The following is a 72,089-nucleotide window of genomic DNA, read 5'->3' as shown; positions in this document are numbered from 1 at the left end:
GAAGATGGTGATGAAAGTGATTATGATACTGACTCTTCAAGTAATGATGTTGAGATTGCTATAATGGATGATGAGTAAGGTATATGAGTATAAAACGAGTATAAAACTTTATGGTAACTTTGTGAAGTATTTTTGGTCTTTTATTGGCACTTGATAGTCTTTTTTCAGCACTTTGTGTTTAAAGTAGCATAGTTTCGGGATGCTAGAGTCTTATTAACTTTGTGTATTTTTAATTTGCAGAGATGAGTGGTGGAAAAATTATTTAGGTCTGATCATGTGTGTAAAAGAAGGTTTGGATCACCTTTGAAAACTTCTATTGTAAAAAGTCAAAAGAGTGATAGGCTTTTAAATATGAGAGACTGCTCCAACTTTTTTGTTATAGAATTATGGCATTTTTCTGTGAAGAAATATTGGTATTGTAAATTTGGCAATGCTTGTGATGGTCTTTGTTGAAATGCACCTTTTTTATTATAGAATTATGGTGCTGCACTTCTTGTCCGGAACTCTGGCAATCTTTTAGTACCATTTGCTGCTCTAGAGGAAGACCTATTCCTCCTAATCTTCTTTGTGTCTACTGAACGACTTTCAAGAGAGCCAAATCCATAAAGTGGAGTAGAGTGTTCATTTTCACACATGTACATACTATATAGATAGCACAAAGTAGTAAAGCCCCAAGGTCTGTCAGTAAGCATAATCTGACAATTTTAGCACCGAGAAATTGAAATTTAGTTGCTGATATAAATTTCTACTTTTACCTTACTATGAGGGCTGCATTTTTTCACAGGGATACACTTTTTTTTGTTCGAGTATCAAGTGGCTATTTTTGGGTCAAATGAAAAAGTTGTCAATCCAAAAATGGCCAAAACTTGTGCGGGTTCCAAGTATAAATGTATAAACATAGATACATAAGAATTATAATTATTGCATCAAGAATTGAGATCAAAATATGGTGTCAATGCGAGAACTTTTTGCATCAAAAAATATTATTACCAATAAAAATTGTATTAAAATAATTGTTAATGCCAAAGGTTTTTATATTTCCGCATCAAAAAATATTTTCATTACTGAACATTAATATGATTTTGCATCAATAAAATAAAGGGATGCCAAAAATCATCCCTTTTAGCATCAATGAAACAAGAAGTTGCAAAAGCATGATCTTTCAGCATCAATAAAACAATTTGTTGCAAAGGGCCTTAACTTTTAGCATTAATAAAATAACTTGTTGCAAAAGGCCTTAAAATTCGAATTAAAAAAATTATTGATGCTAAAACTCATCCCTTTTCGCAACAATATAGGATATTGTTGCCAAAACATTACATTCAGCGTCAAGAATTTAATTTTGTTGCAAAAAGTAAAATATTTTGCATTAACAAGATTTTTATTGCGAATTAGTGCGATTTAGCATCAACAAAAAAAATTGATGCAAATTTTTGTCACCAATTTCTAGTTATGTTGTAGTGTCTCTTCTTGCTCTATCTCACCTACATCCACTATCTCGTTTGTGTCATCAACATCATTATTAAGAACCTTACCATGTGGAGATGAACGACCTTGGCTTGCTCATTATTCTTCAGCTTCCCTTTGGCTTAGTGCCTCCAAGATTTGACCCACTTGTACCTCCAATTTTTTATGGTAATAGTCAATTGTCGCATCATGTCCTCCAATGTGGTGGTAGGTGGATAGGCTTGATTATGTGTATCTTTCCAAGAGAAATTTGGATGCTCCCTGTAACCGTGATTATAAGCACTAGAGTATGGATCAAACATTAATTTTCGATTGTAAGAGTTCATCATATTAGTTTGTTCTTGCACAAACTCCGAGAAGTCTACTCCTTGAGGGCATGTAATGGAAGCATGGCTAGGAACATGACATATGATACATAGTTCTTGAGGAATTACATGCCCATTCATTGCTAGAAACATGTTCAAATTTCTAGCAATGGTATCAACCTGCGATTTTGGTGCAAAAGAATCAGAATTAGTATGTTCATAAAGACCAATTTGTTTACCTCCCACTTCCGAGTATTGTTTCAATAGCTAGATTCTCAAACAAAGTTTGGCAGGGGTCATATTCTTGATCAATCTCCTACGTAGTTATTGACTATAGATTTACTAGAAGCTATCAATGCCTTGTAGAAAACATTCATAACCACTAAGATAGGTAAAGCATGATGAGGACATTGAGTTAATAGATTATTGAACTTGTCCCATGTAACAACCCGCCCCCTCAACATCAGTAACACTTTGTCAACTTTGGGCCCAACTGGCCCTCACGGCTTTGTCTTCCCAGGAGGTCACCCATCCCAATAATTCTCTCGTAGTAGCACGTTTAACTACGGAGTTTTTAGGGAATTTGGTGCCACCACTCCAAGGAAAACTGGTTGTTACTAGTTTGAGAGTTTGGCCTATTATATCCTGCACTTTCACCCTCATCCACAAGCGATGTGATATTCAAGTCATGGCTACCACTGCACCAGCCACTGTCCCACCCACAAAGGGATTTATGGCCCAGCCCACTGATACAGGGTATCACATTCCACCCCCGTTAAGGGCTTCGCGTCCCCGCGAAGTGAACCCATACACCCACTCGTAATACTGGGCTCCGATACCAACTGTAACAGCCCGCCCCCTCAACACCAGTAACACTTTGTCCACTTTGGGCCCAACTGGCCCTCACGGCTTTGTCTTCCCAGGAGGTCACCCATTCCAATATTTCTCTCGTAGTAGCACGTTTAACTACGGAGATTTTAGGGAATTTGGTGCCACCACTCCAAGGAAAACCGGTTGTTACTAGTTTGAGAGTTTGGCCTATTATATTCTGCACTTTCACCCTCATCCACAAGCGATGTGGTATTCAAGTCATGGCTACCACTGCACCATGCCTTAGAAAACAACTCATCTGGTTATTGTTCAAATTGCATTATCTTGCCCCTTAGAGCGTCAGTCTTTTGAGTTGAGAAAAAACTTCTTTAGAAACTTGTTCTCAACACTTGACAATTGATTTCCTTAATTTCAATTTCACTAAGATAAATGAATTATGTTCGTTCCTTACTTTTAGCTAGATGAGCCCAATTACCTATCCAATTGGTGATCAGAAAATTAAAGAAACAATAGAAGTTGAAGCATATAAATTATAGACAATAATTATTGAACTATAATCATGCACTCATCAAATTAAAATACTTGCAATATTCATGCTAGGATACATCAAACCCTAACAATAAGACTTTGTTATAATCCATCATCCAAGAAGCCAAAAATAAATCAAAACGAGAGTACATAAGGAAGAGATGAAGAAAACCCCTTGAAATTGATGGCATTGAGGTTGGGAAGAAAGTCTTGAATCCTTAAACCCTTGCCTAAACTTAGAGAGAAGGTGGTCTAATGAAATATGACAGTATCAACCGTTCGAGCATCCTTGGCCGCTCGAGCGGCCCAAGACCAGCCTGCTGTTCCAAAAGACACCATTTAGCACACTCGAGCACCCATGAGCGTTGGAGCAACCATCTATCTCTTTTGATGCAAATTCATCCAATGCTCCTCTTCTTCATTCCATATTTTGATGCCAACTTTTCGACAATAAAAAAAAAAGAATTTGAACAGTATCAACTCAATTCTATCAAAATTTACCGAGTCTAGAGATCTTGTCATTTTGGTGAACATGGGTCAAAATTCCTTGTTTGCGATTCTATTCCGCATAGAACTAATTAGCTACATCATTGTTAGTCCTTTCCTTTGGTGAAGTAATCAAGTTTTGATGCTTCACCTATACCTCTTGTTTCTAACCTCTAGTCATTGTTAGTGCTATGGGCTAAAAGCCAATTCCTAGATTAGGCTTTATGAAGTTTTCATAGATATTGTTATTATTTATTTGTTTAATAAATACACGGACACTTTATTTATCATACGCTCAATATATTAATTGTTTTGATAAATTTTGATTTACTAAGATGAGAGAATTTTTTTTCAAAAGTTGAGATGGAATTCCAAATTCTCTTATATCTTAATCATAAATGTTCCTAGCCATAGAATTATTAATTTGAACAATACTAATTTGGAGTACATGCGATGTGTTATACTACATGTCAAGTGAAGATCTTATAATTATGGTTGTGCATCTAGTCCTTGGACCTAAGGCTTCATTGTTATCTTGTGTGTGGGATGCCTTGACTTAATTGTACAATGTGCGGCTTTCCAAAGCCACGGGTTACGTGCATGTACTGTTAGTTATTGTGTTTGATGCATGGAGGTATATGAATGCACAATACGTGATCTATCACTCTCAATATAAGAGGACGAATGTCCTCTGTGATATGTGATTTCATGATCCAAAAAATCTCGGGCCAGAGTAGGAGAACGTTAGAAAAAGAGTTTCTAACTTTACTTGTGGATTATGTGAATAAAGATGAGATGTATATGGCTTGACTTAGGGCTTGACATTTTCCATGCCATGTATGTCTTTTCGGGACATTGTCTGATGGAAGGACCGAATTGCACGCCAACCATGATTGAAAGGTTCACTAACATATTCGATATAATCTAGGTAACCATGACATGCTGTTAGGTGTCACTCATGGCTTATGGAAACCTTGATCATTTAATTACTCGAGGAGAATTAAAAAGAGTTCTAATGCATTTGCGTAAATTGAAAAGAGTTTCAATCAGCACATCAATCGTTGATGTTCCATCACTAGATTATGTGGAACCTAATGAGGTCACACACAATAGCGTGCAAAGAATCTTCGTAATTAAAGATGGTATTTTATTATATGATAATAAGAATAAATTAATTAATTATTTGATAATTAATTATGCTCTTGAAAATAATTAATTGTTGATTATTAATTTCATATAATTAAGTGTTAATTATATTGAGTTGGATTCGGAAGGGAAAAGAAATCGAGACAAAGTGAAACAATTTAGGACCAATGTCACATTTGATGTGAGACAAACAAGGCACTTGCTTTGTTCGGTCAAACCTTGTATAAATATGGTCAACACCATATGTCTCTACATGTATACGGTCCATGTATATCTCTACATGACCATCCATACATGTGTACATGCAAAAGTCCCAATGCAAGTTTACTTGTATAGTTTCTTAAGGATTCCTAATTGGATTAAGATTAGGATAAGCTTTATTAGATAAAGTTAATAATTATTTCTTTTATGAAAATAATTAATTATGAATTAATTATTACTTATCTTAATAATAACAGAAGAGAAGATAAAGAGAGTGATAAAAGATAACTTTCTTTTCTCTCTAATTTGGCTTGTCTTTTTTTACTGATTTCCGTTGGTGATCAATCAAGAAATTTCAAGTATTTGTCTTGCTTGTTAATCACTAAGAAACAAGTTTCTAAAGGGTGGTGTTTCTATTTTTGTGATCTTAAAGAGAACAAAGTTCATCTCAATTCAAAAGCAAAAGGTGCAAGATTGTCAAGTACACCTTTCTTCAATCTTGACCGTTTTCAAGAGCGATTCAAGAAGTTGTTTTTGGATCTTTCATTTTGTGTTCCAAAACATTATTGCTAGCACAAAAGAAGTGTTTGGGGCTGTCGTCTATTCCAAATGATCGTCCCTTGATTGGTTTTGGATATTTCAGGATTCGACGTGCGTGTGTGGACTAATTAGAGGCCGGGCGCGTGAACAGCTTGAGGTAAATCGAAGATCTTGATTGCTGGACATTCGTGGCAGCAAGGAGCTCATTCTAATCTCTGAAAAGTCCGGTTCATGAGCAAGGAACACGAGGTGCATGGAACACGACGTACGAATCTTAACCGCTAATTTGATGATTATACGATAGTCCTTTAATGCATGTATGCTAATTGATCCTGCTCAGTCTAATAGTTAGTAAATTTAAATTTTTGCTGCGTCAATATGTGTAATATTTCAGTGGTATCGGAGCAATTATTAGCTATACATGTATGTTGATGTGTATAAATTTTGGTTAAAATTGATTAAGACGGTAATTTTACCGATTTTGTGGTCAATGAACCATCTGATGGTTTCTAATTGCCACCAAAATTTGTGGGCATGATCTACACATCATATGATGATGTTAAGATGGTGATTTGAGGTTTTAAAACTTGCTGGAAGTTTCAATTGTTGACATGGGTGGTAAGGACACAAAAGCCTGAAAGGTACCACAAGTATCCTAAAACGCATCTAATGCGATTTTCGAAAGGCTTAATCAATTTCAACATGATTTTTGTACCATCAATGATTTTCCAGCATGCATATAAACGTTATAAGTAGATTAAGGGTGATGGTAAAGGATGAAAATAATAATAATTGAGTTACATATATATATTTTATGCTTCAATGTCATTACTTATGTGATTTTGTATGATTTGGTTTTGCTTTTGGAAATTATGTAATCAAATAGAGCCTACGTGTCGTCTCTCTTAATTCTGGTTGTAATTCTATTGTCATTATCCTTTCTTTTCTATAGATTATTCATTTGATGTAATAAATACTAGAGAAGACACAAGCAAGAAGACGGAGAAGAAGAGCACCTGACAAAGGCGTTGCCTAGTTGGAATGAGGGAATTCCTCGTAAATGTTATGTGTGAATGTTTGCATGAAAAATCACATAGCATATCATCCATGATCATCACCATGATTAATTTGATTAATTGGCTTGTATGGTAAAAGATCACTTATCGTAAGCTAATATATTTGCTATGCATCAAGTTATGTATGATTAATTGTTAATCAAAATGCATAACTAATTAAAGATTACAAGCAGATCAAGGTTTTCTCCCTATAATTTTGTGTGGAACATAATATATCTACAACAACGATGTACAATCGCAGATCTTTTATCACGTTCGATAATTGTCAATAGACAGAGTTGTAACAAGAAGCTATGTTTTTCATTAATTCAAATTACAATGCGGTAGCAACTAAGGTTTAATATATATAGAGGTATATAACGGTAACTTTGGGTAACGTTGGCAGGTGTGTCAACCGTTCATATTTTAACACAAACGAATGATTGTGGCTCCTCAAATTCTCATATGTACTGGCATTCTTGCATTCCTATGAGTCATACCTCCCAACGTTATTGATGCTGCTCATGTAATGCTTGATCAGGCTAGATATCCTCCTACATCTTTCGTTTGCTTATTATTACTCTTTTGTGTCCGTCTGCTTATTACTCTTTCGCATCCATCAGTGGTGGATCGCTCTTTATTCTTCTTCTGTTTCTTTTCAATACGTTGTGAATCCAAACCAAATTGCTTCTAAAATAGGCTTTGTGAATGAAAGTAGTGGTCGAAAAATTAGAGAAGGGGATCTGCAAAATTATTAAAATAACCTCAACAATCCAAAAATCATGCAATGTCCTCTAGAATCATTCATCTCAATTCATAATTTCATCAAATTCAACTACTAGTGATAAATAGACATGATTAATTGTGACTCTATGAAATATAAAACACCTGGAATTTCAAATCCAAATTAACCTGAATTTATCCAACAATTAAAATACATAATTTATTATGTCCTACGAAATAAAACATATGAAAGTTTTCAAATAAATAAATCCTAATGATACCCAATAACCCACAAACATATATCCATCGCGTTGTTGCACTCATGCCATCAGGCGCTGGTCGTCGTTAACAAACTGACCTAAGAGGGAGGCAAAACAAAAGGGTGAGTTAAATAGCTTAGTAGGGGTATAATACTATATACCTGATAATAACCGATTATCTGAGCGCGCAATCAAATCAGATAATCAATTAGTAACTGAATTCCCTAGTGTGATTTTAGTTTTTTTTCTTTTTTTTTGATATATCTGCAAGTTTTTATTAATATTGGAAGATAAGAAGAGCCAAGCCCTTAAACCCCAGAAGCAACTAGCCCTAAACCCACATCAGCCAATGACTAGATTCCAGACCCAAACTACCCAGACTAGCAGATATAGGGATAGGGGGGCTGGAATTAGTCCAGCTAATTCCACCAAATCACCACCATTCAATCCATGAATGCATTGGGTTTGACAACACAATATCTCACTATTCAATGGTGCAGATTTGGTGGAATTGGTGGAATAATTCCAGCCAATCTTTTTCCGAAACAAACCCCAAACCCATATCACCAGAAACAAGACCCAAACCCATAGCACCCAATTATAAGAATCAAAACAATTCATCAACTTCAGGAACAAAAAAAAAAAGAAGTACCTTATATATACCATTCTCTGTAGAGCATTAGCTGCCATTTATTCTTCTTCCTCTTCAAATAAGAAGGGGTGTTATGAACACCTTATGGCCTTCCACTATTAAAGGCATATCAAAACATTACGTTAGGAATATTTGGCATGGAGTCCGTGGGATAAAGCCTAATTTCGTGTCTTGCTCTATGTCTCTTAAACATATGATGTTGTGAGGTGGGAAAGTCAATGAGGATAGATTTTTATTATGTGATGTTTTATTGATAATCTCATACTTGCAAAGTTAACTGTGGGTTTGACTTAACAAGAAATATTTGACTAGATTTCTATTATCTGACGCCCATGTATTTATTGGGGCTAAAGGATGATTGAGACTAGCCTTTATAGTTGTGGACAAAGAGTTGTCCACTTATCAAGTGTTAATTTGAACCTAGATTTCTATTATGTGACGGTTGTTAACAATAGATGGGACTTCAATCCTCACTAGAGTACTTTTAAATGGGTATTCCGTATTTCGCTAGGAGGGTAGTGGCATTTGAAAAGAATATGGGAGGATATTATAATTTAAAGACCCTAGATCATAAATTGTTACGTTAAAATCATTTGTTGATTTTATGTAATTTATCTATTGTAGATAAAATGACAACAATGAGCCCATTTTCAAAAATCTTAGATACCAATAGGCTAACCGGACAAATCCTTGTGCATCATGGGAAGACTTCTTCCACAAGTAAGACTAAGAAGAAAAAGTCTAAGGCCCAAAGAGATAAGAATCTCAAGCTTAAAGGTAGGTGCCATGAAGAAAAAGGAAAATGTTGCCAACAAGGAGCCAAAGGAAAAATGTTTCCACTTCGGCAAGGAAGGGCATTGGAAGAGAAACTGCAAGGAGTATCTTGTAAGTCTGAAAGACAAACCTTATGAAGGTAAGTCTCCTACTCTTATCATTAAAACAAGCTTATCTATTTGTTCATATTCTTTATGGGTATTAGATACCGGCTCTAGTCAACACATCTGTAAATCATTACAGGGGATGGAGGACATAAGAAGACCAACTAAAGGGGAGATCACTATCTGAGTTGGCAATGGAGCAACTGTTGTCGCCTCTGCCATAGGGACCATAATCTTGAAGTTATCGTCTAACCATAATTTAGTACTTAGAAATTGTCTTGTCATTCCAGTTTTATTAAAGAACATTATTTTTGTTTCAAGTTTGACTAGAGATGGATGTTCTCTTCTTTTTGAGAATAATTTATGTTCTTTATGTTTCAATAAAGAGTTATTAAATTCTGGAATGATTGTCGATGGTATCTGATGTACTAATTATATACATATAATTATGCACCCTTTTACATGCAATATTGTATCGTTTAGAGTCAATTTGGGATTTATGCTATGTAAGAAATGCATATTTCCACATTACAGGTGTTTAGGAGCATACCAGACGAAAAAGAGTCAAAGTGGATCAAAGATTGAAGGCATATGCAGAAAATGGTAGAGCTGAAAGTCGATTGATCAGACCCTAACTTCCATCGATTGGACCCTTTCAATGAAGGAATAACAGAGAGCAACTCCAATCGTGAGGAGGTCAAGCCCGATCGATCGGACCAGCCCAAAAATCGTGATTTTAGATTTTTTAGTTTTTCGAAGACACCCTAAACTCATGTGGACAGACTCAAAACGACGCCAATGCTTACTATAAACGACATATGGGTTTAGGGGGTATAAATAGGTAGATTTTTAGGGTTTTAGGCATTCCACAATATTCTAGACTCTTGGGGAGAGAAGGAGAGCTTGGAGGCCACCATTGGAGCTTGAAAAAAAAGAGGGTTCACAATGGGGTTTTCTCTCTCCTCTTTTATCTTAGTTTTTATGGTTGACTTCCATTTGCTTGATGATGTATCTTGACTCTATGAGTGACTTGATTTCTTTACTAGGGTCTTAATGTAGCAAAACCTTGAAGATTCAATAAACTTGATTTCCTTATTTCTTAATTTCTCTCTCTTATTGATTGTTTATGGGTGTGCTTAATGTTTTTGGATGCTTGATCACCATCTAAATGATTTTTCGTCTAGATTGAAATCAAAAGGATATTTCTAAGATTTGCCTCAAGCCATAGATAACATAGGGTCACGAACCATAGAAATATAGGGGCGTGACCTATGTAATCGCTAAATGGTTAATCCACAAATCTTAATGGGTGTTTGTCTTTTGAATCTGATTGTTAGACATAACAGAGATTAGAGATAGAGATACTTCCGGTGTGACTAGACATAGAGCATTGGATAAAATAGGGAGACCGATTGTCATTATTGAGGGAGGAATTAGGGATTAAGGGACCAAGGGAGTTGAATTGGATAGGTGAGGTGAAATTAAGTACCTTAGTGCTTCCCATCTTTCATTACATTTGTGTTCACTTAATTGCTCTTTTGTTCTTTGTTTTAGTTTAGTTAAAAAAAAATCAACCATTCATCCTTTTCACCCAGGAGTTGACTATGAGGAAACTTTTTCTCCAATAGCCATGATAAAGTCTATTCAGACTATGCTTGTAATAGTTGCATACTATGACTACGAAATCTGGCAAATGGATGTAAAGACAACTTTCCTTAATGGAAACATTGAGGAAGAGATTTACATGCAACAACCATAGCGATTCGTGTTGAATAGTGAAAGTCACAAGGTATGCAAACTACAAAGATCCATATGTGGACTAAAGCAAGCTTCTCGAAGTTGGAACATCTGATTCGATGAGGAAATCAAATCGTTTGGTTTCATTCAAAATATGGATGAGCCATGTGTGTACAAGAGGAACAGTGGTATCACTACGTATTCCTCATTCTTCATGTCTATGATATACTGCTTATTGGGAATGATAAAATATATGCACATTGTAGTACCCGGTTTTCGTCCGGCCAAACCAAACAAAACAAAAAAAAAGGGATTAATAATAATGCAGAAATTCAAAATTCAAGAGCCCGTTTCATAGGCCCACATGCTTACAAAAAATTCAAAACTTGTTTCTTGGACCCATAGGCATACAAAAATCCTAAGGCCCACCTCTTGGACCGTAAGCCTATAAAAATTCAAACCTAAACCCAAAAGATCTAAACCCTATAAAATATCTAAAAAATAGGATAATTAAATAAATAATAAACAAAAGAAAATCCTTAAGAAGGAAAGGTGGTTCCTTTATTAGGGTTTCACAAAAATAAGGAAAAGACAAAAATGTAAGTCTTGAGGGTTTTAGAGGAGAGAAAAATAGGGTTTTTGGGGGCATTTTGGGATTTTTTAGAATAAAGATAAGTTAAAGAGGACTAGGGGAGAGCCAACAATAGGGGAGGCAGCCGCACAACACAACAAAGAGAGGAGAAAAGGGAGTAAGGGAGAGAAAAAGAGGAGAGAAAGGGGAAGGTAGCGGACATTTAAAAAAAAAAAGGGATTTGGTTTCTTTGGAGAGAAAATCGAGAGAGAGCAGGGGAGATGGGAATGACAATAGAGATTTCAATACAAAGCTATGATTAGTGGTAGAGAAACCGGGAGAGCTAGAGCCAAATCGCCAAATTGAGAGGAAAAGAATGAACCAAAGTATCGCATGAAGCAAGAAAGAAGGAGAAGGGAGAACGGTCGTGAACCAGAGAAGAAGTAGGGAAAACGAGTTTTAGTTCTTCAAGGGTAACGACTACAATAAACCCATCTTCAATTTGATTCCATTTTTTGGTTCTGTATTTCTCTGATTCTTCTTCGGCTTCTTTGTGTTTCATTGATCTGTTCTTGTTTCTAATGTTTGCGTGAGGTATGACATTGGATTCGATTGAAACAGGTTTTGTTTGTTGCGTGTGGCTAGTTCGGTTTGAGATTCTGGTAGATGTAGTTGATTTCCTTGAATGAAATTGCTCTGGTTCTTTTGATTTTTCTTTAGTTTCTATGATCTCTCGGGCTATATACCTCAATATTATCTTGCTGTTGTTGCCTATACAAAACCAGGTGCTCAATATTATAATGTTGCTACCTCAATATTATGTTGTTCTTTAGTTTCTTTTGAGTGTTCTTTTGATTGTTGCTGTTGCGGTTACTACCTCAATATATACCTCAATATATACCTTTGCTGTAATGCCTATGGTCACCAATTTTTATTTTTATTTTTATTTTTTTTGTTTGTTGCATATGTTGGTCATGTATGATTGTTCTCTATGCTCGTATTCTCTGTTCCTTTCGGTTCTCAGGTTCATGGTTTTGTTTGCTTGCATATGTCGAATTGTGACCAATGTTGGAGACCAAAATAGTATTAGTCGCTTCTATGCTGAAGCACCAGTTCAAATTTCCATAGAAGCTTCTCCAACTAAATTGGTTTTTGATGAGATTGACCAGAAGCAGAGTTTCACCATTACAATAACTCCAATTGAAGATGCTAAAACTTATTTTGGGGACAGTTATGCATTTCAGCATTTGGGTGGTACAGATGGAGTTATAGTCACTATGAAGTAAGAAGTACTATAGTAGTCTCTTTATCTTAAAGAAAACTCTGTTAGGCATCGAAACAGACAAAAGTTTTAGCTTCTTGTCAAAATGTTCTTCAATCATTACAAATTGTATCGTTACTTGAGGACTATCAAAAGGTTTTACTTCATAATAAAGGGTGGTGTGAGGATGGATTTATGGTGTCACTTTGTTGCAATGGAGGTCATCGAGCTCATTGCTAACACCATAATTCCACACTAAAAGACCAATTTACCATAACTCTACCATACTCATTCCATAAATTCCTTAATAACCAATAATCAAGCCACACAATAGATGACTATACAATTAACTCAAGTAATTATGGAAATCATAAATTGGATGTTCACGACTTCCATACGAGCATGCCAAATTGAACCCCTAACCTATCGTTGTTGAATGCTTAGAACATAACACACCATATATTATGAATTAATGTTCCTCCTTGGGGCTTAACTTAATTATCAAACTAGATTCACAATCCAAGTTTATAAAATCACAATTATAGCATCTACTCATTTACATATATCCAAATCATAACTGTCACAAAATCAAAATAGAGGTAGCGAAACTACGAATCTATGACCATACCTTGAACAATCGAACATCGCTTCAGCCTTTGGGATTAGAGACTATAAAATAGAACTACCTACTCATGAAATTGAAGATAAACATCTAATTTATTGTCATCTAAATTAGTAATTACATAAAATGAAAGAGAGAAACTAAGAAAAATAAAGAAATCTAGAGTGTGAAACTAACCTAAACTACTTTATAACTATGGAGGCTTGAGAGAATGTATGAGGGAAAAAACCTTAGAATAGAGTTTTTACCTCTTTCTTACATGTTAAAATACCTATCTACCTTTACAAAGTTGATTCCCATTGGTTACAAAATTTTAATGACCAAAAATTTCTTAAAAACTATTTTGGAGTGTAGATTTACGACAGCTAGTGTCTGGACGGATTTGGATTTGTCTCAATTGCATATTTTACCCAAGTGCTCGAATGGCATTATTCGTCCGTCTGGACGGTGATCGACGCCAAAGTATGTGTGTATCTACCCCAAGTGTAGGGTATTGGTAAGTAATAAACTGGTGAGTCCAGTATCGATCAACGAGGAAATAATGGAAATTTGGTGGTGAATGATATGCAAATGACTAGCTAACACTACTAAATGCAATGAATATCAAAATAAAGACAAGTAATAAAAATGGCCGAATGACTTGGTAGCACAAATGATTTTGTAATCAAAGTAAGCACGAATTGGATTTAAAACAATTAATTAAAAACCTAGCCCCTAATCCGTCCCGGTGGCTACTCAGTTCTCATACTCAAGGTATCATCGCAAACACACACAACCATACACAATGCATTGTGTGATACTATCAATCATGCATATGCAAAGAGAATTGAGATATAAGACTTCTATTCATACATGGAGGCCATCGGGTCTCTTAGCCTACGATGAACGTAAAGGGATAAGCACCTAATAATATGGATTAATGTTCCCCCTTGGGGCTCGGCTTAGCTAACACCCTAGTTTCACACTTAAAGATAAATTAACCATAACTCTCTCATATACATTCCTCAATTAACTCAAAACTCCATCATCAATACACATAATTAATAGCTATGCAATGGAATACTCAATTAATTAAGGAAATCATGCATTGGGGTTTAACACTTCTCATTCAAGCACATCAAATTAAATCCCTAGACTAGAAAATCTAATAATAAAATCATTGTCATTCTATTTCACCCTAAAACAAAACTATCACGAAATTAAAAGAGAGGGATCGAAGCTACGACCCTTTGAGCATAACTTGAGTAATCGAAACCTTGCACCCACCGTTCGGGACTAGAGACTAGAAAGGGAACTTAGCCACTCATTATAATGAGAAGAAACATCAATTTTATAGATGAAAACCAATGTTTACAATCAAAATCACAAGAACTAAGCAACACCCTAGAGAGAGAAAGAGAGAAACTACAATGCAGGCTAGATGTTCCCGTGTGGAATGAATGAGGTCGAAAACCAAATCTTAGGGTTTTCCCCTCTTTTTACAATGAAAAATACCTAACTATCCATATACAATCGTCCCCCATTGGTTACATATAAGATTTACCCCAAATGCCCCTGAAATTTCAGTGTAGAAAGTTGCAGAATCGTGACAAGTGTCCAGACGCTTGGTGGAGGTGTCCAGACACTTTATGCATGTTGAGATTTTGGAAGCCTCTAACTCTTTTGTGAAGGAAGTGTCTGGACGACATTACTAGGTTTCTGAACAATAGTGTCCGAATAGACGTATTTGGTGTCCGGACACCGGATGAATTTCCAACTCCTTTCTTCAACTCCAAACATCTCCAATTCAGTCATTTTAACCTGATTTTCTGCAAAACCAATGAGAGGCAACTGTAAGAGTAAAATTAACTAAATTAAACATAAATACACTAATTAAGTGCTAGAACATCCTAATTAAAGGATATTATGACGTCAAAATAGAGGTCCGGCCAGATGACATTATTCACAACATTGTAAAAAGTCTCCAAAATGCCCAACTTAGGTCCATTTCATACAAAATCAAAGGGAAACACTTGTAAGAACAAAAGTTATATAAATTAAAACACACATAATAACATTAACTAAACACTAGAACTTGCCTCTGATGAAAGGGCGGAACCCTAACAACCCAACATAAGATACTTTTCAAGATAGATGACAACTACAGAAAGGATACCATAGAACCCTAACAAGGTAGGCCTAAGCACATAACAAAATAGTGCTAATATACTAGACATTGCAGTCATACTTATTTGTCTCGGAGACCCTTCAATTTTGCTTTCATATTCTTGGAATTATCTTCCAAGATAGCCATGCGATGCTGTAATTTTTTTGTCTCATTTTCAAGCTACCTCTCTATGTCTACCTTCTAGGCATCCCGTCACTTCTGGAGCATTGACATTGGTTCTACCTCTCAATAAATTTTTTTATTTGGATAGATCTTGATTCAATCTTTGAAGTTTAAGAATCTTATATTGGAAGCAAGATACCCTTTACAAAATCATCATGTTGGCTTTATAGCAGTTCCTTGGTTGGGGTAGACAATAGTATGCTATCTCAGTGTCCCAGAAGGTTGCAGTATAACTATCAAAAATATCTTTAGCCATCTTCCAAGCCTTATTAGCTTTTGGCACTCTGGAGCCTTGTCTCGTTGGTCTTTCCACTTCAAATTCAGTCGTGTGTGTTAGTTGTACTTCAATCGAAACAAGCTCTAGAATATTTACCTTACTTGTGACACGCTTAGCTATCCTCTCTCTTTGACATGTGTTTTCTTCTTCTCAAAGGGAACTAAAATTGTCTTTCATTTTCCCACCAATTGAAGCTATTCTTCTAATCTTGGAGTTTTGATCCTAATAGGTGGCAATGACCTGGGGCGTCCAAACTCCCTAATTCATGCTTTCACCGCTTTCTTTATGAGTTCAACAGTCGTACCTTCTACTGTTAGTTATACCAAAAAAGCTTATAAAAGTTTGTTTTGCAACTTGCATATCACGATAGGATGTCTGGCCCATGGAGGGTGTCTGGACAAGTTAGCATTTCCAGTCTTGGACTAGACATTGCAGTCATACTTATTTGTCTTGAAGACCCTTCAATTCCTCTTTCATATTCTTGGAATTATCTTCCAAGATAGCCATGCGATGCTGTAATTTCTGAGTCTCATTTTCATGCTGCCTCTCTCTGTCTACCTTCTAGGCATCCCACCACTTCTGGAGCGTTGACAATGGTTAGACACCTTAATACATTTTTTTATTTGGATAGATCTTGATTCAATCTTTGCAGTTCAAGAATCTTATATTGGAAGCGAGATACCCTTTTCAAAACCAGAATGTTGGCCTTCTAGCAGTTCCTTGGATGGGGTAGACAAGAGTCTGCTATCTCATTATCCCAGAAGGCCGCAATATAACTATCAAAAATATCTTTAGCCATCTTCCAAGCCTCATTAGCTTTTGGCACTCTAGAGCCTTATCTCGTTGGTCTTTCCTCTTCAAATTTAGTCGTATGTGTCGGTTGTACTTCAATAGAAACAAGCTCTAGGATATTTACCTTACTTGTGACACGCTTACCTATCCTCTCTCTTTGACAAACATTTTCTTCTTCGTAAAGGGAACTAAAACTATCTTTCTTTTTCCCATCAATTGAAGCTGTTCTTCTAATCTTGGGGCTTCAATCCTAATAGGTGGCAACGGCTAAGGGTGTCCAAACTCCATAATTGATGCTTCCACCGCTTTCTTTATGAGTTCAGCAGTCGTACCTTCTACTGTCAGTTATACCAAAAAAGCTTATAAAAGTTTGTTTTACAAATTGCAGATCACGATAGGGTGTCTGGCCCATGGAGGGTGTCCGGACAGCCCAGTGAGGTTGTTCAGACACCTGCTATTATGTCTTGCATTTCTACAACCAAGGTGTCCGAACAGCCCTAAGGGTCGTTCGAACAGCTTAGCATCTGTCTCTTTCCAAAAACAGCTCCAATTTGTCCATTTTACGTCTAGTTTCTACAAAACCAATGAAAAACACTTGTAAGTGTGAAATAAAACTAAAACACATAAAAATACATTAACTAAGTTCTAGAACACCCTTATCAAAGACATTGGAACCTCAATTTAGAGGTTCAATCACACCCCCAACTTAGACGTTGCTAGTCCCTAGCAATGCAAACACATCCTAGATAAATAAAACTTAACTAATAAAAACCTAACTCACTTTAGTAGGCATCACGGTTGCATTTAGTCAATTCAACAAGCCTTTAAACCCCTAGGTGACCCCAGTTGATGAGTTGTAGTCTCATGAGGGTTTACTTTGAAAGCACGATAAGTGATTCTTAAGTTCTCATATGCAAGATGTAAAGTTAGTCCCCCAATTTCCCACTAGTCAAGACATGCAAAATCATTGGACAACTAATCTCAACCAACTCAAAGATGTCCAAAAACATTTTATACTAAGAAAAATTTAAGTGCAATCAAACAAGACTACTCAACAAATTCATACAAGTAGTAAAACCTTGTTATGGTCCCTCTTGGTGTTCATAAATCCCAACCCCAATTGTAAATAAAAATATGAAAGTATCGTGTTAAATGAATGACTTACACAATTGAATTGAATGTATGTGTTTATGAAAGACAATTTGGATAGGCATAGTTTTGTGAAAGAAATTACCTACAAGAATAATAATAGCATCATGTTGGTACTAAAAATGATTTTAGACAAGCAATGGAAACTTTCTACGATCGGCTTGGCATAGGTACAAATGAAAATTGTAACGAAATATGCCATACAACTCATATGTACCCCGCGGCCCTAGCTATGTTTGCCTAGCATGCTTCTAAAAATTTATTTTGTTACAAATAATATTTGTAACACATACAAACATACAAGATCAAGTTTTAATCTTTTATAAATAATACTAGCTTGCTTCTAGGCGTATATCTAAACAATATTAAAACTAGATTAAGCATATAAACATCACATGAAGAAGGTTTAGAAAACTACCAACCTATTCAATATTGAAGTCCTACACTTTCTTCCATTCTTGAACGTAGGAAGCACCATCTTGGAATGCCTACGTCGTTTCCTTGGTATTCCCCTTGGTCTCCTGGCGAAAAGCAAACAAAATTCTCCTAGGGGGTGAGCCTAAATAGCTCAAGCAAGCTCTCTTTTCTCTCTCTAGAAAACTCTTATTTTTCAGCTTTTGGGGCTTCAGAATAATCATGGTTTTTCGTGGAGAAAGATATGTATTTATACCCAAAAAAAGACTAGTGTTTAGAGGAATCATCCCTTAATTAGAATAAGTAATTCCAATAGGGTTAGAATTAGGAGAAAAGAAAGTAAGGGAAAGGAAAGGGTGTTGTCACACAACCCCTAGGTGTGCGCACCAGTTGTGCGCTAACGTCCCAGTCCAGCACAATCCACTAGACCGCTCCCTTGCTTTTCTCCTTGGACCTACGCGTACCCTGTTGGGCCTGCACGTACCAGTCTGATTTCAAATCGTGTATTTGAATTAAATTCAAGCATGTTATTTTAATAATAAATAATAAATATAAGGAATTTGTATATCTTTACAAATTTAATTTTAATCTCAGGCTTTCTTTGTTAAGCAAAACCCGTAAAATTAAACTTATTGTAATACAAAATCTTCAGCAAAAGAGTACTTTTCATCTCTCAACTATTGGTCGGGTTTCATTTTTGTCCCTTAGCTTTTTTTCTCTTTTTCGTCCCCCAACTATGGGAAAGTACCATGTTTATCCCTCGAATAAATCTGGCCATTGAAAAATCCTACGTGGCATCATATTGTTCGTCATATCAGGTTTTTCCCAACCTCAATCTCACTTGAAAGGATGAAAATGATACTTTTCAATAGTTGAGGGATGCAAATGGGAGAAAAAAAAGCTTAGGAATAAAAATGAAACTCGTCCCATAGTTGAGGGACGAAAAGTATCTTTTTGCCCAAAATTTTTCCTTGAGTATATGAGCATAGCCAATAGTGACATAGTGACATAGAGATTCTTCCCTTAATAGGGTGTGAGACTAAAGGGGGGCTACCATTGGGACTCCATAGGACATACAAATCTAGGCTCCCGAAATATTATCCTTTATTGCCAAATCCTATGACTAGGAATAGTATTTCAATCCAACGTTTGTTTGACACCACCGGAACTATAGATGAACTTCCAGAGATGTACGATTCGTACATCGAGGCTTTTCTTATTTAGAAACTTATCCCTGACTGTGAGATGTATACGAATATATTCTCCATCCAACTCCTAGCAAAGAATCCAAAATCCATATTTCCCCATGAGCTCTTAGTTCATTTGTATCTATCCACTAAGCGTATTAGATTGACCCGTCGATCAAACTAAGTACTAACGCCTGATCCATAAGGACCACTATGCATAGTTTTTGGGTAGATTAATGTGAACCTCTTAGGTGGGTGCTTTCACCTTCGTAACCTGAAAGTACGTGAATGACAATATTGTAGGTGTGCTCCCACACCTCATTGGCATATGCCCAATCAATCCAGTATATCGACAATAGTGTGTGTCTCACTCATCGATGAATCAAAACTCATACGCATAAGTGTGAAAATGTTGACCTACTCAAGCTTAAGAGATATCGTACTCCCACAGCAATATGACGAATAACTCATAAATAGTACCTTTTTGGTTGTTCTTTCCTATGTCAGTCCGTCAATGTATGTTGCCTTACATACACTAGTGTACCAATCCAAGAATCGTCTCAAGTAGTCAAGACAAACCACTCCCTTGTTTGGAGATGTTCATACACTACAACCTATACCAACAAAGTTCCTAGTTTTGTTAATCTCGTTGTGACTAGTTTATTTTGGATGTAATAATGAATCTTGTGTCTATCTCTACCACACATTAATTGTATTTGAGTGTCCAAGATTACTATATTTAACATGTTAGACCTTTACAGAATATTCATATATAAATGAAATATTAAATAAAACATTTAAAACATAAATGCAACAATAAATATTTATCCATAAATGTTTTTAGGACACACTCCCAACAAACTCCCACTTAGACTAAAGAACATACTCCCTAAAGCATCCTAACACTCATTCCCTCCAAACGAGTCGTAAAGCTCTTCCAATAAGGGCTTTCGTGAATGGATCCGCCAAGTTCTATATTGACGCAATCTTCAGTACCTCCACTTCCTTATCAAATGGAACTTGCATTCTATGTGCTTTCCTTTACTATGATAATGAGGTTCCTTGCTTGGAGCTATAGCACCCATATTTTCACAATATAGGGTAATAGGTCTCTCAATGCCAGGAAATACCTCTAATTCCGTAAGAAATTTCCTAAGCCAAACTTTCTCATTTGCAGCTTTTGAAGCTGCCACATATTCAGCTTCCATGGTGGAGTTTGCGATGCATGTTTGCTTCACACTCCTCCAACTTATGGCTACACCACTAAGTGTAAACACATAACCGGACCTAGACCTTCTTGAGTCCTATTCCACTTGAAAATCCAAATCAGTATAACCCACTAGGATGATCTCATCACTATGGTATATAAGCATATAATATTTCTTTCCCCGAAAATACTTGAATATATGTTTACCTATCGTCTAGTGATGCATTCCAGGGTTAGATTGGTATCTAATGACTAAGCCTACTGAATGGCAGATATTAGGCTAAGTAAATAATATGGCGTACATGGACTTCCAACTGTCGAAACATATGGCACCTTAGTCATTTCAAGCTTCACATCTTCCGTCTTTGGACAGTCATCCTTAAAAAGTGGCACTCCATATCTGAAAGGCAAGAAGCCTTTCTTGGAGTCATACATTGCATACTTGATTAAAATGTTCTCTATGTAAGTAGCTTGAGAAAAAAGCCAATGTTCTAGTTTCACGATCTCGTATAAGCTTGATGCCTAGATCTTGACTGCCAACAAAGTTGCTACATCATTTCCGATGAGCAATATGTCATCCATGTAGAGAATTAAGAACACTATATTCTTGCCATCCAATCTTTTGTATACATATGAATCATCATGATTCTTATTAAACCTGTAGGATTTAATCGCCTGATCGAATCTTATGTTCCAAGATATAAATGTCTACTTAAATCCATAAATGGACTTGTTAAGCTTGCAAAACATATTTTGCTGGATCTCATCAATGAATCTGGTTGGTTGCATCATGTAGATGCTTTCTTCTAAATGGCCATAGTGAAAGTTGCATTGACATTCATCCCCCATATCTCATAATGAAAATGAGGTGATATGGTGAGAAGTATTATGATAGACTTAAGCATGGCAACAGGTTAGAAGGTTTTCTCATAGTCTATGGGTTAAGTCAACCTTTGGTCACTAAGAGATACTCAAAGTTTCACTTTAGTCACCCAAAGATAAAACATTCCAAGCTTGTCATCTAAAGATTTTTTGACACAGTTTGACCACTCGGGCAGATTTGGTGAAATTTAGGGCAGTCAAATGTTGATGTGGCACTTTGACTGTTAAAACACCGTTTGATATCGCATAGTTTACATGACGGTGTCAAAAATTCTCGTAATTTCAACTAAATAGTAACTAAGTACATAAATTAGAAAAGAAAACACAAAATTTTAAAGGAAAAATAGAAAAATCCTCAAGATCTCTCAACTTACAAACCCAGACAAATCCGCATAATAACAATTTATTAAAAAATAATAATAATTAAAAAATATTTTTTACCACTTCAACACTGCGAACTGAATTATCATGCCACATAAGCAAAAGAATAGTTTAATTTAGTGGTGAAAGTGTCAAATCAGCATTTAACTGCCTTAAATTTCACCAAATCTGCCCGAGTGACCAAACTGTATCAAAAAAAATCTTTAGATGACCAACTTGGAACGTTTTATCTTTGGGTGATCAAAGTGAAACTTTGAGTATCTTTCAGTAGCCAAAAGTTGACTTAACCCCCCATAGTATATACCCTCTTTCTGGGTATAACTCTTCACCACCAACCTTACTTTAACGGTTTCAAGCTTTCCATGTAATCCTCTCTTTCTCTTGTTGACCCAATTGCAGCTGATGAGTTTTATTCCAACAGGTACGTCTACAAGATCCCACACTTCGTTAGAATACACGAACTCTAACTCGGATTCCATTGCCTTGTGCCAATGGTCTACATCAATATCAAAAACTACTTATTCATAACTAGTGTGATCCGACTCAAGTTCGATAGAGACTGCCACGAATAATCTCAAAGGTACATGAACCTTTCAAGAGGTCTTGAGACTCTCCCACTACGACAAAGCTCTAATGTTGCATCTAGAATTTGTTTAGCTATTTGTTCATTCTCATTATTTTATGTTGGATTTGAGGTCGAACTATCGAGTTCTTGTTCTTCAAGGACAATCTTTCTTGGTTCACCGCTATTTATATCATTCGTGCTAATAAATACTTTCTGATTCTCAGGATTGTAGAAATAGATACCACCAGTCCCTTTGGGAAATCCTATCTAATAGCAAAACACGGATCATGGTTCAAATATAGTTGTCTTGTCTGCCAGTACAAAAGCCAGACATCTCTTAAGGCGTCTTTGGTACTTATCTAGTTGACCCAAGTTTAACTTAGTCAAATAAATCCAAGCGTCTAGCCTTTTGGGCCTCTTGAATTTCTTGATTGCTATTTTATTTGGCTCCTTTGTAGGTTGAGTGTAAACCAAGGTTTAGCCTACCAGAACATGCTCATGAAAACTCCATCCTAGAGGGGGATATTGCGCATGCAACACGAATAAGCTTTCATATAAACGAGTATCCTATTGTTGTTATTTCTTTATTTAAAATGTGATCTAGTTCGACGACTAAGCTAAGCCCCAAGGGATGACACTAATTCATAATATGTGGTATGTTGTGTTCTAGGCATTCATCAATAATTTCAAAATCTAATTTGACATGCTTGTATGGAAGTTTTAAGCACTCAATGCATGATTTCCCTAATTGATTAAGCAAATTGCATGGTCATCAATTGTGTGAGTTGATTATTGGTTATTGTGTAATTTACAAAATGAGTATGGTAGAGTAACAATAAATTGCTTTTTGACCGTACGTGGAACTAGAGCGTGACCAAGGGAAAATATTAATCCATAAGATTAGGAGACTATATCCCAGGCTTTCATCGTAGAACAATGAGCTCGATGGCCTCTGTAATTGTATTTAAGTCTTTATATTCAACCTCCATCAACCTCCATTGCACGTGCATGATAGTTTGATATCACACAATTTCATTGTGCATGGTTGTGTGTTGGCAATATTACTTGAACGTGAGAATTGAATATCAACTGAGAAGGATTGGAGGCTAAAGTTTTAATTAATTGTTTTCTCAAAATCTTTTTTATGGGAAGGATTAGAGGCTAGAATTTTTAATTAATTATTTTTTCAAAATCTTGTTTAGTTTGGATACACCTTTTCATGCTACTAAGTCATTTGGTCTCTTTGACTTTTTTTTGCATCATATTTGTTAGTCGTTTTTAGTTCTACTAAGTCTGCACACCATTTTGGTGTCAATCACTTGTTATACAAGGAGTTGGTTATCACCAGGTCACAAACCCAAGTTTCTTTATTTATATGTAAGCTGATATAATGAAATTGTACAAGTTTTTATAACCAATGTACATATTTGTATGAAAAAAGTACTTGTTCATTGTTAAAATAAATAAACATGATTTATCAAAGCTTTGACGTTTCTGAATCATTCCACCAAAGTGATCAGTTGCAGTAAGGTACATGGATCTGGAGGAGGTGCATGCGAGGGAGGATGTTGTTCTGGAACAATGCCTAGAGCAAGTTGAACACAAATTGGGAACATTTATGAGACATGAATTTGTTTGCCAACGATTTGAGGCCGCACTGCAATTCCATGAAAACCCATCACCGAATCTACAAGAGGCAGATGAAGTCGAAATATATTCAAGGGTGGTCTTACATGTTGGGCACAATGATGGTATTCAAGCAGGCAAGCAGCCAAGAGCTTTTCTACTTCAATTTTTTAAAACCCGAGGACGAGTTTTCTCCAACAAAGAGAAAATGATACAGGGGATATCATAAATTCGAGGGCAATGTTTGCCCTATTTTCATTGTGATTGACAACCAGAGGATTCGACTCATATGCACTAAAAAGAATGTCATAATTTTAGTTTTATTATTATTTTCGTATTATAAATCAAGTAGTATTTCTTTTATTAGAAAAGTTATGATTTAATTATGATTATAAGGGGTTTGTAAACCTAATATAAATAGGTTGTTAAGACCATTTTTTATAATTTAATAAAACCATAGAGTTTTCTATTTTCATACTTTCGTTCAATTTGAATTTCCCTTTTGTTTACAAACTCTTTCATAAGAAATATTTTATATTTGCCAAGCATTCAAATATGATAATTTAAAATTAATTATTTTCTTAATATGACATAATAAATATTTTTAATTGAAATCGGTAAATTATTTTTTGATTAATTAGCAATATGTTCCTCAAAATTTTTTTTATTCGAATGGGTCCACCTTTTTTTTACCCCATACAGTCCATAACTTTTAAGATATATTCTCCTAATAATAAATAATTTAAATTTTATTGACCAAAATAGGAAATTGATAAACAAACCCCCCCTATTTTAAACCCCCTCCCCCCTAGGTTGTCAGCATTTGTCTTGTCATATCATGTCTTTTCATAATGTCTCATCTCATATACACACATATATATAGATATATACTTTTATATATATATATATATATTATGTTTGATTAAGATTTTTTGTTTGGTTTTTTAAATTATTATTATTTTTTAAATTTTTGTGTAAAGAAAAGAGAAATTATATTTTTTTGATATTAATTTCATAATTTTGTAAGACATAGACAATAATTTATTCAAGTACATGAATAAAAGTTTCAGATGAAGATTTGATGAATCCATATGAGTGCATGTACGCATCTAATCGTTCCGCATACGGAGTCGCCCATGCAGCTGCACAAGTATGCCTACAGTGAACCCATTCGGGTGTGATGGGAGGCATTGGATAATTCCTTGTCAATCCAACTTTGACGTAGTGATTACCATTTATGTGCCCTATAGCAATGGCAACGCGTAGATAGGGTGATGGAGGAGCTGTACGTAGTGGTAGATATGTCCAACTCTCTGCATGATGAAGAACATGCAATATCACATTGTATGCAGAAGCAATCAATAGACCCATATCTGGCATTGTCATCCAATGCTCAAATGGTGTTGCAACATCATCTTGAAAAAAGTTCAGTGAGTGTTTAACACTGTATGCCCTCTCTTCACCGCCAAGTATTTCAACATATTGTTTCCAAAATGCTTCCAACTCTGCCATCAGGTTATACCGAACATTGGGCCATTCATCTTCCCCATGACCAAGACATACAGCTATCGATCGAAAGCCGCAATTTCCATCAGCTTTTACATCTTGCACGTCCCTGATGTAAGGATGCAGAATAGCTGGAAACTGATCAATATAGGATCATAAAGAGTAGTTTTTCTTTCTTAACATCGAACTTTCCTGTGTAGAGAGAGACTGAGTATTGTAAATTGAGGAGCAACTGTGTCTCTCTGGTTCATAAGATTGGAAAAAATCGTATTCAAAAATCTTCGATTCGGGGCGTCCGGATGAAGAACTGTGTCTATGAGGCTCCCGAGGCTGAACAAAATCACTCCTATCAATGACATATGCTGTTGGATTATTACGAGTGTTGGTGGCTACCTTTTTCTTTGTGGACGGACGCCCTCTAGTGTTGGTCTTCACAGCCGGTTCACGAAGAGAAGTTGATGAAGGTCTGAATATTTCCCTCAATTTCCTTAGCCAACTGACTTTTACATGTCTTGGCTGCTGCTTGAAATGTTCTGTGAACATTTGTACATCAGCATTACAGTCAATGTCATCCTCTTCAATCGACTGACATTGCATTAGATCAAGCTTTCTCCAAAATTTATCAATGGCATCAAGCGGTACAGTATGACCTTCGCTCACGTACATGGCTTGTTCGTGAGCACATGGTAGTCCATAGCTCCTACAAAGGTGACATCCGCATTTGTAAGCAATCTGTCCAACATCTTTTGATCGCTCAAACTCAATAAATATCAAATTCAACGCCTCGATTGAAACAAAACCACATAAATCCCGAAGGTGCGGTATATTGAATCGGTGTTGGATGATGGTTCGACTTCTCTCAATGCTAGCTTTGATAGCTATGTCCTGAGACAAGATAACCTGATGAATCCATGACATGGATCTCTCCAAATCTGACTGTGACGAGCACAAATATCTTTTCAACTTGGCATGCTGACTCTCGACCCTATTAGTTGTGTGGTTCCCAAAATGCAGATATCTGTCTGTCCAGGCAGATACAAACATCTCGTTATATGGTGTCAGCCACACATCTTTCAGATATTTCATCACTGTCGGGAACTTCTGTAAGACTACTTGAAGGCGTGCCATATTACTCATGTACGCGTTTTCATTTTCAGACTCAATCACTGTAGTCCACATGCGGTAAAATGCATTCCAAACTCTATTGTCTTGCATTGATGGCTTGCATTTGGTTAAAATGCTTTGATAGCTATGCCATCTACAGAGTAGTTTCGAAGCCTCTGGAAATACTCGAGCACAGGCTTTCATCAGCCCCAACTCTCTATCCGTAACGATAACTCGTGGGCTAGTGCATCCATGCATTGCGGATCGCAAACATTCCAAAGCCCAAGTATAACTGGGCTCTTTTTCTGAGTGTAAATATGCGAACGCTATGCAAAAAGTCTGACTAGTTGAGGTAACACCAACAATTTCAAGGAGAGGTAACCCATACCTGTTGGTCTGATATGTCGCATCCATCAACAATACGTGTGGGAATGCACGCAATCGATCTAGCGAGCCAGGATGTGCGAAGAACAAATCTTCGAGCTCATTGGTTGCATGGTTTGCTCGATAATCGAAAAAGTATTGTTTATCGTTGAGGAAAGAGAACACAACTTGCATTTGTGATTGACCCGATCTCTCAGAGGTCCTGTGCTTCTTACGTGCATTATATATGGTTCTGATGGTGCTCACATTGTTCAGATCTCGCTTTTTCAACTCCGCCAATATGTCCCGTGACTTGGCATTTTGTGCAGACATGTCAACCATAATTTGAATTTCAGATTCAGAAAGTCGACCGGGGTATGGATGTCCCTCCATATATAATGCAGGATCATGATTATGCTCCGCACACACCACCTCCAACATCCAATCATCGTCTAGCTTCATTTTCCTCCCTCTCAATTTGAACGGACATTCTATTTTTTTGGTGCCAGTCTGTTTCGTTGATGGTTTCTTGCTCTGGTAATTGCCACCGCGATCACATTTGAATTGTAATCTGTGTTTTTTGCCGAACCCACCAATATCTGATCTATTAATGATGATGATATATCCCAAGTTGTGTCCAGTTTGTTGAACCTACTCGATCATCGATTGTCGCGATTTGAACACTTGATCAGTTTCAAATTCACATCTATTGTTAACTTTGATATTATCGACCATCTCGTCCGAAAGTTCGTCTTCTTGCTTTATTTCGGCTGAGATAAAATCACCCTACAAACAATATAATTTACACTGAGTATGTACAAAAAAACAACAATATAATTTACATCAGTATATGTATTTACCTGTTCAGTTGAACAACTTGACAAGTGGTAGTCGAAAATATCACTAAAGTAATCCATATCCACAATAGGTTCAGTCTCCTTTTATCTCAAAAACAAACTACTTTAAGACTCTCTCTCGTTTTTTTCTCACACACTACTGCTATCTCTTACAGCTTCTTCAAATACTCTACGAACTCTTCTCAATTTATAGACATATATGTGTACACATGTACAGACAGAGAATATATTCTCTGTACTGTACAGAGAATATATTCTCTGTCTAGATTCTCTGTCCTATACAGAGAATATATTCTCTGTCTAAGATAGGGGGTTAAAGTAGGGGGTTTTAATAGTGCTTGGCGTGTACATACAGACATATATGTGTACACATGTACAGATAGAGAATATATTCTCTGTCCTATACAGAGAATATATTCTCTGTCTAGATTCTCTGTCCTATACAGAGAATATATTCTCTGTCCTATATATATATATAGCTGGGACAAAGACTGAATACAACTAGACAAAAACGTGAATATATCATTTATATATAAGAGAGTCTGACAAATGACAATAATGGGATGCATGGCATGACATGCTATTGATTTGACAAAATTGATTAAAGGTATAGGGGGGTTGAAGGTAGGGAGGGTTTGAATAGTGCAACCCACCAAAATATCATCAACTCTTGTTTTACTTCTAAATTTCAACAATATTGACATTGAAAGCGATAGACAAACCAATTTGATTGACAAAACAAAAATGTTAGAGATCCCAGTAAAATCATCTCAGTTATCCCAGTAATGGATCTTGTCCCTTGATTGATGTAAGTGTAAGGGCCCACAAAACATTGTGATTCAATCAGAGAGTGATACATCCACTACTGGGATGATTGTGATGCTTTTTACTAGGACCCCTATCACTTCTGTTGACAAAATCCAAACCCCCTTTTATTTTCCCACCTTTACATGCAAAAATTCCTCTAAATGAATCTCTCTTTCTGAGCGATCTACAAATTTGTTGGGATCGTTAAGAGATTGAAAATTTACATATAGAAATGTGTTTCTAATAGCAGTATGAGCTGACAGTAATAACTCAGTCGTTAGAGCTCCAATTGATAAAAAATTTTGACCTTAGAAAGAAGACTTTAATACCTACAAATTTACGTACCATATATTTTTGGAGATTCAAACGTTTCGGGGGTCAAATAAAGGCTCGAAGTTTGTCCATCAGGGTTGTGTTTTTGACATCATTGTGTTTAACGTTAATGTATTCGAACAATTATAACTCACTCGTTTGACCTACGTTTGAGACGATCTTGGTGACATTCATGATCCTGATTCCGATTACGATGAAGTTCATCATCATCGTGAAAGCAGTAATCGCTTAGCATGACAAGGAGCATTTCTTGGAGAGGAAGATCGTTGGACGATTTGAGAGAGACTTGAGATGGAAGTGGGGATTATTTATTGGTGATGTTGGAATAAGATCTAGTGAGTTAGGGCACAACTGCCAGCTCCTCAGCATCTCCAGTTCTTAGACGAGGCTTATTCGCGAGGAATTGGGGATCAAAAGAGAATGAAATGGCTAAAGTCCATTCCAGGAATCAGAACTGGAATAAGAAACCAAACCCGATCCCCATGCTCACCCAATAACTCGGTTTATTTGACCCTACAAAAAGCAAAGATCAACAAAAATCGCCAAACGCAAGATTTTTATTAATGACCCAATGATTTCTTTAATTATTCTTTAAATAATTTAATTTAAATTTTAAAATTAGCTAACAATTTAATTAGTTATTTATTATCTAAATAATTCGCTACATAAAATTATTTTAAATAATTTTTTCTTTAAATAAAAAATTCTTTAATTATTCAGTTTAAGGTAAAATGCATAATACACCTATATGTAATTTGTCACAACATTTTAAAGAGCATATATGTTACAAACATAAATTGAACCAAATGCTATTAGCATGTCAGACAGCATATATGCTACCATTTTAACCAGCATATATGCTACTTTCAAAATTATCCACTAGACAGATCCATAATTTTTTTCATAATCTGTCATTTATTTTAATAGATAAATCGTTCTGAAATTAAAAAAAAAAGAAAAAAGGTGAAAACTATTGATATTATGCGTTTTTAGGTTTAGGGTTTGGGGTTTAGGAGTATATAATTTAATGAGTTATGTATATAATTTTCAGGAAAGCATTAATGCATTAGGAGTATATAAGTTTGTAAAATGAAAATGGTCATATATGTAATTTAATGAGTTATGTACTTATTAATACATTTTTTCAATTGTTCTTATTGGAACATATCTTTCCACTAGTGCCCTTATTGATAATTACTCCATTATTTTGTAATTTTTTTCTCTGAAAAATGTGATTTGACTTAATGAAATAACAGAGACCACAAATATTATCAACAACTATCCAACTTTTTTTGGTAATTGGGATTTGGGAAGACCCCAACCCAACGGCCACTTGTGACTCCTAGACCAGTTTTAAACCCAAACATGATTACCATAGCCCGCACCATGATCACAAGCATTTTCGACCGGGCCGAAGTCCCCAAAATTGGGTTGTAAGGCTTACGAAACTATGGAACCCCTGAGAAATATCCAGCTAGTTTCGAACTCCCTATCTCAGGCACCTTTAATCCCTAAGTTTGGAGAGGTAACCAATCATACTATCGCCTAATTGTTTACAATTATCCAACTTGGTCCCAACTTATATTTATTTAGCGTATGCATGGATTGTGTTAACCAATATAATCAGACACACATATAAGAGGTGCCAAGTATAAGATGAAAACTCATAAACAACTAAAAGTTCAGAACTATAAAAAGGAGCTCTTGATCGAATAGAACTTGAATCAGAGTAAGGTTCGAGTCCCCTAATAATAATAAACATGACTTACTTGAAAAAAAATATGACACACAAGAATAGGGAGAATCACATGCCATTTTTCAAAACATAAGTACATATTTCACGGACAACCTCAGTTCTCAACTTATTGGGATATCCAGAAAACTTAAAACTAGTTGGAACTGTCATGTATAAGCATTGCTTAATAACTACCTAGCACTTGGAAGCATTTCTGTATCATGTGCCAGAGAGGTCATTTCAAATGAAGTACTTGACCAGTTCTCTGTTTTCCATTTTGTTCCAGATGCCATCTCTACAGCCAAACATTCCTTCAGCTCTGCCAATACACGACTCATATCTGACCTTTGGATTGCAGTTGGTCGTACACATGACATGGCTATCTCCAATGCTTTCCAAGCAACATTGGTGTTGAATTCGCACTGCAACCTACCATCAACAATGCCCTGGATATCCCCTCTTTCGATCAAAGGATTAACCCATTCAAGCATATACGTGCCACTCTCATCGCCTCTAGTGATTACAGGCCGCCCAGTGATTAGCTCTAAAAGAATAATTCCAAAGCTGTAAACATCACTTTTCTTGTTGAAGTTTCCAGTAGATTGATACCTTGATTGGAAACACATATAATTAATAAATGGAAATATTTTCCAAACAAATGAATGATTTTCACGGGATTCTCAATGAGATTCATAATGGGATACAAGAAACTCTTGCTTGATTCCTCCTCTTCTCCACCCTATCTTTTTCAAGAAACTGTTCTCCATGCGACATTATTTGCTAAAGATTTGCTAAAATTTATTAGTATTTGAAACATATTTCTATCAAAATGGTGCCAACTTTGTGAACCAAGAAGATGAAATCATCTATAAAAGTGGTATGGGCACTTAAGACTTACTCAGGATCAAGGTATCCAGGTCTGCCGGCTGGAAGAGTTGTAACATGAGAGTCATTTTCAGTCGCAAAAGATCTGGACAACCCAAAATCAGCAATCTTGGCTTGCATACTTTCATTCAGTAAGATATTGGAAGTTTTTAAATCTCTGTGGATAATAGGTGGTTTGCACCCGTTATGAAGGTATTCCAGCCCTGCCATTCACATTTGAGTTTCTTGAAGCAAAGAAAATGAAAAAAAAAAAAATGAAACCAAATAAATAATTTTTGTCCTTACCATTTGCTGCATCAATGGCAATTTCAAGCCTCATAATCCAACTCAGAACATCTCCATTATTTACTGCAAGCCAAAGTTTCAAGCCCAACTTTTTGTCAGAAAATTAATAGTCATTCTAGTATGCAAGCCCAAGTTTCAAGTTTCCATTGGACAAAAGCTCATGAAATACCTGACAAATGCTGTCGCAAGTTTCCATTGGACATGTATTCATAAATCAATGCCTTGTTACCCCGGTCATCGCTATACCCAACAAGAGAAACTAAGTTTCGGTGATAAACAAGCATCAAGTGTTGCACCTGCAATTCAAATTGGTGCTCCAACAACTTCAATGAGAAAATTTTCAGCATAAGGTAACATATAAATTGTAATTGCTGTTCAACATCGTAAGAATGATAATTTAGAGGCTCTGTCATCACTAAATTCTTGTATCTAACCTCCGCTTGAAATTCTTTATACCCTTGGTAAGATGACGAAGATAGCATCTTAACAGCAACTTGACTGGCATCTCTCATAGTGCCAAGGTAGACTTTTCCATAACCTCCTTCACCAATGACTGTGCTAAAGTTATCGGTAATACGAACAACCTCAGAGTAAGTAAACTGCCGAGTCTTTGGTTTTATTGCATCTTCTTGCTTTGATCTGGTAACTGTCCCCACAGCAATGTATACGGAGTACGAACATAACATTCATAAAAAGGACTTGAGACTATTTCCATTGATATTGTTTACATTCGTAGTTAAGAGATTAGAAAAATACCTTGTCCTTGTTTCCTTTTAATCCTCCAAAATATTACAATAGAAATCAAGAGCAGGAGTGCAACTATAGATGTGACAACTGGAATAATAAAGTTGCTCTTTCCTTCATTTGAATCTGTCTGGCCTGGGTCCAAACTTTCCGGCAGACTGCCATAAACAGAACACGGCAGAAAAGTTATGACATATTAGGTTAACATCAAGTATCTATAAAAACTGAAACGAAATTGGAGTAAGAACTTGTAGATATAAATCCATCTTCCCCATTTATTCCCTTTATTTATCTTAACTGTTTCAGATTTAACAGAAAAAATTATATGAAATATGGAGGCGAACAAAGACGATAAAAGGTGGTTGTAACTGATTTCATCTCTCTCTCTTTCTAAAATTATCTCAAAACTCCCTCTCAACTACACAGCTTTGTGGAGGAGAGGATCCTTCTACTACTCCTCCACCCCCACCTCTGCTTGTGTATTTTCACTGTTTTTCTTTTAGTTTGTTGGTTTTCCTTTGAGATCTGGGGACTTTCTCCTCAGATCTGATGTTTTTCCTACATGATCTGGTGGTCTTCTCCACCGATCTGGTATTTTGGCCCCTCTCTCGTTCAGATATGATTTTTTTGGGTTATTATGAGGGTTTATTTGGAAGCGACGTTTGTCTTTTGGTAGTCCTGATCAAGGTTATGAAGAAAACGTCTCAACACTTCAGGGTCTCCTCTCCAAATCTTATTATTTTGGGAGTTTTCAAGGCAGTTCATCTCAGTGGCATGATATTTGCTTCAAGGCCGCTACTTGCATCCAAAAAAATAATTATATCTCTTTGCTCATGCCATTGTTTTGGATTTTTTTTCTTTCTTCTTGATGTAGGATTTTTTTTTCTTGTACTGTTTCTGCAAGAGGATACTCCTATCTGTATTATGTAATTTGTGATCATTTGTTTTAATTGTTCTTATTCTCAAAAAAGGTGGTTGTAACTAATGGTAGACTAATTAAAAACATGTAAATAATATTGTACAATGCAATTTCTATGCGAACCTCAACTGCAGTTGCCCATGCTCAGATTTTTCCACGAGACCTCTAGGAACTGACCCGTTCAGGTTGTTGCCTGCCAAATTACTGTGGAGACAGAGTGAAAAAAGATCATGCTCTAATTCAAAAATGAGAATTAAGTGTTGAATTATGAAAGTCTGATAACTTACAGGACTTGTAAATTTGGCAGCGATGCTAAAACTTCTGGTATTGACCCAGTAAAATTATTGTAGGACAAATCCCTTAGCAAAAGGAAAATTCATAAGTTCATTGGTAAATAAATCCATTTACACCGTTTTTTTTTGATAGAATCCATTTACACCTGATGGTATGTCAATACCCCTTAATCTAGAGATTATATGGAATTTAATTAACCCAAGATTGTCTTCACTTCCTAATCCACGGGCGTGACAAATTATGCATGATAATTCCATTAGAAAAATAGAGATTAACGAATGGTTTAGTGAATTTTTCCATGTATGTACAAGGAGATATACGAAATTACCAAAAAATTCCTTATTCGTAATAAACTCATGAGTAAGCATCCCAATATTTGGAAAATTGGAATGTTTTTCCAAAAGAAAAGTTTGTTGTTCCAACGTCTTGGACTAGCCATCCCCTTAAAAGATATTATTAAAAGATCATCAACTCCCATTGAAACGGATGTAGCGGTGGCTTAGCGGAAATCCAAAGTTTTTACGTGATCCATGATGTCTGATGTATACGTCATTTTGAAGTGATCTATTAATCTATGAATAAACCGTATAATGAAAGTTCCATCTATCGCTTTATGGCCCCTTCAGCCATAAGTACCTCCATACCCCGTTAGGTAGAGATGACAATGGATTTTATCAATGATTGGAAAACTCCCTTTTCTCGATCTTGATTTAGAAACAAAGTAACCAGGCCCTAGTTGAACAAAATAGACTCAATTTTATGAATTTACCCCAGTATCGTCCAAAGAATTAGATCTCTATACAACATTGGCCGAGCTAATATTGAAAATCAATAGTGGCTTAGAAGATACTTACAAGGAATACAATGCTCTCAGGTTGGCAAATGAAGAAGTTATGTTCCCATTTAGTTTGCTTGAGTTCAAGTTCCTGCTCGTAATTAATTAATAGAGTAAGAGGGGATTGTCATTGTCAAAGTATACATATAACGCAAGTGGTTGAAATGAATATGACTCTTCGTTTTCTAGAACACTTTAAATCATCTAAAAACAAATGAAGTAAATTCTATTTCCTATTCAATGGAATAATCTTGGTGAGTAGTATTTGACATATAACAAAATGGTGCCAACAAGTATTGAGTCCTCATAATTCTGCATATAGAAACTGAAATGGAACTTACAATGAGATAATCCTTGGACTAATGCCGTCACTACAGTTCAAACCATTCCATAAAAAATTGCGTGGGACACAGGGGTCTCCTTGCCAGTCATCTCTGGTTATCTTGTATGTTTGTTTGACGGCTATGATTGCATCAACTGTCACCATTTCAGAACACAAAGATATGAGAGGTACTGTACGTGGAGCCAAAACATATTAATGTTGCACAATGCATCTTTGGTGAGGGCAAGATGTCTTGTGATGTCGTGTTTAAATTTGTGTTTGCTTCAATAAATTTCAGATTACAATATGAGTATGAAACTAGTATAACTCGGAAATAAATACATACGATCATCTTGATTTGTTGGTGATTGCTGGAGTGGACGTCCATGGTAAATCTCAAAGGCATTGAGGATGGGTGGAAGACCAGAGTCCGTTGTCTTAGAAATTGTGAAGTTAGCATTTCCTCTAAGAGGAGCAGCTTGGGGACACAAAGACTGCGGCTGCAAGTAATCTAGAGTGATGGGGTTAGAAACATAGTTGATGTTGTTCAACGTGATAGTGATTCGTCTTGACTGAGCTTCAGCGACTTCCTCAGATTCCATGAAGTGAAAGCAGAAGTAATATTCCCTCTGGGGATTGAGGGTCAAATAATAACTCAAGTCTGTCTTGTTTTTTTGGGGCATGACTGCTGTTCTCAACACTTGTGTCGGTAATTTGTAAACAGTACCGCTGCTGGATGCTGTAATATTTGATGTGGTATTAATTGGAATCCCAGGAGAAAAGTTGTCAGGCGACCAGAGGCGATCATAAGGGTCATCCTTGTGCCTAGTGATGAGACCATGTCAACCATATATTAGATCATGCACAATAAAAATTGTTTTTAAATACATACATAATAATCAACTGAAATTTGCTAAAAATTATATTTTAATTTTTTTCTACGTTCCAACAGAAAGATGCATATTTTAATATTGGAACCCTCAGGTTCGGAGAAGCATAGAATATTGTCAGGTTATTCAAGTTCTTTGGACTCAAACTAGGGATTGCACAAGAAAGAAGAGGAAGAGGAGGAAGAACAAGAAGAACACCTGACAATAGTCCTTCCTTGGGTGCCAATATCGAATCGGGCTGCCACGGCTAGTGCTCCTGCATATTCAATCCTGTACATGGACTTGTCGAGAAGACGTAATTCCAAAGCAGATATGAAAGGTGTTCCTGACCCAGTGTTTACAAGACACACATGTATCACATCCCTTGGTGCTACATGTATAATTTCATATATAACATAAGTAGACATATCGCCAATCAGAACAGTCTCCCAGAAATTAACACCCAGATGTAGATCAAATTTGGGATTTCCATTCTGTCCATCATAATTTCCATACAAGAAGACAGCTCTGATGAGATAGCTATTGTTCTTGCCTTGAATTGGCTTCAAAGTGTAGCAGTTCTTCGTTCCTTGTGGAAAGCTCCTCAGGTTGATTAGCTGCTGCCCGTATAGCGGGTCTTGAGGGGTGTATTCGCCTTGTATTTCTCCATTCTCACCAGAGCTTGTGAACTCCAAATCCGACTTGTAGAATATACCACTCGCTTCATCAAAATAATCTTGGCTCGACCCACAATCAATGCTAATGAAATCTGCTTCACAATCAATGGATATATTACACAAATAGATTCTATAATTCGAAAAAGACTGTTAATTTTATTCCCTCCCATGTGAAACCCCAATAGTAGCAGTAGAAGCAGAGAAGAAGAAAACTTGGGTTTTGTCACTTTTTATCATAAAAATAATGAAGAAAGTGTGTTACGCTTTGAAAATTGATATCTGAAGCTTATATTACCTGGATTCTCACTAGCAAGTGTTCTTCTTCCACCATATGAAGAATTTGTAGATGCGTCTAGTTTCGTTCCAAGACTAGTGATTACTAGAACTGAAACTAATTCTAATACCAAAACCAAAACAAACATTTGGACACAAACCATTTTCCTACAAATGAAAAGTTTAGGATACTCTTAGGTCCCTTACCATATATGCATAGTGCCCATGGAGACTAGACTTACCGGTACACAGGTGGCCAAAATGATCAGTTCCTTAGTGAGAAAAAAATATCCACCACAAAGACACTTGTCAATTATCAAAAATAATTGTTTCAACGTTTGCATGAATTTTCTCTTCATATTACTATTGTCGCATTAATTATAATTTTCTAAGAAAATCATAGATAATTGTTTCAACTCTAACTCACATCAGAATGCCGTGGCAAACAGGAATCCATAATTTCAAAATCGTTCATCAAGAATCACCACAAAGCTTACTAGTGACTTTTGGAAGCATTAAATAATTTAGGACCACAAAGCCAACTTGGCCACAACTCCGGGTGGACCAAAAGATAGACTTTAATAATAAGTCTTTTTCATGTGTAATAAGTGTCCTAAACAACAACTCTATATGAGAACCATGAGTAACTCAGGTAGCATTTATGTGTATGGTATCTCATAGAGCTCTCGAGCTCGAGCCTCTCCGATCTCCTTCCCTATATTCCAAAAACAAAAAACAAAAAACAACAACTCTATCCTATTTACCGGATGAGATTAAAAAAAATAAATAAATAAAAAATTCCCTCCAATCAGATCCTGTATTTTACTAGTAAAGTATAGAGGTGCTACAGTGATCCGCTAGATATAGTGGATTACTATCGCTCCGCTACACATTATTTTACTATTAAGATCGTGGATATGTCAATGCCTTCATCCAGTGGAACTCTGATGACAAGAACAAAGAGAGTGAATAGAGATCAGCTCCACCGGTGGTCAGCGTCTCAACTTCTCAGACATGGTGATAAACTCTCATTTTCTTTTTCACCATTAAGGTCCCTATCAATATAAAATCAGATACCTCAAACAGCCACCATCGCGGAAGGAAGCCCAAACGAGGATTTTTCAGGGATTTTGACTTTTGATCTCATGTGCTTCTAGGTCATTCTCAATAGATGTAAAATGAAAGTAATTTCAATCGTTCGATCTAAAATTCATTTTTGGATTTATAAAAAAATAAAAAAGATTTGTAATCCAATGATGGGTTTAATTTAATATTTAATTTCTTGGTCCAAAACATATGCCGAAGACCAACGGGCCTATTGGTCGGACCTCTATTTTGAGGTCCTAATGTCATTTAATTAGGATGTTCTAGCATTTAGGTAGTATATTTATGCTTAATTTAGTTAGTTTCACTCTTATAGTTGTCTCTCATTGGTTTTGTAAAAAATCGGGCTAAGACGATTAAATTAGAGACTTTTGGAGCTGAAGAAAGGAGCTGCAAATTCAACAGTGTCCGGAAACCCCATGGTACCGTCCGGACACTTCCTTCACAATTGGAAACATAAGCTTCAACAAAATTCGAGGGCAAAGTGTCCGAACACCATTGCTATCATTCGGACACCTAGAAGCAAAATTGAAGGTAGAGGCTCCTAACTTTTGAAGAGCTTCGAGTGTCTGGACACCCTTCAACAATCAGCCGTCTGGACACCTTAAGACAAAAAGAGAGTCAGGTGCTTCACCAAAATTGCTAAAGACATGAAGTGTCTGGACATCTCTCCTAAGTGGTCGAACACCTGTTGTGATTCTGCACAGAAATTTCAAGGGCATTTGGGACAAATCTTATTTGTAACCAATGGGAGACGACTTTGTAAGGGTAGTTAGGAATTTTTCATTGTAAAAAGAGGGTAAAAACCCAATTCCAAGGGTTTTGCCTCATTCATTCATTCTACAACATATATAGCCTCTTTGTAGTCTCTCTCTAGGCTTTGCTTGGTTGTTGTGATTTTGATTGTAAACATTAGTTTTCTTCTATAAAATTGATGTTTATCGTCATTATGATGAGTGGCTAAATCTCTTTTCTAATTTCTAGTCCCTAACGGTGGGTGTAAGGTTTCGATTACTCAAGGTATGCTTAAAGAGTCGAAGCTTCGATCTCTCTCCTTTAATTCCTTGATTATCTAGTCAGGGATTCAATTTAATATATTTGATTTAAATTTGTGGAATCCCAATGCATGATTTCCTTAACTAATTGAGTTTTGCATTGCATAACTATTAATTATGTGTATTGATAATGGAGTTTTGGGTTAATTACGGAATATGCATGGGAGAGTTATGGTTAATTGGTCTTTGAGTGTGAAACTACGGTGTTAGTCAGCCTAGCCCCAGGGGGGAATATTAATCCATAAAATTCGGTGTCTACCCCTTTGCGTTCATCATAGACCAAAAGGCCTGATGGCCTCCAAGTAGGAATCAAAGTCTTTATGCCCAAATTTTCTTTACATATGCATGATTGATAGTATCGCATAATGCATTGTGTATGGTTATGCGTGTTTACAATGTTACCCTGAGTATGAGAATCGAGTATCCACCGGGACGGATTAGAGATTAGGTTTCTGATTAATTGTTTTCAAATCAAATCATGCTTTAATTGGTTACAATCTTGTTTAAATGCTATCGAGTCATTCGGCCATCTTTCTTACTTATTTTTGTTTTGATATTCATTGCATTTAGTAGTGCTTGCTAGTAGTTGCATATCATTCACTTCCAAATTTGCATACCACTTCCTTGAGGGTTCGATACCAGTCTCACAGGATTATAAGTTGCGGATACCCTACACTTGGGTTAAGTACACACACGCTGGTATCGGTTAGTTATCTTCATGAATTCTTATTTGTAGTAAAAGTGACTTCTAGTCACTTAATGACACATGGCGACATAGGGGTTTTGCACTAATGGTCATTCTTATCCAACCACCAATGGACAAATGGAAAGGCAATGAGGTTTTGCACTGATTTCTTGTTCATTTTGTAGGGATTTTAATTTTATGTGAGCTGAAATCCAGGAACCTATTGTTGGAGATCAGGATAAGCTTAGAAGAGGATTGGGAGATTTTGAAATTTACAACCCACACGCTCCTAAATTATCTTGAACATATTTTCAACAATTGCATGATGAATAGGGTTCAAACTTGACTTCCTCCTACACTTGGAAGGTTAAGCCACATTCTCACATTCAACAACCAGTAGTTGTCAATAATGAAAACCTCCAACCTCTTTCCATTAACTGCAACCATGAAGCCAACATTCCAGGGGAGTAGGAAGAGTTACAATGAATTAGTGCTCCATCAGCCTCAATAAGGAAAGACAATGACCTGGATCTATCACCATGATCCATACAACTTGAAGATGTGGAAGTCACAGAAGATTGCTCCAGTTACCTAAGCACCAAGCTAACAAGCAGTTTCCCATGATCTACCATGACAAGACATGTCAAGATCATGCCTAGGGAATAGGAGATGACCACCACCAAGACTATAAAAAGAATAAGAAGCAGGATTTGCAAGTATCCCATGTCAAACACAAACTCCGTGTCTCTAAACTTTATCCATTACATTAGCATAACTCATGTCAACTAGCTTTAGCCCAATTATTTCCTTTACAAGCCTCCGTGGCTGTAGTCTCCATAGCTATCATTTTTTATTTTAGCCTGAAAGGACGTTATTTCATACATTACATGATGAATTCCTAATGAAAACCATAACGCATTCTAGTGATGTGTTATTTTCATTATGTCTAATAGAAGAACTCTTGTTCCGGTATTTGTCTTCTATCTTATGCTTTTCTCAATTGGCACTTGATAGGGAATCAATCACATGTACTTGTTTTCTCCATTCATTTCTATCATAGATTATACATTCATCAACTCCTATTGAATTCATATCATTTCTTATTATTTCAAGGCATGTCTTTTTTGGTCTTCCTTGCCGCCTCATACTCTCTCCTATATAAATTCTCTCATTCCTTCTAACCGTCGCACCGCTATCTCTCCATAGAACATGTCCATATCATCTCAAGCGATTTTCTCGCAACTTATCTTCAATAGGTGCTACTCCTACCTTAAATCTAATAATTTCATTTCTTATCCTATCTTTACTAATGTGAGCACACATCAAACGAAGCATTCACATTTCTGCTACATGTATTTTTTTGGATATGTTGTCTCTTGATAGCCCAACACTCGAAACCATACATTATTGCAAGTTGAATAACTCACCTGTAGAATTTTCCCTAAAACCTTAAGAGAATCCTTTGGTAGCATAATACCCCGGATGCACTATTCCACTTACTCCACCCCTTTTTAATCCTATTAACTACATCATCTCTTATATCTTTGTCTTCTTGGAAAATTGATCCCAGATATTTAAAAGCCATACAATTTGTTACTTCTCTCCCATCTAATTCAATTGTTTGTCATTATCTACTTTTTGGTGCGCAAATCTCATATCAAAAATCCTTGGACTAATGGCACGTCTTAGCACGCTTGCAGTACACATCACCACATCACATGCCTAAATACTCATGCTCTCGAGCACCGGAATTGGAAGATACTGGCATCTTCGACACTTATAAACCCATCTTCTTTCCCATGTCTAGTCGATGTGGGACTTTGGCTTGCACCTAACATAGTTTCAAGCATTTGTAGTCATGATAAATCAAATAAGAAAAGTGGTTGAACAAGTAGCAAGACACCCGTCTACGCCCCTTTCACCCAGGGACACATAACGTTTTTGAACCAACTAGTTTTCGCGAAGGTGAAGGAGAAGGAAATATAGTCCCATTCTTGTCAAACGTCTAATTCGAGAAATATCCTCAGCAAATAACAATTTGATGCAGACTAAGGAGCAAATAGCAAAGAATGTGCAACAAGTATGTCAACAGACTTTCTTGCATAATCAATAAGCTCTTCAATGTAATCCCATGAATTTTGGCAAATTCTTCGATCAATGCAAGGCTCGCAACAAGTTTTGTATCCATTTTCAGCCCCACAATATTCTACACACACCAAAACAACCAGCTATACCTCAACCCTCATAAGAGTTTCTGAGCTAGTTACCATGTTAAAGGTCAGCCAACTGTTTTCATATCCCAACACCAGCAATGGACTGTCTATTGTCAATAATTCAGTTTCAATTCCTACAATCACTCATTCAACTCCTATGCAAACCGTTCAGAATTCTGGAGCGCAAGAAATAGGTTTTCAGATGAAGTCTTCTGGCTTTAGCTCTTCTCCTCCAATAATCGATATTTCTATCATTAAAAGTACAATTACTCCTTTTGGAACAAGATCGAATGAACAGAGGGAAGTTAATAATGTCAACCTGATGCTTTCAAGTTATACCTCCTATAGAATAATGGAGAGAACCATATGTCCAACTACAATAGCAGCATTACCAGCCTTATCCTCGTAATGAACTCGAGAGGCATGGTTACTATGGCTATCAACAACCTTACCATTTACAACAGGTGATCCATAATCAATATCAGCAAGTGGTAAATGACAGTAAAGTTATGAACTCCATACTTTTCTTTTTCCTGAAGGAAGGACACTCAGTCAACTTTGGAGCACATAGCCCGTTTCATCATCCAGTGTGGACAAGTAGGCTCAAAAGATGACTACAAGCTCAAGCTACTCAGAAAATCCCTCACTGGTATTGTCACGCCCCTCTCTCCTAAGATATACCGAAGTATACCTATACCACAGAAACGTGACCGGCAGGGGACACCCTATCCCCCGAACCAGATCCCAACCAGATCTCAAATCTAAAACTAAACCCAACAGACATAATCATAATAATAATAAAAACTACCATAATATCCACAAAGTACATCCACCTATGTACATATACAACAGCGGAATAATAAAATATATCTACCCGATACCAAACCGTATAGTATCTACAAATACAATACAATAAGTTCTCACACCCACACTGAAGAGTCAGCCCAAGGCTACACACCAGCTCACGCATCCCTCTGCCGACCGCCATCACCTACATCCAACTCACCTGAAAGGGGATAAAGAAGAGGGGTGAGCCACAAAGCTCAGTAGGGCGTAGAGAGGAACACCAATATCCATAAATAATAGTAATAAATCCAGAAATGTAATGCATAGTATGCAATACAGTAAATATACATCCATCAGTAAGTAAACCAAATAGCACAATAGCCGATAAGGCTAAACAGCACTGGAACCACCCACACTGGTCTCCAGAAATCCATACACCAATCCAATCAAGTGAAATGGTAGCCGATAAGGCTATCCAACACTGTAACCACCAAATCAATCTCCAATAATCCATCACACCCCTGGACCCACCCTAATCCCCGTAGGGTGTCTCCCAGTCCAGGACTACACCGAAACTGGATGAGGATCGGGTATCCCGATAGCATAGCCTACACCAGAGGGCGTCCCCTGTGATGCACCCCATCTCAGACGGTCCACCGGTATATATATCCGGTCTGTATATGTATATATATCATCCATCAGAAATCCATATCCGATCATTTGGGCGCCTATATGGGCCCACAATCCACGTCCACATCCAACACCTCCAATCACCACTCACAGAAACATACCAACAGTGATATATAACAGAGAATATAAATCAACATGTAAACAGGTCGTATTTCCACCCCCGGAAACCAACAAAACCATAACATCGTCAGAGTCCGTAAAATCAGAACTCTAAAGTCACATGCAAGAGTAAGGAAACCCCTACCTGGAAATCGGAAAGCAAATACCACGCAAACGTCCCCGTCAACCCCTGACTCCGAAAGTCAACCCGCTTCAAATCTCAACTGAGATTACCGTCTACACCGAAAAACACGATATACGAAAATACAATTAAAATACGGTCGGTCAACTATGGTCAACGGTCAAACAGTATTGAACCGGGCCAAACAGTGCAAAACCGGTCAAACCGGGTCAAACAGTGCAAAACCGGTCAAACAGTGCAAAACCGGGTCAAACAGTGGCAAACCGGGTCAAACAGTGGCAAACCGGGTCAAACTGGGTCAGACCGGTCAACAGACCAGTCAACCGAGTCAACTCGGCCTGACTCGGTCAACTCGGCTGAAACCCATTCAACACTACCACCGGAGATCCGGCCACCCAAACCTGCCAAATCTTATATCAAATCGAAGAGCTCGATGAGATGAACTCATAGGTACCTGAAAGAAGTCAAACCATCGCCGGAATCGACCGGATCGACCAAAAGAAATTCAAGGTGACCGAAACTTCAAACTCCGATATCTTCCTAACCGTAGCTCCGATCGACTTGATTCAAGTTGGGTTACACTCGTCTCGTCAATACGCTTCTTTTGATACCAAACACAGCCATCATCGTCACCGGAATCAGAAAATCACCAGGAGAGAGAAAGGTGTACGGGAGAGAGAAGAGTTGTGAGGAAGAGGGTGTATTTGTAAATAGTGAGAAATCTGGGTATTTAACTTATTTACTTAAAACTTCACTGTAGTCCCTGAAATTTTACGAAAATGCCACTCACCAAATGTAAAAATCCAACTAACTAAAAAAAAACATAATAAATCCAATTTAAATCCGATTTGAGTGATTCTTGCGTCTAAAATTTTCTTTTAAAATCCTCCACTTATGAAAAATATTTCCAGATTTTTATCTTAATTTAATTTTTATTCTCTTCAAATACCGGTTCACCAACACAGAGGTTCCCTCCACCTCAACCACCACAATAAAATACTATGAATAGTGTAAAGTTATATCAGGATATTACATCCTTCCCCCCTTAAGAAAATTTCGTCCCCGAAATTAAATCATACGTAGGTAGTAAATAAATCCGGAAATCTAGTCTGCATATCCGACTCCAACTCCCAAGTCGTCTCCTCCACTCCATAATGTTGCCATATCACCTTAACCAAGGGTATGGTCTTCGACCGTAGTCGCCTCTCCTGTCTATCCACAATCCTAATAGGACGTGTCTCGAAAGTAGCGTTCTCACCAATCTCCAGGGTAGACCAATCTAATATATGAGAAGGGTCCCTATGGTACCTCCGTAACATAGACACATGAAATACCCCATGTACTCCTGACAACTGTGGGGGTAATGCTAATCGATAAGCTACCATCCCCACCCTCTCCAAAATCTCAAATGGCCCTATAAATCTAGGGGCTAACTTCCCCGCTATCCCAAACCTCTGTACTCCTCTACGAGAACTAACCCTCAGGAAAACATGATCCCCCACCTGAAACTCTAGAGGTCTACGTCTCCTATCCGCGTAACTCTTCTGACGTGACTGAGCTGTCAAAAGCCGTTGTCGAATCACTGTCACCACCTCTGTAGTCTGCTGCACCATCTCTGGACCCAATAATGGTCTATCTCCAACCTCTGACCAACACAACGGTGATCTACAAGGTCTCCCATATAATGCCTCAAACGGTGCCATCTGAATACTACTCTGATAGCTATTATTGTACACAAACTCCACTAGAGGAATATGAGTCTCCCAATCTCCTCGAAAGTCTATCGCACAAGCCCGAAGCATATCCTCTAGAATCTGAATAGTCCGCTCACTCTGTCCATCAGTCTGCGGATGAAAAGCTGTACCGAAGTTCAGTTTCGTCCCCAGAGTATCCTGAAAACTGCCCCAAAACCGTGAAGTAAATCTGGGATCCCGATCAGATACAATACTCAACGGTACCCCATGCAATCGGACTATCTCTCATACATATAATCTCGTCAACGACTCAATCGAATCTGTCTGACGAATAGGCATAAAATGGGCTGTCTTTGTCAACCGATCCACAACAACCCAAATCGCATCATGTCTCCGAGGAGTCATAGGTAAACCCATCACAAAATCCATAGTGATATGCTCCCACTTCCATTCAGGTAATGGAAGCGGTTGCAATAATCCAGCAGGTCGTCGATGCTCTGCCTTTACCTGCTGACAGGTAAGACATCGAGTCACAATCTGTGCCACATCTCTCTTCATGCCACTCCACCAATACTGCCTCCGTAAATCTCGATACATCTTAGTAGCACCAGGATGCATCGCAAATTGTGAGTAATGTGCCTCCTGAAGTATCTCCTCGCGTAACTCGGTGTCCTCTGGAACCACTAATCTGCCCCTGAATCTGACTCCACCATCAGTGCCTCTAACCCATCCCTCCATATCCTCAATGTCATCAAATAATGCATCCCCCAACTGTGCATCCAACACCCTCTGTACCAGGGTCGGACGAGCAATCAAACTCCGTAAACTTAGTACATCTCTACGCTCCTCCACATCTAGTCGATACTGACTAAGTGTATCCACCAACCCAAACTCCTGAATAGCCAACCGAGCTGCAATCAATCTCCTACTCAAGGCGTCAGCCACCACATTGGCCTTGCCCGGATGATACTGTAAAGTAAAATCAAAATCCCCAAGATACTCCATCCATCTACGCTGTCTTTGGTTTAAATCTCTCTGAGTAAACAAGTACCGAAGACTCCTATGATCCGAGAATACCTCAAACCTTTCTCCATAAAGATAATATCTCCACTGCTTAAGTGCGAACACTACTGCAGCCAACTCCAAATCATGCACAGGATAATTCCTCTCGTGCGGCTTCAACAAACGTGAAGCATACTCAACCACTCCCTCCTGCTGCATCAACACACAACCCAAACCAACTCCTGAAGCATCACAATATACCTGATAACCAATATCCCTGTCGGGTATCACCAACACTGGAGGTGAAGTGAGTCGAGTCTTCAACTCCTGGAAAGCCTGCTCACACACATCTGTCCACACAAATGGAGTATCCTTTCGAGTCAACTGTGTCATCGGTGCTGCAATCCGTGAGAATTCCCCAATAAAACGCCGATAGTAACCTGCTAATCCCAGGAAACTGCGAATCTCTCCTACATTTTTCGGTCTCCTCCATGCCACCACTGCCTCTACTTTCGCTGGATCCACCGCTATACCCTCCTGAGAAATCACATGCCCTAAAAATCTCACCTGAGTCACCCAAAATTCACATTTACTCAGCTTAGCATACAATCTATGCTCTCTGAGCGTCTGCAACACAATCTCCAAGTGTCTAATGTGATCTTCCTCAGTGGCTGAATAAACCAATATATCATCAATGAACACAATCACAAACTGATCCAGATACGGTCTAAACACCCTGTGCATCAAATCCATAAACGCTGCAGGTGCATTGGTTAACCCAAATGGCATAACCAAGTACTCATAATGGCCAAACCGTGTGCGAAATGCTGTCTTTGGAATATCCTCCTCTCTAATCCTCAACTGATGGTACCCCGATCTGAGATCAATCTTGGAGTAATAATGACTACCTCTCAACTGATCAAACAAATCATTAATCCTCGGCAATGGATATTTGTTCTTTACTGTCACCCTGTTCAGTTGTCGGTAGTCCACACGCATACGCATCGTACCATCCTTCTTTTTCACATACAAAACAGGTGCTCCCCAAGGTGAAGTGCTCGGTCTGATAAATCCCAACTTCTGTAAATCCGTCAACTGAGTGTCCAACTCCTTCAGCTCTGCTGGTGCCATCCTATACGGTGGTATAGAAATCGGATCTGTACCCGGGTACAACTCAATCACAAATTCAATCTCCCTCTGCGGTGGTAACCCCGGTAAATCATCGGGAAAAACATCCATATAATGCTCCACAACCGGTATAGGGTTCGAAGAATCTCCCCTTGACGCCGTAGTAATCAAACCCGCTATAACACAATCGGTGTACTGAGGATTATCTAGAAAATGTGGACACGGAAGAAATCTCGTTCCACGAAATCTAACCCTCCCCGTAGGTGTGGTCAGTGTAATCCTCCTCTCAGCACACTCTATAATCGCCTCATACTCAGTCAACCAATCCAAACCAAGAATAACATCAAAATCAGTAAATGGCATCACAAACAGATCCGCTCTAAACTCATGGTCTGAGAAACTAAATACACAGTCCCTACAGATACCACTAATCACGGTGCCTGGTCCTAGTGGTGAATCAACTATAAATCTCCTCGCCACACCCGTAATCTCCAAACCCAATGTCTCAGCAAATGATGCAGAAATAAATGAATGCGTAGCACCAGTGTCAAACAAAACACGTGCCCAAGAACTGAATAAGAGAAACCTACCTCCCAAGTGATCTCGCTCTGCTGGAACCACATCAGGCCTAAGTGCATACACTCCACCTCTCTGAACCTGCTGCTGCTGAATTAGTGGCCTACCCCGTCCTACAGGACCCCTCTGTATCGGAACCGGTGCTGGAGCTGGAGCTCTCTGACCTCCAAATACTGGCGGTGCAAATCCTCCACCCTGTGGACAATCTCTCCTGGTATGTCCTGGCAATCCACACTGGAAACATAACGGGTTGTTTGCCATAGGACAATCCCATCTCATGTGGCCCACATGACCACAAGCATAGCAATGCTGAGGCTGCTGGTCCCGCCTCGGAGCCTGTCCCTGCTGATCTGATCTCTGCCCCTGTTGACCCTGTCTCTGCCCCTGCTGAACCTGTCTAGGACCCTGCTGTCCCTGCCTGGGTCCTCGGTAACCCTGCCTCCGACTCTGAGAACCCTGTCCCTAACTCTGCTGCTGCCCCCGAGTATCAGTCCTCTGTCTGTGCTGACTACTCTCTCCAGTAGCAGATGTAGAACTCTCAAGCTTCCTCTTATGAATCTCCCAGTAATCCTTAATCTCCACTAAAGTCCTCTCCACTCCGAGTGCCTTATCAATACACTCACGATAGGTGGTGATAGTCTGAGCCGCCAAATGAGGTGAAATCTTTGGCGACAACCCTCTCCTAAATCTCAGTATCTTCTTTTCCTCTGTGCAAATATACTCCTCCCCATATCGCCCTAGCTCCTCAAAACGAGCCTGATACTGTGTCACTGTCATGTCCGGAGACTGAATCAACTCGAGAAACTCCTTAGCTTTAGCAACACGCACTGTCTGTGGTACATACTGTGCCAGAAAAGCAGTCTCAAACTCTGCCCACGGCATACCCTCCCTGCCCCGACTAACTGTCATCACCTCCCACCAAGTGAAAGCATCTCCCTCTAAAAACTCTGCAGCTAATAAAGCCCTCCTCTCCTCAGGAATCCGTAAGGTAGTCATCTTCCTGCGTAACTGGCGAACCCACTCCTCTGCTGCCACTGGATCTATCACTCCCCTATATACCGGAGGATTCGTCTTTCGTAACTCGGCTAGCTCTTTGATCGACGTATCAATCGCCAAAGGAGCTACCTGTGCCTCCACAATCTGTCCTACACCCTCCTGTAACTCACCCAAACTCAGAACCTGCTCTGGAACCTCAACAGAAGCCTGTAATGCAGCTGGCACTGGAGCAGTCATCTGTGTCACAAGTCCTGTAACAGTCTGCCCAAGAACTCGTACCAATTCAGTAACATCCCGAACCTCCTGTCGTAAAGTAGTAACAACTGTCTCTACCCCCTGTGGTGCTAGATATCCCTCCTGATCCTCCCCAATATCATCCACTGGATCTATATTCACTCGCCGCCTGCCCCCACCTCTCCCACGTCTTCCGCCCCTACCACGTCTCGCACCCCTACCTCTCCGTCCTCGCCCCCGCTCTAATGGAGTCACCTCAGGCATACCCACCTCATCTACCCCCTGAGGCTCATCCGCCTCATGTTCTCCTCTACCCCGTCCATATCCTCGCACCCGAGTACTACGTGTGTCAACCATATCTGGAAAATATAACACACATATACATAAATCTAAAGCAGGAAACACCAAAAGTAAAAACTCACCAGGTCAGCGGGGAAACGCATGATGTGTAGCCAACAAAATAACCTAGGTAACCTAACCACTGTAAGTTTCTAAACCTACAGCTCCGATACCAATCTGTCACGCCCCTCTCTCCTAAGATATACCGAAGTATACCTATACCACAGAAACGTGACCGGCAGGGGACACCCTATCCCCCGAACCAGATCCCAACCAAATCCCAAATCTAAAACTAAACCCAACAGACATAATCATAATAATAATAAAAACTACCATAATATCCACAAAGTACATCCACCTATGTACATATACAACAGCGGAATAATAAAATATATCTACCCGATACCAAACCGTATAGTATCTACAAATACAATACAATAAGTTCTCACACCCACACTGAAGAGTCAGCCCAAGGCTACACACCAGCTCACGCATCCCTCTGCCGACCGCCATCACCTACATCCAACTCACCTGAAAGGGGATAAAGAAGAGGGGTGAGCCACAAAGCTCAGTAGGGCGTAGAGAGGAAACGCCAATATCCATAAATAATAGTAATAAATCCAGAAATGTAATGCATAGTATGCAATACAGTAAATATACATCCATCAGTAAGTAAACCAAATAGCACAATAGCCGATAAGGCTAAACAGCACTGGAACCACCCACACTGGTCTCCAGAAATCCATACACCAATCCAATCAAGTGAAATGGTAGCCGATAAGGCTATCCAACACTGTAACCACCAAATCAATCTCCAATAATCCATCACACCCCTGGACCCACCCTAATCCCCGTAGGGTGTCTCCCAGTCCAGGACTACACCGAAACTGGATGAGGATCGGGTATCCCGATAGCATAGCCTACACCAGAGGGCGTCCCCTGTGATGCACCCCATCTCAGACGGTCCACCGGTATATATATCCGGTCTGTATATGTATATATATCATCCATCAGAAATCCATATCCGATCATTTGGGCGCCTATATGGGCCCACAATCCACGTCCACATCCAACACCTCCAATCACCACTCACAGAAACATACCAACAGTGACATATAACAGAGAATATAAATCAACATGTAAACAGGTCGTATTTCCACCCCCGGAAACCAACAAAACCATAACATCGTCAGAGTCCGTAAAATCAGAACTCTAAAGTCACATGCAAGAGTAAGGAAACCCCTACCTGGAAATCGGAAAGCAAATACCACGCAAACGTCCCCGTCAACCCCTGACTCCGAAAGTCAACCCGCTTCAAATCTCAACTGAGATTACCGTCTACACCGAAAAACACGATATACGAAAATACAATTAAAATACGGTCGGTCAACTATGGTCAACGGTCAAACAGTATTGAACCGGGCCAAACAGTGCAAAACCGGTCAAACCGGGTCAAACAGTGCAAAACCGGTCAAACAGTGCAAAACCGGGTCAAACAGTGGCAAACCGGGTCAAACAGTGGCAAACCGGGTCAAACAGTGGCAAACCGGGTCAAACCGGGTCAGACCGGTCAACAGACCAGTCAACCGAGTCAACTCGGCCTGACTCGGTCAACTCGGCTGAAACCCATTCAACACTACCACCGGAGATCCGGCCACCCAAACCTGCCAAATCTTATATCAAATCGAAGAGCTCGATGAGATGAACTCATAGGTACCTGAAAGAAGTCAAACCATCGCCGGAATCGACCGGATCGACCAAAAGAAATTCAAGGTGACCGAAACTTCAAACTCCGATATCTCCCTAACCGTAGCTCCGATCGACTTGATTCAAGTTGGGTTACACTCGTCTCGTCAATACGCTTCTTTTGATACCAAACACAGCCATCATCGTCACCGGAATCAGAAAATCACCAGGAGAGAGAAAGGTGTACGGGAGAGAGAAGAGTTGTGAGGAAGAGGGTGTATTTGTAAATAGTGAGAAATCTGGGTATTTAACTTATTTACTTAAAACTTCACTGTAGTCCCTGAAATTTTACGAAAATGCCACTCACCAAATGTAAAAATCCAACTAACTAAAAAAAAAACATAGTAAATCCAATTTAAATCCGATTTGAGTGATTCTTGCGTCTAAAATTTTCTTTTAAAATCCTCCACTTATGAAAAATATTTCCAGATTTTTATCTTAATTTAAGTTTTATTCTCTTCAAATACCGGTTCACCAACACAGAGGTTCCCTCCACCTCAACCACCACAATAAAATACTATGAATAGTGTAAAGTTATATCAGGGTATTACAGGTATAGCTTTCTCCTGGTACATAAAGTTACCCACTAATTCCATTTACACATGGAGAGAGATTGAGGAATCTTTCCACAAGAAATTTTACAAAGAAGAACCAGAAGTTATGATGGCAGACTCTCATAAAATCCCTCACTGGTATAGCTTTCTCCTGGTACATAAAGTTACCCACTAATTCCATTTACACATGGAGAGAGATTGAGGAATCTTTCCACATGAAATTTTACAAAGAAGAACCAGAAGTTAGGATGGCAGACTTGTCTAGGATCACTCAGTTTCCAGGATAGCCAATTGAGCCTTTTCTCAATAGGTTCAAGGAATCTAGACTTCAGTGCAACGCTGAGATATCAAAAGAGGAAGTTGTTGCACTAGCTGTAAAGGGCATGCTTGTTAAATTCATAAAGAAGTTTGATGACGTAGATTTTCATGATTTTACTCATCTAATTGCTAGGTCTGTTCGCTACAAAAAGTCCTCAAAGAGGAGCAAGACATGGCTAACTCATCGAAGGGAGCCTAATACAGAGATTCCAACTACATCAGTTGCTGTCACCGAGATTTTGAATAAGAAATCCTACATCAGTAAAGACATCTTCAAGTAAGAACTTCCTAAGCAGTCATGAGCAGTAGGTTCACCTAAATCAACCAAGTTATACGCCTATGATGTATCCAAAATAGAAAGGATCTTTGATTGTCTCTTGGCGCATAAGATGATCAAGCTACCTTCTAAGCACAAAATTCTTCCTCTAGAAGAAATCTAGAGAATGCCTACTATAAGTACCGCAATTCCTAGAATCACTTTATCAATGATTGTGTTGCTTTTAGAAATGCGATTAAAGACAGGATAGATAGAGGAGATTTCATTGTTCCTAAACCAGCAATGAGAGTAGATGTCAATCTATTCCACTAGTTATGGAAGTGTACAGGATTTTAATTAACATAGGCCAAATGCCTAGGTCCACACCAAAACAAAATTTGATTTTGAAAAACTTTCAAAAGGTCAAACTTCCTAACAGATGTAAGATACCTCTTGTCCAGATACAAAATACTAAAGAATGCTGGCTTAATCAACAATATTTTCATAAGAGGCATTGAGGAAGACCTTTTGAAAAACCAATGTTTTGTTTAGAATGTGGGCACAAAATATTCAATCAAAAACAGACGCTGCATAAAAGAATGATGATTCACCCCAACATCATAGAAGGGACTGAATACTCCTTTCCATAAGATCAAAGTTTTAAGCTTGGGTTTAAGTTCAAGGGGCAAGTTCAATGTCAAGAAGGTAAATTCATACGGATCTAACTTATTTCAGTAGGATGTCTATAGGAAAGGGATCAGAGAAGTCAAGAGAATAATGGATAAGTTAGTCCATCACCATGATCTAGGATGGTAAACATATAATTGCTCATGTTTATATTTCGATAAAGGTCCAACATCCGAAGGAGAAACCTAACTCTCACCAAAGCTCATAAGAGGCAGTTCTAAAAGAAGTGACAGAAAGAACGGAATGCTACTAAGTCTTCCTTACAACCATCTAGAAGAACTACCCTGATCTCGTCTAGATAGTCCATAGATGAAGGTGCTCAATTTGTTGTTGGTGACTCATTATTCTTAACCTTGGGAGGGATCAATTTTCAATATCTTTTCAGGCATGTAGCCCAATCTCTAGCAGATGAGGTGCGTACCCAACAGAGAAGTTTCTACTAGCAAGAAACTCAAAAAGCAGACACTTTTGATGTTAAGAATATCACACTCCTAAAGCGTTAGACTACTATGTAGAAGGGAGATAGCTTGGGTGGAAAAAGGAGCAATATTAACCAAATCAGGGGTATTTTGTGGATCTCTATTACAATATGACCCATGTTTTGTCAAGTGATACAAAAAATATCAAAGCGATTTCAGTAGCAAGCGTATCCATCATAGACCAACCCTTTTTGCTACCCTTCTAAAACAACCAATCAGGGAAAAAACCCAAAACCAACCAAAGATATGGCTTAGAAATCTCCCTTAGAAGTGACCCAATGTATCAACCAGTTATGTTCGTTCAAGAAGAAGTTTCTGCAAATACAGAAAATGAGCTGGCATCATGTGTTAAGTTTGAGAAATTAACACTCAACATAATTCAGCACTTGCGACCACTCTATCTATGAAGCCATGTGGATGGAATGATGATCAACAAACTCCTAGTTGACAATGGATCAACAATAAACCTGATGCCTCATTTTACCGTGCACAAAATTGGTAGGCAAGAGTCTGATTTAGTTGCCACTAATGCTACTATATCAGACTTTGTATGAGGGATATCTAAAACTAAAGGTATCATGGTTGTGAACCTCACCATTAGCCAGAATACTATGACTACTCCATTTTTTATGATCATTTCACGTTGCATATATAATCTCAAGATGGGAAGAGACTGGATACACTCCTGATAGCAATTCCATCCCCTTTGCATCAGTGTGTGGTGTTTTGAAACGAGAATGATATAGAAGTTAATAGGGCAAACTAGAATCCTTTTATGGCATCAACAAATTATGTAGAACCCAGGCTATATGATGAAAGTATTGGAAATTTTAGAGTTACAGGCATGGAAAAATACGGTAGCCCCAATCATATACTATCTACACTCAGGTTTTTGGCTCTTTGATTACAAAAATTTATAGGCTGATTACCCCAATCATATAAGAAGTTAATGATGTCGAGACCATCAACAGAAGTTCAGTAGGACTAGGCATTGAAGGTTTCCATGCAGAAGATGACCTTTTACATAACAAAAAAATGTGTGGAGAGTTTGTTCCAAGCAAGCTCCCTTATCAATGCTACATAACTAGTCTTTGAAGAAGACTATAATACCCCCCCCCCATTTCAGTTTAACCCAGGTGATGGCCAAACAAGTGGAAGAGCTACTCGTGCGAGTGCCTATTTAGAAGCCTCGAATTCCTATGGAAGTAACCCCATATGAGTAAGTTTCTACTCCTATGATTGTGGAATTGGTAATTCAAGGATTCATACTCAAATCAGTATCATTGAATAGAGACAAAATTGATTCAAATTGTAAATTTTCATTGATTCAAAATAAGATTACAAATTATTCAAAAATAATATTATAAATGTCTCTTCTACGAAACTGATCATAAAAAAATCCACGATTCATAGCATTTCTTCAGCAAAATTGATTGCAGAGAAGTCCTCATCATTCTAAGTTAAGTTTTCGCATTCTGGACTACATAATGTTGCATCCAAATAGAAGAACTGGATCGACGTCTAGGGGGACATGACGCCTTCGATGGCACTACATGGCCAAAGATTATTTCTTTAATAATATCTCGCACGAAGAGGGATTGGTTCTCTGTGGGAACTCGGCAACCTCCGTTTCCTTGCTACTTTATCTCCAAAGAAACTCTATACAGAAGAATAAACAATTCGTCCCATCTATCAACTTTTCTCATCTAAATGAACCAGCCATAGACCTCTTCTTTTAGAGACCAGCATGCATTAATTTGGATTTTGAGTAGTAAAGAGTCATCATTAGAGACCAGATGCTACGGAATCGATAGACACCTCTTCATCTTCTCCATGCTTTTGGAAAAATGATACTTTTAAATGAAATTGTGAAAGACAATAATACCCTTCACTGACCTTTTGAATGAGCTAACTAGGCCCAAACCTCTTAGTTGAGTCCACTCCAGTGCTTGTCAAATCCAGGTGCAGTCCATTAAGAATCAAGCCCAACTTCTTCCCATTCATTCAGGGCAAAGCAAGAATTCCCACCAATTTTATAGAGAGAATTGGACCATGGAACTGAAAAGACAGCTAGATGATGGAAAACATTTTGGTACAAACAGTCGTCTGACAAATACTATGGCAGCATAATAGAAAATGGATATCCTTGGGCCTATACACCATAGGCGATAATCAAATCATTTATTTATTGCAATATAATCAAATCATTTTTGTACATATATACCATCAGGCTTATACCCGTTGTAACTAAGTGAGCTCCTTCAACTTTCAATGAGGACACCATCTCTATTTGTTCTTCTTCTCTGCTACGTACTTTTGTTTTTAACCATGTAATGTCCTGATAATCTCAACTTATAATATGGCATTGGAGCCTCAACAAGATCCTCCTCTGGCAGGGACTTCCAACATGTTTTCAGAAGCTATTACTCAAGTATCTTAATTTATAAATTGAGTTTGAAATTGTTATAATTTTAGTAGTTTAAAATTCTACATCAAAACTCATCAAAGAAAAATCACAAGAAGCAAAAAAAGACCAAATCATCATAAATATAAACGAGACATAAAATCAAAATTGCGAACTATAAACTCAAATGACAAATCCATCACCAGCCAAAACACTAATTTCGACACAAATCCATCACCGCCTAGAATCCCAAATCACGAACCATAAAACAAGTCCTGACTTTTGATGCAAAACACTTGTCGTGTCATGAGTGAAAGAAAGTGGCTGGAGCTTCAGCAAGTAACTCATGACAGTATAGTGACACCCTAACACACCTCATGACTAAACGAGTTTTAAGACGAACGAGGTGAGTCGGCTTAATAGTTGGTGCCTTTTTTGAGTCGTAACTCACTCGCAAACACACCCAATATCATCTCTCATTATGTGTGTATTGAAAAGTGAACATGAATCCTGTTCTTTTCTTTTTCTACGTGACTTCACCACTCATTTTCATTTCATTCTTTTAAAACTAAACAAACTGAATTTTGTAGACAAGTTAAATAATTACACTAGCTAATACAATATTTAACCCCTAACAAAAAAAATAGAGGGATCGGTCCTCATGAGAGTCTATATATAAAATTCATTTTTATCTGTTTCTAATTTGACATTGTACTTGAATTTCAAGTTTCAACAAGCTGCGGGAGGATTATTGAAGGGATTGTAGAAGTGAGGCTTTGGAGCTTTGGTTGCGCCACCGTGATCAAAACCACCGAGTCTTTCACAAGAAGGGCAGATGGTGAGAGTGGCCGCCGGCATGTGCATGTAAAAGGGTTGTGCCAATTTGAGTGCTTTAAGCTGTTGGAGCTCCTTTTGTAGCCTTCTGTTCTCATCTGTCAGCGTCACTTCACGTGCCTAAGTGGGGAGTTTTCGTGAGTGACAGTGTGCACAATCCTTGGATTGCTGGAGAGATGATAGCTCGCCTTCCTGCCCCTACTGATTTGGAGAGGATTTCAACAATTCTTTTTTTGGAAAAGCTCTCTCGTGAGAGTGTCTTTCTTATGGAGGTATGTTCTCTTTTCGGATTTCTTAATGCTCAAAATTCTTCATGTTCAGAATTCTCTATGTTCGGAATTCTCAATGCTCAGAATTCTCGATGCGCAGAATTTTCCATGTTCAGATTTTTACTATAGTCAGATTTTTGTCACTCTCGGATTTCTTGTCATTCTCAAATTTTTGGCATCTTTGGATCTTTCCCATCCTCAGATTTTTGTCAATCTTCGGCTTTTTGCCATCCTCAGATTTTTACCATCCTCGATTTTTTGCCATCCTCAAATTTTTCCCATCCTTAGATTCTTGCCAATCTTCATATTTTTTCCATCATCGGATTTTTTCTCCGTGCTCGGTTTTTTTGGGAGGTTAGAAAGTTTTCTAACTCTTTTTCTTGTTTATCATGCAGGTTGTGTCCATGTGGTCAACTCTTCTTGACCATTTCACTGCTAGGGCCAAGAATGAGACCATTGCCTTGGAGAAGGTCAAGGTTGCTGTTGCTGCTAAGGCCAAGGTGGGGGTCAAGCTGGAGAAGGTCAATGTCGAAGTGGTCAATTATAAATCTGAAGTTGCTGCTTTGCTTACTCATTATTCCTCAAGGGAAAATAGATATAACAAAGAGATTAGCAATTCGATGAAAATGGTTCATGCTTTGGAGGATGAAAATAAAGAGTTCGGTCAGACCTTCGAGGATGGCCTTCATGATGGTGGAAGACTAGAGGGATTCTTTACCTGGAAAGTAGTTTCAAAGGAGGCTAGGAAGGAGCTCATCAAGGCCATGCTTAATTCCATTCTTCCAATCCAATCTGTCCAACTTTGAAGGGGATAGATGAAGTTGAGGAGACCCCAACAGGATATTATCAATCTCTTTCACTTTACTTAACAAAGGCTATAAAATCCTTCTTCTACATCTTCTAAGGATGTGGAAGATGATGAGACCGAGGAGGTGTCCATTAATCATCAACCTTCTCATCAGGATTCATCCATTATCATCTCGAATGAGGGTGATAGTCAAGCAACTATTCTTTCTACTCTTCCAGTTAATCCTTTTTAGTCGAGCACCGTATGCTCGAGGAGGCCATTCCTGAGGAGACTGCTTCCAAGCTCATTATGGATTAGGCGCTCTCTCTTTTTATGAACCATGTACTCCTTGCTTTGCTATGAATAAAAGCTATCACTTCCGTTTGTTTAATACTTGTTTATTTTTACAAGCATTCAGTACGGAGGACCATGGGCTCCAGTTATGCCTTTGTGCTCTCGTTCACAGCTCATAGAAAATTTTAAGAAATTTTTCTAAGTGTAAACCGAGCATGAATATTGTTGAAGAGGACAGAGCATGTATGTGCTGCTTAGTCATTAACACATAAGAAATTTAGAAAATTTTCAAAGTGTTGGTTTTTTATGAAGACCGAGCATGTCTATGCTGCTCGATTGTGCTCTTTTAAAAACTTAGAAATTTTTCTATGAGCATTGGGTGAGGAGCGAGCATGTTATGTATATGATCCTTCGATGATGTCGGAGCATGTTTTATGCTTTGGGTCCTTAGCGAGGATCGAGCATGTTTATGCCTTTGATCTTTGATGAGGATGGAGCATGTTTATTCTTTGGGTCCTTCAAAGGTGTCTTTCCTTCATTTTTGGCCTTCTTTTCAGCTCATTACCAAACTCTTTGGTTTGGCCACTTTTAAGACTTGAATTATCTCTAAGTGTTATACCGAGCATGGTATGTCACTTGAATTTTTTATAAGTCTTGTAAGAGTTTGTCGAGGAGGATTGCCAGATCTCATTTGTGGGAGGGTTCACCTTTCTCATTTTTTTACTTAGAATTTTTCAATGTGTTCATTTTGAACACGATGGTTCTCCCACAAAGAATTTGTTCCAAGTATAAATGTTTGATCAAGATCATTATCTTCCTAGGCATGTGGTTTCGTATCGAACATGATCTCTTTTTCTTACTCTTTTTGTTGTCATGCGAAACCTTTTGCTTGGCAATATTCAATCTGGAGTGTCCTCTTCTGAGCTACCATGCTTCTGCTTGGTTTTAGCTTCTTTGAGAGGATCCTTTTCTGGGCTACCAAGCATGTGCTTGGTTTTGGCCTCTTCGAGAGGACTTACTCTTGGATGCCATGATGCATTGAGAAGATGCTCTTAAGCTACTGTGCATTTGCTTGCTCTATGCTTTTTTTTGAGATGATCCTCTTCTAAGCTACCAAGCATTCGATTGCTTTTGCCTTCTTTGAGAGGATTCTAAGCTACCGAGCATTTGCTTGGTTTTAGCTTATTTGAGAGGATTGTTTGTCTCTTGGATGTTCTTGAGGAGTTCAGCATTCTAAGGCCTCTTGTCCCTATCTTTGCTTGGGTCTTCATGCCTGTATGCTTCCTCTTTTAGGATCTCAATGACTTTGAATGATCTTTCTCATACTTCTCTTAGCTTTCTGGGGTGTTTCCTGGTTGCCTCAATCTGTATCAGCACTAGGTCTTCTTTGTCAATTTTCTCTCATTCACCCTCTTATTGTATTACCAAGTTGTCCTTTATTTGTAGGAGGTTGTTTGGACTTTAGCATGTTCCCTCATTTCTTCATGTAGATCGAGGTTGTTAAGAAGCACCTCATATTTTTTTCCCTATTTGGTATACTGGGTGACCCACTGTATGGGGATCCCAATTTCAAAGGGAATGAGGTCATTTCCCAAAGGCGAGAGTGAAAGGAATCTCTCTTGTTGATGTTCTTGGAGTAATTCAATAAAACCATAGCATAATGTGAACTCTTCTACTCATTTGGTGAAGAGCATGAGTTTTGGATAGTCGTCATCTCGCTCAGTAGGAGACGGGACATAGCGAGGTGCCTCTGGCATTTGTCACAGCTCTTGATGAGCTATTTAGCATTCTCTTTCATGGTGGGCCTCTAGTATCCATATCTTAGCACTTTAAGGCATCTCAGGTAAGGTAAGATGAAATATTTTCAATATTGGACCTCATGTATGAGAGAATACTTGGCTACTCTTCACTAGATCCTTGTCTTTGGGTAGCTTACCCTCGGAGATGTATTTTCTATTCGGGTCCATCCAAGTCAACTCTACGTTATTTTTGGCCATATTAACCTCTTGTTCTATGCTCACTCGGGCGAGCACATCCACGTGGATTGAGGATGATTTTTTGGCCAAGCATGTTGATGCTAGACGAGAGAGAACATCAGCTTGTGTGTCTTCTTCAAGTAAAATTTTGTTGAACTCCACATTTGGGATTTTCTCCCTGCTCGCTACTTTTCATCTTCTTCATAGTGAGGATTGTTATGCTCATGCTCTTGTTGTACAGGTGGAGGTTGATGAGTATTTCTCATCTTGGTGAGGGCGTCCATCTATTGTATGATCTGGATGAATTGTTTATGAACACGAGCATGTTGAGCATCATTTTGAGGAGCTTTCTAGAGAGCATTATGATGCTTGGGGGCACTCTGATGACCAGTCGTTGACTTCTTCTAACCATTTTTGAGATTTGAGAACTTTTAGTTTCGTTTCCCACAGATGACGCCAAATTGATGATGTATAAAACTTTCTCCGATTCTGATGACATCACCGGTCAAAAGATGTTATGTCTGATTGTGCTATGCTATGCCAAGTTCACCTTCCACAATGAAGCACGTAAGCTATGGGGGTCCCCGAGGTTGTGCTCAGGGGGACCTCTCCGACCCTCAAGTCAGTACTTAGACAAGAAGGGAGAGTGCTCGGTGTTCGAAGCTCTCTTCTCTCAAATTACTATTAAGTGTGCAAGAGTAGGAAAAGTAGCATGTACCATTTACCTGTGGTTGGTGGTCCCCTTTTATATTGGTTTGGAAGTGGCAGTTACGAGCGATTGTGGAATATCATGGGTAAGGACGTGGATCTATCGGTTACTCCTCTTGTAATCATTTCTCTTATGGAGTATAGCTTCGGGATAGGTCGTTCTATGGAACCGAGCATGTATGCTCGGCGGGGTACCAAGGGTGGTCCTATGGTCATGCCATGGAACTCTTCTCCTCGCCCTCTTAGATGTTCATCCTCTGGTATGCTCTTCATTCTATGCCAGATGTGAGGACACGTGGGATGTTCTTAGTTGAGGTTATTTTTGGTATTATCACCAGCAATGCGTTGTTTTTCATTTCATTCCAATATGAGCTATTTTCATTTTGGTGATTAGTTTTCTGTTTTCCTGTTTTTTCCATATTGACACTCTAGGTATTTTAATTCCTTTTCCCATAAGGTAAACCTAGAGCTAGAAGTTTGTGTTCTCTAATTGTGCACAGTCTATTTGGTGCAGAGGTCAGATTCCGTGCAGAATCCTATAAACCATCCTATCAAATCTTTTGCGCTGACAGCAAGCCCTGACACACTTGCAAATCCAACATCCATATCCACAAAACTCTTGTTCCCAACAGTCAGAATTGTGAGGCCTCTTGTCTACAGTAGAAGATGACAAATGGTATCTCAAGATAATGTAAAGAAATAATCACCTGAATATATATTAAACAATGAATAATATAGAACATATAAAACCAAATTTAAGCAATAAAACAAAACTGCAAAAGAGTAAGGTTGAGAGAGATGCAAACAGTGATTTATGGTGGTTCGACGACTTCACCAAGTCCTCCTACGTCCATTCCCTAAGCATATATGCTACTTTAAAACTGTCACTAGCATTTTTTTTTTCAGAATTCGTCATTTATTTTTAGAGACAAATCGTTTTAAAGTTTTTTCAAGAAACAAAAAAATGTCAAAACTAATGATATCATTCATGGAGAAATGTGAGAGAAGAAATCAGAAAAGTGCTAATGCATAAGGAATATAGAATTTTATTAAATGAATAGGGGCATATATGTAATTTAATGAGTTATGTCCTTATTAATAAATTTATTAAGTTGTTCTTATTGGAACATATCTTCATAATTGTGTCATTATTGGTAATTGCTCCATTATTTTCTGATTTTTTCTCTAAAAATTGTGACCGGAGTTAATGAAATAACATAGGCCACAAATATTATTCAAAATTATCCAATTTTTTTTTTGGTAACTAGGAAGGCCTCAATCCAACGGCCACTTTGTGACTTCTAAACCAATTTTAAACTTAGGCTTGACTATCACAACCCGCACCACCATCACAAGTGCTTTAGACTGGACCGAACCCTCCAAAATTGGACTGCACGGCCCATGAAACCAGGAGAGGTAACCAGCCATGTTATTGTCCAATTGCTTACAATTATCCAACTTGGTTCCTATATTTATTTTGCTTATGCATGGATTGTGTTGACCCATAAACAACATAATCAGACACACATATAAGAGGTGCCAAGTATAAGATGAAAACCCATGGACAACTAAAATCCAGAACTATAAAAAGGATTTCTTGACCGAATCAGAGTAAACTTAAAACTTAAAACTAGTTGAACTATCATGTATAGTCATTCCTTAACAACTACCTAGCACTTGGAACCATTTCTGTATCAAGTGCCAGAGAGGTCATTTCAAATGAATTATTTGACCTTTTCATGCTGTTATCTGTTTTCCATTTTGTTCCAGATGCCATCTCTACAGCCAAACATTCCTTCAGATCTGCCAATACATGACTCATGTTTGGCCTTTGGATTGCAGCTGGTGGTACGCACGACATGGCTATCTCCAATGCTTTCCAAGCAACGTTGGTGTTGAATTCGCCTTGCAACCTCCCATCAACAATGCCCTGGATATCCCCTCTTTCGATCAAAGGATTAACCCATTGAAGCACATGCTTGCTACTCTCATGGCTTCTAGAGATTACAGGCTGCCCAGTGATTAGCTCTAAAAGAATAATTCCAAAGCTGTAAACATCACTTTTCTTGTTGAAGTTTCCAGTAGATTGATACCTTTATTGGAAACACAGACAATTATTAAATGGAAATGAGTACTTTTCATGAGATTCTCAGTGAAATTTTATAATGGGATACAAGAAACTCATATATGTTTGATCCCTCGTCTCTTCTCCATACTATGTTTTACATGAAACTGTTCTCTATGCCACATTATATGCATCACACTATCAAAATTTTGAAGATGAAATAATCTATAAGAGTGATATGAGCGTTCAAGACTTACTCAGGATCGAGGTATCCAGGTGTGCCGGCAGGACGAGTTGTAACATGAGAGTCATTTTCAGTTGCGAAAGATCTGGACAACCCAAAATCAGCAATCTTGGCTTGCATACTTTCATTCAGTAAGATATTGGAAGTTTTTAAATCTCTATGGATAATAGGTGGTTTGCAACCGTTATGAAGATATTCCAACCCTGCCATTCACATTTGAGTTTCTTTAAGCAAATAAAGTAAAAAATGAAGGAAAATATTCCAACCCTGTCATTCACATTTGAGTTTCTTTAAGCAAAGAAAATAAAACATGAAAGCAAATAGTCTATGTAACTAAGTTTGTTTTACCATTTGCAGCATCAATAGCAATTTGAAGCCTCATATTCCAACTCAGAACATCTATATTAGATACTGCAAGCCAAAGTACACATCATTTTTTTTTGTCAGAGAGGATCTTCACGCAAAATATAAGAAGTAGCAATGCCAAGAAGAAGCAAAGTATATCCTTCATGCAAAATATAAGTTGATGGCAATGATGCTAAAAAGAATGGAAACAAGATTTGGTGCAGTCACACTTATGACGATAATGATGATAATAAAAATAAAATTGAAGATTCACGCAAAGATGTATTGAATTCAAGGCTTACAATGTGGTCTGTGATCAAAGCTTATGAAATACCTGACAAATGCTGTTGCAAGTTTCCATTGGACAAGTATTCATAAACCAATGCCCTGTTTCTCCGGTCATCACTATACCCAACAAGAGAAACTAAGTTTCTGTGATAAACAAGCATCAAGTGTTGCACCTGGAAGACAAATTAGTGCTCCATCAAGTTCAATGAGAAAAATTTGTAACTTATAAATTGTAATTGCTGTTCAACATCACAAAAACGATAATTTAGAGGCTCTGCCCTCACTAAATTCTTGTATCTAACCTCTGCTTGAAATTCTTTATACCCTTGGTTTGATGATGAAGATAACACCTTAACAGCAACTTGACTGCCATCTCTCATGGTGCCAAGATAGACTTTTCCATAACCTCCTTCACCAATGACTGTGCTAAAGTTCGCAGTAATGCGAACAACATCAGAGTAAGTAAACTGCCGATTCTTTGATTTTAATGCATCTTCTTGCTTTGATCTGGTAACTGTCCCTACAGCAACGAGTACGGACATAACATTAATAAAATTCATAAAAGGACTTCGACTATTTCCATTGATATTGTTGACATTTTGTATTGAAATTTATAAATCCGTAGTTAAGAGATTAGAAAAGAACCTTGCCCTCGTTGCCTTTTAATCCTCCAAAATGTGATTATAGAAATCAAGAGCAGGAGTGCAACTATAGATATGACAATTGGAATAATAAAGTTGCTATTTCCTTTATCTGAATCTGTCTGGCCTAGTTGTAGACTTTCTGGTAGACTATCATGAAACAGAACATGGAAGAAAAGTCACGACCTATTAGGTTAACATCAAGTATCTATAAGAAATGAAATGAAATTGGAGTAAGAACTTCTAGATACAAATCCATCTTCTCGATCCATTTATTCCATTTATTTTTCTTTTTCTGAACTGTTTCAGATTTAACAGAAAAAATTATATGAAATATGGAGAAGAACATATAGAATAACAGGTGGCTGTAACTAATGATAGACTAAATAAAAACATGTAAATAATTTTGCACAATGCAATTTCCAAGCAAACCTCAACTGCAGTGACCCATGCTCAGATTTTTCCACAAGACCTCTCGGAACTGGCCCATTTAGATTGTTGCCAGCCAAATTACTGTGGAGACGGAGTGAAAAAGGATCATCCTCTAATTTAGAAATGAGAATTAAATATTGAATTATAAAAGTTCAATAACTTACAGGATTTGCAAATTCGGCAACGATGCTAAAATTTCTGGTGTTGACCCAGTAAAATTATTGTAGGACAAATCCCTTAGCAAAAGAGAAATTCATAAGTTCATTAGTAAATAAATCCATATACACTTGATGGTATCTCAATGCTCTTTAATCTAGAGATTATATGCTATTTAATTAACCCAAGCTTGTCTTCACTTCCGAATCCATAGCTGCGACAAATTATGTATGATAATTCTATTAGAACAAGAGAGATTGATGAGTGGTTTTTCCATGTATGAACAAGGTGAGAAACCAAATTACCAAAAATTTCCTTATTCATTACAAACTCATGAATAAGCATCCCAAAATATGAATTATAATTGATGTAGCTCGCAACAGAGTATATTGAAGGAAAATTGGAATGTTTTTCCAAAGAAAAATTGTTGTTCAGCGTCTTGGACTAGCCATCTCTTAGAAGATATTGTTGAAAGATCATCAACTACTAATGAAATTGATGTAGCGGTGGTTTGGTGGACACCCAGAGTCTTTACTTGATTTAGGATGTATGATGTTATACACCATTCTAAGGTGATCTATTAATATGCTAATAAGCCGTTTATTGACAATTCCATCTATCGCTTTATTGTGAGAGACCAGAATGGCCACTTCAATCATAAGTACCTCCATATTCCGCTGGGTAGGGTTCAACAAAGGATTTGACAACGATTGAAAAACTCCCTTTTTTCGATCTTGATTTAGAAACTAAGGAACTGAGCCCTAGTTGAGCCAAAGAGGCTCAATTTTACGAATTATCCTGGTGTCAGCCAAAGAATTAGATCTCTATACAGCATTTGCTAGGTTGATATTGAAAATCATTAGTGGCTTAGAAGATACTTACAGGAATTGCAATGCTGTCAGGTTGGCAAATGAAAAAGTTATGTTCCCATTTAGTTTGTTTGAGCTCAAGTTCCTGCTCATAATTAATTAATCGAATAAGTGGGGATTGTCATAATTAAGTATATATACTACGAAATAATATTGGTGAGTTGTAAGTAACATATCACAAAATGGTGCCAACAAGTAGCGAGTCCTCATAATTCTGCATATAGAAACTGAAACGGAACTTACAATGAGATAATTCTTGGAGTAACGTCGTAGCTACAATTCAAACCACTCCATAAGAAATTGGGCGGGACACATGGGTCTCCTTGCCAGTCATCTCTAGTTATCTTGTATGTTTGTTTGACGGCAACGATGGCATCAACTGTCACCATTTCAGAACACAAAGATATGAAAGATAGGGTGAAGCCAAAACGTGCATGATATCATATTAATTTTGCACAACGCATATTTGGTGAGCGCAAGGAGTCTTTTTTGGTTTCAATAAATTACAGATCACAATATGAGTACGTAACTACTATAACTCAGAAATAAATACATACAGTCGTCTTGATTTGTTGGTGAATGCTGGAGCAGAAGTGCATGGTAAACCTCATAGGCATTGAGGATGGGAGGACGATCAGAGTCCGTTGTCTTAGAAATTGTGAAGTTGGCATTTCCTTTAAGCGTAGTTTGGGGACACAGAGACTGCGGCTTTAAGTAATATAGAGTGATGGGGTAAACATCGTTGATGCTGTTCAACGTGATAGTGATTTGTCTTGGCTGAGCTTTAGCGACCTCCTCAAATTCCATGAAGTGCAAGCAGACGTAATATTCCCTCTTGGTATTGAGGTTCCAATAATAAATCAACTGCGTATGGTTTTTTGAGGGTATGACAGCTGTTCTCAACACTTGTGCCGATAATTTGTAAACAGTACTGCTGAATGCTGTAATATTTGATGTGGTAGTAATTGGAATCCCAGTAGAAAAGTCGTCAAGCCTCCAGAGGCGATCATAAGGGTCATCCTCGTGCCTAGTGATGCGACAATGCCAACAATTAGGGATTATAGAAGAAAGAAGAGGAAGAGGAAGAGGAGGAAGAAGAAGAAGAACACCTGACATAAGTACTTCCTTGGGTGCCAATATCGAATCGGCCTACCAAGGCTAGTGCTCCTGCAGATTCAATATTGTATATGGAGTTTTCCAAAAGACGTAATTCCAAAGCAGATATGAAAGGTGTTCCTAACCCAGTATTTACAAGACACACATGTATCACATCTCTTGACGCTACATGTATAATTTCATTGAAGACAAAAGTAGACGTATCGTCAATCCGAACAGTCTCCCAAAAATTACCATCCAGATGCAGGTCAAATTTGGGATTTACATTAGACCCATCGTAATTTCCATACAAGAAGACAGCTCTGATGAGATAGCTATTGTTCTTGCCTTGAATTGGGTTCAATGTGTAGCAGTTCTTCGTTCCTTGTGGAAAGCTCCTCACGTTGTTTAGCTGCGGCCTATATGGTGGGTCTTGAGAGATGTATCCGCCTTGTATTTCACGATTCTCACCGGAGTTTGTGAACTCCAAATCCGACTTGTAGGATATACCACTCACATTATCAACATAATCTTCGCCAGACCCACAATCAATGCTGATGAAATCTGTTTCACAATCAATGGATACATTACACAAACAGATTCTATCACTTAAAAAACCTACAGTTAATTTTATGACCTCCCAAGTGAAACCCCAGTAGTAGCAGTAGAAGCAGACAAGAAGCAAACTTGGGTTTTTTATTTTAAATCATAAAAATAAAATAATGGAGAAAGTGTAAGGCTTTGAAAATTGATTTCTGAAGTTTATTATTACCTGGATTGTCACTAGAGAGTGTTCTTCTTCCACCATATGCAGAATTTGTAGCTGCGTCTAGTTTCGTTCCAAGACTAGTGATTACTGGAACTGAAACTAATTCTACTACCAAAACCAAAACTAACATTTGGGCACAAACCATCTTTCCTACAAATGAAAAGTTTAGGATACCCTTACCATATATATACACACAGACTTCCGCATTTCTAATATCTTTGGAAAATATTTCAAAGTTGACTCAAAAGGAAATACAATAATTAAATATATTTGTAAGCCCCCAATTGGGAAAATAATGAAAATTTTATATAAATTGAGTTGACACATTTTTCGAGATAATTGATTCTTGTTATGCCGAAAATCGAGAATTTGGAAATATTAAAAATAGTATAATAAATTGGAGAAATATATTATGCAATTTTGGATTTGAGTATGGGAGAATCGGGTTTAAAACGGATCGGAAAATACAGAAAAGTTATATGATATTTTAATTTATATTTTTATAATGACAAAATCCTGAATATATGGTGGCGTGATTGTAAATAAGTTGAAACATATGGGACAATTTTGTAAGTTCCTTGAACGACAGATTCATAAATAAGGCTGTGGCATGATAATGATTGTACTAACCTCGTGGTAATTTTGTAGATAAAACTATTGGCAGGGGTAAAATTGGAAAGTAAAATAATTTTTCTATAAATAGTATTGCTAATTTAAGGAGTAACTGATTTAAGGGATTATCCACCAATTAGATAATGGGTTCAAATCATATCCCTTCTTCAAATCTCTATTTTTTAAAAAAAAATTATTTACCATTTTGCTATTTGAATTTCGACACTCCACACATTGTGCATGTTTGGTAAGGCGACAGTGACAATGGAAACACTCTGCGTGTCGTTGGCAACCGCCGCCTAACCAAACGCACTAGAGTTTGCAACGAAACCGCTGCGCAAAACGCAACAGTTCTACTGGCTTAAAATAAGCTCCATATAGGAGCTTATTATTGAACAATGGATGTTGAATTTTATTTATTTATTTTTTTAAATTGTGAGGGCTACATAATTATTAAAATTATTTTGTCTTTTCTTAAAAGCTGTCAAGCAGACCCATTGTTTATACCTAAATATTTTTTTTTTAATCATGGGCCCCTTTATAATACTTTCTTTACTAATATATTGCATTAAAAAAAGTATTTATACATTTATTACATATATTAATTTCTTTACTAATTTTACTTAAAGAATTTGTATTATTATTTTACTTAACAATTTTTTATTAACATTTCCTTATCAATTTTACTTAAAAAAATATTTATATTATTTTTTTACTTACCAATTTTTAATCTCATATTACATAAAAAATCATATTTTTAATTTTAAAATATTTATTAGATTAAACCTAATAATAAAATGATTAAATTTATTATTAAATTCAAGAAAATACTTTCACTCAGTAACTTTTCCGCTAACGTCCATTTTTAGTTCACCAAACACTTCACAGCATATTTAACAGCTTTAAGCTCAGTTTTTTTTCTATAACATTTCCGTTAGTATTGAAAATCAAACTTTCCACTCTATCAAACGTAGTCATTATTTAACACACTTTTTAATTTTTTTTACATTTGCGTAAATTTTCTCTTCATAAGTTCATATTGCTATTGTCATCATATACAACTGTTGCTACTCCCACTCATATCAGTATAATGGCGTATTGGCGTGACTATCAGAGAATCCATAATTTTAAAATCAAGTGGGACCAAGAGCATAGACCAAGGGGCACAGAGCGTATTAGTGAATTTTGGAAGCATTAAATAATTTGGGACCACAAAGCTTGACCCTTGCTATATGGTCTTCGTCAGCCAACTTTGCCTTATCTCCGGGTGTACCTAAAAAACAGAGACTTTAATTGGCCACTATATTTTCATCTGTACTAACTACTAACAAGCCAAACCAGCCGAGTAGACCAGGCTGACTGCATTGTCAAGTTGCATTATGTTTTGAAAAAAAAGTGATGCAAATCCATGTGATTTAGGTCATTTCAACATGCATTCTCTCATTTTGACTTTGAAAGATTCAGCTATGACATGAAAACAAAGTATAAAGGATGTGAATCTTTTAAATTCAAAATGGGGGGAATGCATGCCCAAATGCCCTAAATCACAAGGGTGTTCATGACATTTGTCATTTTATTTTTTTTAAAAAACAACTCACTCTAAGATCTTGTAACGTCTAGTTTTCAAGAACATGAGAAAGAAGTGAATCATGCCAAATTGATATACTCATAATTTACATTATTTTATATCCATAATTGCACTTTTTTTGTCTTGTTTGGGTTGAATTGAACTATCATATTGTCTAAAACTTGTATTTTTTTTTCTGAATTTCAAGCTTAGGATGAAAAGCCAGTAATTTATGCAAAAAAAATTATGCACCAACTTGCCCTTCCTGGAGGTCCTCCCTCGAGGAAGGTCGTGACTTGTAGCAAAATCTAATCTCACGTGTGAAGTAAATAAAACGGATGTAAGGGAAAAAATGTTAGAGATTTAAAAAGAAGGGTTTACAACAAGTCAAAGGAATAATTTTGGATTAGGAAAGAGGGTTAGACTATTCAAACAGAAACTATCAATTGTTTTATGGTTAGAAAGAGATAAACAGAAAGAGATGGAGAAACTTACAGAGGGAAGTTGGAGGCGCGAGTTGTCACGATTGTTTCTTAGTGTTTGATTTCTCTAAACTCGCGAATTTCTCAAAATTGATTTCGATGTTTGATTACATGATGAGAAACTAATCCTCCTTGCTATGGCTCTAATGTAGCCTAGCTATGAATCTTCGATGAGTTTGGTTAATGTTAATTTATAATTATTATTTCATGATTGAGTGTCTATTGGTGTTCTTAATGTTTTTTAATATCTAGCCAATATTTCAATTGTTCAAATAGCGTTAGAATTAGTCATAATTGATAGTTCGTAAATTTAGACGATTCTCGTGGGATCGATACTTTATTCATCATTATATTACTTGTGCGATCCGCACATTTGTGGATTTTGCGTAACGCAAACCACTCATAGCCATAGCTTGTGTTAGGACTAGTGAAGGAGTTACAAGGGGTTTCCCATTAGGGGTCAACACTAAGTCCGTTTATGTTCGTTATAGTGATAGATGAAGTCACACGACATATCCAAGGTGAGATACCTTGGTGTATGTCGTTTGCAGATGATATAGTTCTAGTGGATGGGACAATATCGGGAGTTAACTCAAAATTTGAAATATGAAGGCAAGCATTAGAGTCTAAAGAATTTATACTAAGTAGGACTAAAACAAAATATATGAAATGCAAGTTTAGTAAGAGTAGGCAAGTGAATGAACAAGCAATTAAACTAGATGAAAAAGAAGTAACAAAAAGGGGGGAATCTTTTAAAATTTGAAATATGAAGACAAGCATTAGAGTCTAAAGAATTTATACTAAGTAGGACTAAAACGAAATATATGAAATGCAAGTTTAGTAAGAGTAGGCAAGTGAACGAACAAGCAATTAAACTAGATGGAAAAGAAGTAACAAAAAGGATGTGAATCTTTTAAATTCAAAAGGGGGGAATGCATGTCAAAATGACCTAAATCACAGGGGTATTCAAGACATTTATCCTTGTTTTTTTCTAAAAAAAACTCACTCTAAAATCTTGTCACGTCTAGTTTCTGAGAATGTGAGAAATAAGTGAATCATGCCAAACTGATATACTCATAATTTACATTATTTTATATCTATAATTGCACTTGTTTTTGTCTTGTTTGGGTTGAATTGAAGTACCATATTACGTAAAACTTGTATTTTTTTTTTGAATTTCAGGCTTGAGATGCAAAGCTAGTAATTTATGGAAAAAAAAATTATGGATCAACTTGCCCTTCTTGGTGGTCCTCCCCCAAGGAAGGTCGTTACTTGTAGCAAAATCTGATCTCACGTGTGAAGGAAAGAAAGCAGATCTAAGGGCAAAAATGTCAGAGATTTAAAAAGAATGGTTTACAACAAGTCAAAAGAGCAATGTTGGATTAGGAAAGAGGGTTAGACTATTCAAATAGAAACTATCAATTGTTTTAGGGTTAGAAAGAGACAGAGAGACTTACAGAGGGAAGTTGGAGGTGCGAGTCCTCACGATTGTTTTTCTTAGTGTTTGATTTCTCTAAACTCATGAATTTCTCAAAATTGATTTTAATGTTTGATTGCATGATGAGAAACTAATCCTCCTTGCTATGGCT

General features: G+C 37.5%; 2 protein-coding genes and 1 long non-coding RNA gene across 5 annotated transcripts; 1 reads left to right on the top strand and 2 right to left on the bottom strand.

Moving 5' to 3' along the window:
• Positions 1–11,531: 11,531 nt before the first annotated feature.
• Positions 11,532–12,843, top strand: LOC120001310. Its single transcript, XR_005468831.1, has 2 exons — positions 11,532–11,853; positions 12,405–12,843. It is a non-coding gene; the product is annotated as an uncharacterized LOC120001310 (long non-coding RNA).
• A 17,874-nt stretch (positions 12,844–30,717) lies between these two features.
• Positions 30,718–37,332, bottom strand: LOC120001824 (probable LRR receptor-like serine/threonine-protein kinase At1g05700). Of its 2 annotated transcripts, XM_038850300.1 has the most exons (13): positions 36,903–37,332; positions 36,150–36,699; positions 35,408–35,886; positions 35,081–35,216; positions 34,759–34,830; positions 33,898–33,969; positions 33,734–33,814; positions 32,704–32,849; positions 32,382–32,593; positions 32,117–32,243; positions 31,948–32,010; positions 31,676–31,865; positions 30,718–31,386 (listed from the first exon to the last, which is right to left on the bottom strand). In XM_038850300.1, exons 1-13 carry the CDS (start codon positions 37,042–37,044, stop codon positions 30,969–30,971), a joined length of 2,688 nt encoding a protein of 895 aa, XP_038706228.1. In that variant the 5' UTR covers positions 37,045–37,332; the 3' UTR covers positions 30,718–30,968. The 2 variants fall into 2 exon arrangements, with proteins under 2 accessions (XP_038706228.1, XP_038706230.1); XM_038850302.1 differs by lacking the exon at positions 33,898–33,969.
• Positions 37,333–62,457: 25,125 nt separating this feature from the next.
• On the bottom strand, positions 62,458–68,037 carry LOC120001851 (probable LRR receptor-like serine/threonine-protein kinase At1g05700). 2 transcript variants are annotated; one of them, XM_038850350.1, is made up of 13 exons: positions 67,843–68,037; positions 67,085–67,634; positions 66,533–67,002; positions 66,219–66,354; positions 65,989–66,060; positions 65,115–65,186; positions 64,951–65,031; positions 64,523–64,668; positions 64,180–64,397; positions 63,924–64,050; positions 63,593–63,655; positions 63,258–63,447; positions 62,458–63,028 (listed from the first exon to the last, which is right to left on the bottom strand). In XM_038850350.1, exons 1-13 carry the CDS (start codon positions 67,982–67,984, stop codon positions 62,602–62,604), a joined length of 2,694 nt encoding a protein of 897 aa, XP_038706278.1. In that variant the 5' UTR covers positions 67,985–68,037; the 3' UTR covers positions 62,458–62,601. The 2 variants fall into 2 exon arrangements, with proteins under 2 accessions (XP_038706278.1, XP_038706279.1); XM_038850351.1 differs by having other exon boundaries at positions 64,180–64,391.
• Positions 68,038–72,089: the final 4,052 nt, after the last annotated feature.

Source organism: Tripterygium wilfordii, chromosome 7 (assembly GCF_013401445.1).
Source record: "Tripterygium wilfordii isolate XIE 37 chromosome 7, ASM1340144v1, whole genome shotgun sequence".
Taxonomy (NCBI): Eukaryota; Viridiplantae; Streptophyta; class Magnoliopsida; order Celastrales; family Celastraceae; genus Tripterygium; species Tripterygium wilfordii.
The sequence above is the reverse complement of the archived record's forward strand: the minus strand, read 5'-3'. Positions and strand labels throughout refer to the sequence as shown.

Coding starts and splice junctions, on each gene's coding strand:
- LOC120001824 (XM_038850300.1), bottom strand. CDS start 37,044: ATGGTTTGTGTCCAAATGTTTGTTTTGGTTTTGGTATTAGAATTAGTT. Junction 36,700..36,902: donor ACTTGCTAGTGAGAATCCAG/GTAATATAAGCT, acceptor ATTGTGAAGCAG/ATTTCATTAGCATTGATTGT. Junction 35,887..36,149: donor CAAGGAAGGACTATTGTCAG/GTGTTCTTCTTG, acceptor TCTCATCACTAG/GCACAAGGATGACCCTTATG.
- LOC120001851 (XM_038850350.1), bottom strand. CDS start 67,984: ATGGTTTGTGCCCAAATGTTAGTTTTGGTTTTGGTAGTAGAATTAGTT. Junction 64,398..64,522: donor TAAAAGGCAACGAGGGCAAG/GTTCTTTTCTAA, acceptor TCGTTGCTGTAG/GGACAGTTACCAGATCAAAG. Junction 63,448..63,592: donor TGCTATTGATGCTGCAAATG/GTAAAACAAACT, acceptor TGTGAATGGCAG/GGTTGGAATATCTTCATAAC.